Source organism: Metopolophium dirhodum, chromosome 4 (genome assembly GCF_019925205.1).
Source record: "Metopolophium dirhodum isolate CAU chromosome 4, ASM1992520v1, whole genome shotgun sequence".
Taxonomy (NCBI): Eukaryota; Metazoa; Arthropoda; class Insecta; order Hemiptera; family Aphididae; genus Metopolophium; species Metopolophium dirhodum.
This window is the reverse complement of record NC_083563.1, coordinates 1,953,601-2,025,689: the sequence shown is the minus strand read 5'-3', so window position 1 is coordinate 2,025,689 and position 72,089 is coordinate 1,953,601. Positions and strand designations below refer to the sequence as shown.

The following is a 72,089-nucleotide window of genomic DNA, read 5'->3' as shown; positions in this document are numbered from 1 at the left end:
GTAACTCTTTACATTATCCTATAATATAATAATATGTATAATAGCTAAAAGGTGTTATACGGATGGACGTTTGAAAATTGTTAGAAGACCTCTGATAGTTGTTACTCGTTGTAAAACTGTAGACGTCAACTAATTTGTATATATATATATATCTATTAGAATTAGTCATGACTGTAGGGCTCGGAAATTGATGACCTTAAAAACATCAAAAAATGACCTAAAAAAAATGCAAATATGACATAAAAATGACGAAAAATGTTTTTAAAAAATGACCTAAAGTACTAAGTCCGTGGTAATTTCCAAGTTTTAAGTTATCGGCATAGACAAGAAACGATAAGAAGTGAACTAGTTGAACTAGTGTGAAATCAATAAAAAGGACTCAAAATGTCGAAAAATGACCTAAAAATGTCAAAAAAAGACTTAAAAGGAAAAAATACCAAAAAATGCGAAATAAGATTTAGTTCTTCAGATTCACATGCTAATGAAACACATGTGTGGCCAGGAGAGCATCGTCTAAAAAGTTCTAAAAAAAAAATGCAAAATGCCTCGACTTCCGAGCCCTAGTTATGAGCATTGCATATTTTATACATGGTTTCGTTCAGTATATATAATAATAAAATCCGTACATATTGATTATTCATGAGAACATATTATTATAATATAAGACGAATATAAAGATTTAATATTCTCGTTATTAGTAATAGGCCAATACCTACCTAAATAGTATTTTTTATAATTTTTATGCGAGGTTTACTCTTTCAAATAATTATATTTCTAACGTAAGTATGTTACGTTGTACAATGTATGCTTTATAATTTATTTAGGTAGGTATTAGGTAGTTACACTATAATGGTTATAATGCTTAATATTTTGTTTTTTTTTTTAAATAATATGTTATTATAATCTGTATTCACACTTCACCAAACTCATCAAATAATAAATTAGTTTTACTAGGAATTAGGATAATGACTATATTTTATTCCGACGCATACAAGTGTAAAAAATTAAAACGGTATAGTTTTGAGTAATGTAGGTACTTCGATTGAAATCTCAAAAACGAAAAAGCCTCATTATAGTCACCGGTTTGTTGTCGTGAGAAACATATGGAACCGTAGCAAACGTTTTGTTTTTCACACAGTCATTTGTCCTCTACTATATTATAATAATATGTGACACTCTACCGGACGAGCAAATTACACGGTAAATGTTTTAAAACTAATATACCTACGCATTAGTGTAAACCAACAGAACCGTAAAAAACTACTATATTCATTTGGATACAACGTACATGAAATTTAATACCTAACTAATAAAAACATTTCACGATCAGAGAGACTTAAACGATCGGGTGTAAGGTTAACGAGTTAATATATATCAACTGGTACATGAGAATACTGTAAATACTAGTAGGTAAAACATTCATGTTACATCCTATTACAAAATTGAAAATAACAATAAATAAAAAATTAATTATCCACACACGTTGGACACAAACGAGTAAACATGAAGTATTTTCATTTAAAATAATATCTTTTTTACATAATATTATATTTAATTGGAATCATTTTAATATTATACAGCAGTAAGTAATATAATATAAGTATAGTACATTGGAAACGTAATATTATACACTACCTACTGTTTTAAAATTCCATTCCATTTTAAATAGTTATTAAAATTATGGAAAACACGAAAATAGCTACCGGCTTGAATTAAGGCACCTATATAATACAGCCTATTCTTTTCTTGTACCCACCTATCTATGTAACTAAATGATACACTCTTCGGAAACAATTCTATAGAACGTAGGTACATGTGATGTGCCAATAATGCATAAATTATATTTTGGACTGTGTTTTACGCCGTCGGTCCGCATTATTATCTACTACATAGAACATGTAGAAAATAATTATCCACTAATTATTACAACTACATAAAAGGAATATTTAATTATATTCTACTTAATACCGGTCTAAAATAAATTACATAGCATATTCATATGCAAATATAATAAGTGTGTATATACACACATATTTATGTAGAAACACGAATGTTGTTATTAGGTGAATTTATGGGAAACATACAGATTTACCCCTTCAACAAACAACGCATAAAGGTTGTGAAATGTGTACAAACAACCACTAGCTGTCTGCGATGTTTAAACGATTTTATAGCTAATATAGATTAAGATTGATATTTTAAAGCCATGTTGATAGTCCGTCAGTTCGAAATAACTGCAGATAAATATAAAAAATAATAATATTTAGTAAAAATTCGATTGGTGTACCTAAGTTCAACACTTCTTCTACGTAATATTACTCTGTGTTGGCGTAGAAATTACAACCTATATTCTTAGATTTATCACAGTAGCGCCTATATTAGTGTATATAATAATAGGAAATCGATTTCCTATTATAATTTTTAATAATAAAATAGAAAGCCTTTACAATACGTAGAACGATTTAATAGGTAATTATTTTTCTACATACCTATACCGTCGCAATTTATTTTTTATACATATATTCAATGAAAACTAAAACTGTATATAGAAACAGAAACACTATTCTACCTTACAATAATATACTATTATACTGTGCGTCCATCAAAAATCCAATGAATATAATATTTGAAAATACCGTTTTGTAATTAAATTAGTTTAATAGTAATATGGCAGATAAATAAATATATATACGAGTAACTATTTTATTCATTTTGATATAACTATAATATGACATTATAAAATTATACATACCTTTATATATATATATCATATAATTGAGATTAATTAGGTCAATCAATTTAATGTGCGCAATCGTACAAAATGTGTACAAATACAACATTTATGTCGTCTATATATTGACTATGATAATCGTTGTACAACAACGAAAAATAATAACTTAAGGAACATAATTGCATGAATTATTGCATTTTTCTATAGTGACCAATATAGTATCCATACATAATATATAATAATACTATACGATTATAGAGGATGATTTACTGCGGCCGAGAGAGAACATTGGATGGAATTTAAAACGAAGTAAATCAAAATTCACTTAATTTAAAAATGGTTATAGTAGACAAACAGACGAATTTAAGTTGTACAAGATTATCGTAAATCAAATTTAAAGGAACATTAACTGTAAGACATAAGCCAAACCGCTGTATTTAAAACACTAAACGCGAAAATAAAAATATATAGATTTAACTTTCTGTCACTATATGCAGTAAACGGAATTTTATGAGTACCTACGATATACGTATATAGTTACATTATACAGTAAAAATAATATATATTAAATATGTATAATGAAAAAATATATGAATGTCGTTTATATACATACACTTACCCATATGGCTATACATAATATTACATATCGTCGAGACTGAAATTGTATATACAATTTATTCGTTTGCACTTCAAGCATGAAACACATTAAGTTGTATACCTATTGGCTATATTACCTATATATATATTACATAACTGAATATAAGCAATATATATATATTATATTATAATTAAATCGTTTTCAAAACGTCGAATCTTCTAAAATCTAAAGTGTTCATATATTTAATACCTACATGAAATCAATTATTCATTGCACACGAGAAAAAATACAGTAAGTGGAAATAGTGATATTAGCTGAGCTATAATTCATATTATATATAGTGATAACTTATGTAGAGATTCATAAATCTTGAGTATTATTATACTGATCATTTAGTTAAACCATAGTACCACACCATAGAAATTAGCTGTGGATCGCTAAAATACAATCTTGTGGCAATTGTTGTGTTAGAATTGACCAAGTTTAATCTTTTATATTTTTGCTTAGAATTATGATGTATTTATTTTGTTTTATTCGCTTATTAATATTATCGTAAGTGTTCAAACATTTTTTTTTAGTTTCGTTAAATTTTCAAAAAATCGAAATGGAGTGGTACGGGGTTTCCCGCGAAATGTTTGTCTACTACTCCGGTCATCTAAACTTTAAATACTTAACTCATAAACTACTCGCCCTAAATTCGATTTTTATGTTTCGAAATACTTAGACAAATATTCTGCTTTGGAATATGAAATTATAATTCTATGTTATCATTCAAAAGAGTAAAAAACTTAAAAAATTATTAGGATAAAAAATTCTATGTGAAAAACATCGCGTTCACCCGAGGTTGCCTTGATTTCTACCGACATAGATAACATTACAGGAATGCGAGTGAATGGAAAATTGCCACTTTACACCGGATATCAGTGAACTTATTTTGATTTTGTGATTAGGTGGGTGTGAACTGTAAACATTTTATACAGAGTTCACGCATTCTATAAATTGATCACCAATGCCAATGCCAGGATATAATATAATTGATACATATACACACGCTATAGCTGTCTGTATAGAAGGGTTGATAGATAGGTATATATGACGTGATGTATATAATATATTTTAGTATACGTACGTCGAATTTTTTAAAAAAAAATTGATGTTTACCTTTATGGGGACATAATATATTGGTATCAAATATTATTATATGTGATTAGGTCAACGAATTACCGAGAGGTAAAACGGTCGTGACAGCGAAATGTCATATCAAAAGAGGTAATAGCAGGTATAATATATTATAGTGTATTGCACTTAATTTGCGTTTTGTCTGACAGGTATGTAACTTTTTGCCAACATTTAAACGAGGCATTCGTTTATGTATAAATAGGTACAACTACTGTATAATGATTTGATCGATCGCTGTATACGCAATTATATATCGTTACACACTGACGAAACCCTAAGCTATACTGGACTTGTCCTAATGCAAGTGCGTGATGGTGTGTGTGGGGCCGCGGGGGCGTGTATATATATACGGTGTGATGAATATAGGTAGGCACCTACATTGAATCAGCAATTTTTTTTCGCTGTCACGTTTTATTTTGTATTTCTCTACTGCACCATATAACCACCGTCCACTGACGGGCTGACAAAAATATATTGTATGCATGATGATGATTTCGTTTTTTTTTTATAACTACGCCCCCCAGTCGATTAAAAAGAAAATACGTACAAATATAGTTGAACAGTTGAAACGATGCTCGTGCGTATAGATATTATATGTAGCTTAATCCATATTAAATTTAGTTTCATCTGAGAAAACATATTATTGTAAATGATATAATAGTGTATTGAACGATACATCCCGGCCGGTTGCCGGGTTTCATAAACAATCACTACCTAAACATTTAATGTATCAATATATAGTGAGCTAATGGTCACTTAAAAATGATTTATATATAGTGTGACTCACAATATTGGTTCATTCAATTTTAGTAAATCATTAAATTAATATTTTTTTCGTGCAACCCAATAGTAGTAGGGACCAACTAGCTAGGTAAGGCACTTATATAATATAATATATGGATTTATTAAAACCAGATTGCGGGCCCTCAACCTCATTCCAAAAATATTGGAGTCCACTATATATTATATTATACGGCAGTGCGTAATTTATTTGTTTTGAAATCCAAGTGTTAAGAATTCATTTAAACATCAGCCGTCAGTATACCTATCCTCGAAAAATTGATCCTGTATAAGATAAATTATTTTAAATAATAGATAATTTTGTAGATTTTTTTTTATTTTGAACAGTATAATACATTGCCGAGTACGGAGTATACGCCTAATATTATATTATATTATAATAAACTTGTAACTCGATGATGGTAATAATAATAATAATACAGCGCCGATAAAAAACGTCACTTAGCGGCGGTTATTTTATTATGTACGAGTCTGACGACATCCAACGAATATTAAATGTTAAATAATATTATTAATATATTAAGACGATCGCTCTACTGTGCAGTCTACATAACATTATGCGCTCGTCGATTATTATTATGCACTAATGACGAAATAATAAATTTACACAGTAATTATTACAACCGCGCGTATAATATATATATATAGGTACACGATAGGTATATACCTTAATACGACGCCGGTAATATTATAATATATAATAGGAACGCGTCATAACAGCTATTTTTATGTGACCGTCTACCGTGCCGCCGACGGTTAATTTCCCGTCGCCGCCGCTCGAGGCGTCTCCACTTCTTCTTCTTCTTCATCTCCTCCTCCTTTTTCGTCACTCTCTCTCTCTCGCTCACTCTCACGTGCCCGTCTCAAACGACTCTCCGATCTTTTGTCAGACGTTATTAAATTACACGTACAATTTACTCCCCCGCGTAACGGGCCCCGACGATTGTGTTGTATTTGTTTCCTTTACCCCGCCCCCGCCTCTTTATAGTTTACAATAATGTATAATACATACACGCCATTGAGGTGTTTATTGTACGGGACAAGACCGCCAGGGCTGCCCAAAATGTACATCACCCTATACATACCTAATGATAATATTACGATAGGTACTTGTTTGTTTGTGTAAACGGACCGGTAGTCCGAGTACAACTGTCAATGTACGTCATAAAACTATCTGCTGCAGATGGTCGCGATAACTGCAAGACGGTATATTATAATAATATGCTTATATAGGTACAAGTGCATTTATTCTTCACGCTCTCGTATTGTATGCACAGAGTGATCAGTGATATTATAGCTGAGATCTAACGGTAAACACGCTCGTTAAATCGAAAAGTATTGACGTTTTTGGAAATTATTATTTTTAAGTTTTTAGTTTTTTGAACAACGGTATGTTTGATTTCATATCCCCCCAGGTAGATAAATATGCTATTTGTGAAAAGTTTAGATGAGTGCGGTGAGGTGTGGCACAAGGGTTACACGCCGCAAAATGTCGGTCGATTATAGGTTACTCCGTTCGTAATAATAGTAATAACTTCAATTAAATCCTTATAACAATACTTAACTATTCGTTCAAATTTCGTATTGTATGCATAAAATTCCATTAATAAAAGTAAAATTATAACTTTTTCAAATAAATTGTTGTTTTGTAATGACTTCAAATTATTCACAAATCAAACCTAACCTAACCTAGACCCTCTACGAGATATGGGTTTTCTGTTAAAAGAACCATTGAGTATAAAATAGTTATTACCAGTACCTACATAATGTGCGTTGAAGCTGGAAAGCGGAAACTATGTACATAATTAGTTAATATACCTACTGGTCAATGGTCATCTATAATCTCTCGCTGCCAGATATGGGTAACGATCAATTTATTAATACGATAATATCATTAATTAATTGAACTCTAATTTTGTTTTGATGTTAGATCTTCATTCTAAATTCTAAGTTATTGCGGGGTCGTAGATTCTCAGATTGAATTCATTCTATTGTGTCGATCGATGATTCGTAGAGGCCAATTTGTTGTAGAACACATCCTAACTTGTTGTTTTTAGAGATTACATTAAAAAATATAAATTTGGTGAGTGGAAAACGTGTTGCCTATATTTATTGTAATGGCTAAATTTGATTTTTATCTATTGATAAGACATCATGTTCTGTGGAACAGATTAACAATTATAATATAATATCAGCGCTCATTTTTAATTAATATTTTCTACTCGTAAGATTATTATCGGAGTGAATTATACAGTAAGTTGCGTAGCTACATGTGAACCAGTGAACCATTTTTTTTTTAGGTGCAAAATATTAAATACTTCACTTTAAAATCGTTACAATTGTAAACATATATTATACTATGATCAAAAATATATATGCATTAAGCAAACAAATAAAATGCGTCTGAGGGAGTGGGGAGGGGTGGAATTCCCCTATGCTCCTCCGCCCATAAATACGCCACTGGAATTATATTATAATAAGTATAATACATTAACGCATTTACATTTCGAGTGAAATTTTTGCGAATTTTATGAGGGCATCATCGAAACCCCAAATAAATTACTATATTTACATTATCATTATTACAAACAGGCGAGTTCCCGCTGCAACAGTATACGCGCGCTACGGTTCACGACGCCACTTAAGGTACGTACATAATATTGTTTGTTATTCGGCACTTTCTCGCGTAGGTACCCAACACACTATTATACTATATACGTATGCAGGTACATATATATATATATATATACACATATACACACATATGCACAGACATATATATATAGTATATAGCGCGCGCGGTGAAATAGTATATTAATCATAACAATATACACGTCAAAACGATTTCGTCGTCCACAATAGCCGCCCGAGTACGGAGTATAATAGATTATAATTTTTCACTGAGCAAAACCAATTACGTATATTTTATATTCCTACACACAATATATGTATCGTTAAAAGAATAATATGTAAAAGAAGGTGTATAGGTAGGGGAAGGTAGGTGCCCAACCGATGGAGTGAGGGGGCCATAATATATCTCGCCTCTTAATATTATTCCATACGTCTTATTGTTCCGGCGGTATACAACATAATAACATACGCTCAAACAGGCTTCATTTTATTACGTGCATGTGATGGCTTTTGACATATTTTTTGCGTATATAAAGCCCTAAACGAAAAATACTGTGCGGTGAGGTCATGCATCAAATCAAATATAGTCATTCGTACTTCTAAATCCTTACAACAGTAACCACGGGCTAAATATAGTATAGGGGTCCGTGCAAAAATTAGGCAATTCAATTTTACAAAACTTTATTTAAACTTATTTTATACGAGTAAGCCTATAGGCTGTCAAGGCAGACACATCTCCACTCAGAATCGTTTTACGTGTACAATGATTTATCATTGAATTCAAATTTAACGCATTCATTGAAATGGCAATATGACACACTCGAATAAGCTGACTACTGCACAGTAGAGTAGTACCCACTTATCCACATTTAATTTTTAATTTTAAAAACACAAGTCTACGTTGACCACTAGGAATACAAAAGGTAATATTATAATTTATAACATCACTTGCGGTGTAGCCTGCTTGCCTGCAGGGAAATACTATGGGAGTTTTTAACATTTGTAATCACTTTTCTTAAATATCAACCAGCTTATTTTATTTAATAAGCCGATAGTAGCCGATTATATAATAAAATCTTGACCACGACTTGCACCTATGTCAGATCACCTGCCTTGAGAATCTGTGTACCAAGTACCTCGTATCTATTATTATTACATTAATATAGGTAGAAACTTCTCAGAGTTGATTTAATATATATATTATTTTAAGAAGAAAGTCATTTTCCCGATTACCGCTGCAGTTTGTTTTAGTAGGTATAATAATGTAATCGAGCAACCAGTTCCAATTTTCTTCATTATGGAATGCCGAAAACAAAATACTTACGTCGGACGAATTATATTAAGTACCTATAAAAATATCTTACACGTCGAACAAGTTTGTTATTCGATTACAAATATTTGAAGACTGTTTTATTTTTCAATAATTAGAACATTGTGTAACACGAGTTGTTTGTTGTAAAATTGAAGAACGATGGGGATTTCAGAACAGGTTTGACTACTGAAATTGATTCGAATATTTTAATTAAAAAAAAAAAAACAACGCGCGGAGATTTATAATGTGTTTGAAACAAACGTTCGGTATATACGTATTGTATCTGTTTTGCGAGTGATTATTATTATTATTATTATTATTATCCACTAGGTTTTTTTTAAATTAAAACCGCTTCTAATAAATCAATTTGAATAAGTATGATTAATTAATATCCCAATAGGTTAATTTTGTTGTTTTCACACGTTATAAAAACACATATAACATATAAAGAAATCCGTTTATCGTTTGTGGAGCAGAAGTTATATTATATTCGCGGACGATTATATTATTATTATATACGAAATAATAAATAACAATATTATTAGTTTCTGCGATGATCGTTGTACGAGCTATTATACACCTATTGTATACAAGCGCATAAAAAAAAAAATAACAAAATACCAATTGTTTAGTGGGGAAAAACAATATAATAGGTCTATACCTCTACCCAATGGCTCAATCTATTATCGTATTCTGTTTTTAAACGGCCAATCTAAAATAATATCGCACTGTAAGAATCTAATACGCACCGCAAATGAAAATATTATTATGATATCATCATCACATCATTGTTTTGGGCACGGTGCTCACCGGTGGAAATGTGTATTAAATTACAATTTGTAATTCCACATACCGGCAGGGTGCCATCCGTCATTACCTCATGAGTTATGATCAGCTCCGACGACCAAAATATAATATAAATGCCGAATCACGAGTGGCTAATGATTTTCACCAGCTGTACATGCGATGCCTGCAGCAGGTACCTACCTATATTATTTAGGCATATTATTATATTATATTATTTATATTATTACGTCGTGAGAAGAGGTTCCTGGAGAAAAATTCTCCCGCAGATGTCTCCGTCTGATTTTCCATCTACACCTAATTATTTAATTCACGTTTAATAACGCACATCATAATTATTATTATTCGACAACGGACCGACGTGGTGGCGCGTCGTTCGGAAAATCGGGAAAATTGTTACGCACCTTCTGCAGAAATATAATACAACATGATGTTATTCTAATTTATAAAATTTTTAATGGCTATAGAACGTTTGAGCACGTTGTACCTTTTTGGTAGAACGATCGAGCACACTTGAAATATCTCAAATATTACTCATTAGTCATTACCGACCGATCAAATTTAATAAAATTTATTATATTGAGCACGATACTATAAAAAGATACATGCATACGTGCAAAGTTTCCATTTCATATTTTATTTAATAGAGAAAAGTGCGAACGTCATATCAAAATGTATCAGTTTATAAAATACCGTTTCGTTCATATTTCTTATGATATTATATAGGTACAAACAGGGAAATAGACAATCACGTGCGTTTAATATTAATGATTAATATTGTAAGTCGTAACTGATTAAAAAAGTTACAGGACACCTATGCCTACTTGGCTACTTACCCACAACTGTAACTTGAAAAGCTGTAACTGGTTACAAGTTACGTGCAGTAAGCAGTGTTACAGTATAGTTAATGATTTTGCTGATTTGTTCAAGAAAATAATTTCTATGGCTACTGTATATATGTGTATATATATTTTTTATAGGGGGATAATGAGATAAATGTTTTGATGTGAGTTACAACTAAAATGTAAAAGTCTTGAGATTTAATTGTATTAACACATTGGTTACAAAATATATAATAGCTATATTATATAAAGATGATTAAAATTGGCAGCGTTGGAACAAAAAAAAAAAAATTTTAAAAAATACCTATATATTATTATAAATAAAGAGTGTTCTTATTCATAAATCATAATACTAAAAATGTTGCTCCGATAAGGACCGTGCTCAGTCGTGTTTTATCGTAGGTAATTTATTGGTATATAGGTTTATAATCGTTTGACCGTTTAAGTATATATTATTGCCTATTACAACTGTTGTACTACTCAATTAGACGCGTTTATTGTATTTATTTTTTATTCCGCTGGCTTAACACCTGTATAAAGTAAAATTGTTTTGATGATAGTACATATTTCATTAAATTATTGTATTATTTCACTTCTATAGAGTTATTTTTTTTTATTTAAAGTTATTACACAATAATTATGCCAGGTGCAGTACCCATATGACGTATAATCGGTATACATAATAATATGTGATGGGTATAATTTGGGAAAAATAATCGGCGCGGGCTCATTGAGAAATCAAGTTCACCACTCACAGTCTTCGTCCGAGTAATAATATGAAAAACGAACAGCGGTCGGCGGATATATTATAACGACCGCGTGCCTATACCTATACCTAGGTATGCTGCGGGCCCCATAGTACCATGATAGAGATATACTGTAATGTGTAATGACGCTACACCAAACACGAGATAAATAATTTAATTGGGTTTTCATACAAAAAATATCGACACGCGATAAATGAGAGACGGTCTTGATAACCGTTTAGGTGCGAATGGTGCAATAACAACATCATTCACGCGTTTCGTGCGTTTTTCCGTCGGTTATTTGCCGGCACTACCTCTAGTGTTATGATACATCGCATTATAATTATTACGAGAGGTCCATACTTCACACTCATACACCTACAACGGACCTTTCATACGCGGCCATTTTAGACTTGTCCGAATAGGTTTCACGTGCGTTAAAAATACTGTAAAAACAATGAGTAAGATGAAATTGTCGGGAAAACTGTTTGATAGTAAAAACAATTCCCTATTATCATTGAGTGCAATAATATATTGTATGCTAATATTGTACCTATATAATATTATACTCAATGCTATAGGTAGGTACTTGATGATATTATATTATTGTACAATGTTTTGAAAACATTTTAGGGCCCGTATTACATCGTTTATCTAAGGTTAAACCACCGAATTCGGCCGGTAAAATCAGTGGGTTAGGCGTAACCGAGGTTTAAACTAAGACTGTACAACAGGCCCTTACTCGCTTATCATTTTTTAACCGTGGGCCGTTGTACGAATTGAAAATAATAATGTCTTTTTAACACTTAGGTACTATATGCGTATATAACGAAAAACTATAATTTCGACCTCGTATCGTTTTTCAAACTCCCGACGATCATTATTGTTAGGAAACATAAGGTTTAAACTATGCTCGTGACTCAATAGAGTTATAGGTACTGTGGCGTTACATATATGGCATACATGGTCGTGATCACCTATACAACCAAAATTAAAAAAATTAAAATTTCATTCGATCAATTAATCATGAATATTTATTTCTGAAGCGAAATATTATTCGGAGTATTTCAAACTGTAAAAATCAAACTTCGACCGAGTAGTTTATTAGTTATGAGTAGGGTTACAATGTTTTATATTGTGTTGAGATAGAAATTCGATTCTGTATATATCGAAGATTAATATTCTGTTTTTATTTTCCACATTTTTGCATATTTTAGAGATTTTGAAAATTAGGTACCTAAATATATGCATATATGCATAATATATCGAAATTTTATAGGTAATTTTATTGAGTTTATTTGTTATATTTCATATTGTATGCCATTTATTTTTTTTTATTATTCGTTCTTAGTTTTATTTTTTGTATACGAAATTTTTTTTTTTTTATTGGACTTGAGCCCGGCAACTATGACCATTAGCTATTGTAGGGGTTGCGGTTGGTAGGGTTGGTATGGTTGGTAAGGTTGAAATGGTTTGTTTCGGCCGTTACTTACTCTCAGATCACGGTGTGACTGATAGCAGCCGCCGTGCCAAGCCACATATTTGTTTTTTTAGATGCTTATCGTTCATCGACAATCGCGATCGTATTTTATATCTTTGACCTATAAGTTATCGCTCTTAGAATGTTTGTGCTTAAGTGAGTGAGAGTAAAATATGAAACTAGTAGCTTATGAGTAGTTAGTACCTATTTAAAGTTTGGATGAGCGGAGTGTATATTTGACCAACGATTTGCGGTGTGCCAATGTTGAATGTACCATACTCCACTCATCAAAACTTAAAATACTTTCATACCCATCCTTTTTCGGCCGATTCACATTTCAGCCAAACCAAAAAGTTTAATAATATTTACTTAGAAAATAATGCTAATATTATACTATATTATTATATTTTTAATAAGTATATAATTGTCCATATTATATTTAATAATTATCGAAAAAATTTTTTTATAAAAAAACACATTTTTTACAACTTATCTATATTTTAAATAATTGTTCATAATATTTATTATGACCCATATATTATATTAAACTTTTAATTTCGGCCGAAAAGGGAAGGGTACGATTTCGGTAAAAACGGGTCGTCCCCGATAAATTATAGCATAATATTTCGACGACAACGCGTGAACCACATAGGACAACTTTAAATGTTTATTTTAAAAATAATTATTATATCGTATCGACACGTAATACAATATTATATTACAGTTATAATAATGGGCACATAATTTTCGTCTCGCGCGCGTATTGTCCTCTCAAATCCGCGCGTGGCAACGAGATTGTTAATAAATAATAATATATTGTTTTGTAATTGATTAACCGCACACTGCGCACATTACGCGCACATTATCGTACGAATATTAACAATAATATCATTAAACGAAAGGTACGGTGTGTCTGAAATGATAACAAAATATCGAAAAAAAAAAATCACCGGCACGTACTCGACTGTAGCGATGGAATGCGCGTCGTAATTAAATACTCCACGGGCAACCCGTCATCGCGCGCACATAATATTATTATTATATATACCGACGGCGGCGGCGTATACGTTGTCGAAAACACATAGAAACATCGCTTCTATACACACACACACACACACACACACACACACACACACACATTGTACTATGGTAATAATAATAATAAATAATAATAATAATGATATATATATATTTGTGTGTAGGTACTTGGGCGGTGCCACGGCGAACAGCCTCGATTCGGCGCAGCAGATTTATAATAATATGCGATCGTCAATATAACGCTTGTATTGTGCAAAGGCTGTTGTCAAAATGCCCATTATTTTTCAACTTTTTTGCATAACTATAGTTGGTTAATTTTCGCCAATCAAAGTTACTGACTAGTTTAATCGACGATTTGACTATCTTAGCTTTTCTCAGTTGATCAGAAAATATCCATCGAATGGAAACAATTTGTGAAATTTGCCGTTTTCATGGTTTTATACGCGGAAATATTAATATTAAAACAAAAATAAAAACATTTCAATACTATAGTGATACAAACGTCTTGTCTGTTATCTTTCTTGATAAAATAACTTTATATTTGATATACTTTAGTAGATTATAGATAGGCATAATATTATATGACCTTAAATTGATACCTATATTTGATACAAAAAAATTAACATAACATGTTAAATTATTAATTGAGATGTCTATATTATAGGTATTTTAAATATTTAATAATCATATTATTGTCAAGTAAAATAGGCATATTATACACTGTACGTAACGATAAAAATTGAATAAAACTGTTTATTATAATTTAGGAAATCAGAAAGAGCGCAGTCGCTCTTTGTGTGATCCACATACTAATTAAAAAGAGTAGGCTAACTTTTTTTTAAACTGAGTTAATATGTTTTTCCATATTATTGACCTTTAACTTATCGAATTCAATTTATGATTCGGTTAACTTCTAACTTGTCGATGTCGTGTTCTCTCAACTTAACTTAAGGCACTTAATTATTTTCATTAACTTGCTCACCATTGAATGCGTTAGTCTTGTCTTTACTCGATCCGGTGGCGTACAAATATTATAATATATTAACGCAGAACAACATCATCGGCACTCGGCAGTATTATGTACTAATATATTATAACAACACGTTTAAGGCGTGTACCTAAATATTATTATTAAAATTATGACGTGGTCTATTGTTTGGCCGCGCCAGGTCTAATGATATTTAGGACCGCTATACGTTGCAGAAGTCGCTTTGACTTATGATACATTACTGTATCTGTAGGTACCTACACGTTAGGTTAAGTTTTTTATTTACACTTATTTTGAAGAAATTAATTACCACGGACTTTCCTAAGCGGGTTCGTGTAAAATAGTATTATACGCTCTTCGTAGTTGCCCGTCAAGTACGGTTTTAGACACAATTTCAACAATAATAGATTTTTTTTTTCTATTTAGATTTTTGCCAAAACCTACAAAGACAATAAGTAATATTGCGCAAGTAAAATAATTGCTAAAAAAATTTAGCCGGTTCAAGGCAAACAATTACAACGAGTTATGCCAGATGTATAGGTATAATAATATATTTTATAAAACGGGACGTATAAGCTTGGATATTTTGTAAGTGTATAATATAATATAATAATATGTTAAATTAAGTCAAAGAGCATATTAACCTACCTCGAAAAGCACTATTTTCTCTGAAACGGCGTGGTCGTCGCGCGCATAATGTACGAGTATAATATTATATTTGGGAACCACTGATTTGGACGCGACCGGTCGTACCGGCGTGTATCGTTACAACAAAAACAACAACAACAACAGCAACAACAATAAGTGAGTATATAATATAAACGCATATAAAATATTATATATATATATATATACGAGAACGAGACGGTCGGTAGGGCGGCGGGTGGAGGAGAGGTGTTGAATATTACGAGGTGTTGGGTGCCTGTCAAACGTACAACACACTTAATGTCTTCACACCGGCGGCGGCGGCGGCGGCGGCCGAGACTAATTGTAAAAGATGTCTTCATCGTCGCCGTAGCACCGCGGAAAACGTACGTACGTACACACACAGATGTCAGAATAAAGTGGCTTTACACGTTATGTTGTTATTATTATTATTATTATTATTATTATATACGAACCTCTTCTTCTGTTGCTGCAGTGTAGCGCAGTACACCTGCGCGCGCGAGTCGTCGTACATATATATTATATACAGCTCATGCCGGAGACGTATATTATACTATAACTGACAACTGTAGATCGCGTCTGCTTGAGCGTTATTCTCGCGTTTTTTTTTTTTTTTTTTTTGGTCGGAAACGATATAATTATTATTAAATTATCATCGCATTGAGGCGGTCCCTCCTCCGCGGCGTGCGCACCAGCGCAGCATAAAATATAATACGATATGTCTCTATGCATCGCGAGCGGCGGCGGCGGTAACGAAATGGAGGAATAAAAAACGGTTTTGTATGTTATGCGTCCATAAAAAAACAAAAATAAATGAAATGACGATAATAATTCAACTTTTTATTTTTATTAATATGATTATTATTTCGTTTTGTATAATACAATCGTATACGTAATATTATAATAAAAACCTTAACGTAAAAACGCGTTTATACAAGTCGTTCCGGAGCAAAGGGATCGATGCACGTGAAACGTATAATATACACGAGAGTGCGATGTATAGGAACGGTAGCGATCAAAAACGATGAGTTTTATTTTCTCTCTCGTCCGTTCGCACAGTCTCTCTTTCACTGCGCAGTTCGCATAGTCTTTCTTTTACTGCGCAGTTCGCATAGTCTCTCTTTCACTGCGCAGTTCGTACACCGCAAGGGCAAGGGCCGAGGGTCTGCGTCTGCGACAAGTGGACGAAAACAATAAGAAATGATATACATTCTATACACAGTAATATAATTATAATATAATATAATAACATTAATATCATAAAATGTGTTTCTTCGGACCAAAACCGTACACGCGGGTAGTACAAAATAATATTATTATGATATACCTCTACTCGCACATTGCACTCGCGTGTTTAAATTTACAGATCATTTGCGCCAGCCGGAAAATGAAATGGGTGTACACGACATATTTCGTCCACGGTGTATGCAATATGATAATACAGCAATCGCTATTATAAACGTGTCTTAACTAAATTACTTACAATTTCATAATATATATATATATATATACGACAATTATTATTATACAATGTGTTAACTTACAACGTAAACATATAATAAATATTATTGACTAGATTTTCGTTATACTTACTAATGGGCTGTTTATAACGGACGGGGGTTAATATATATAGATCTGTACAGAGAACAGTAAATAAATAATATGACGTTTTACAATATAATAATGTATAATATATGATATTAATCCACGCGGGTTCCAAAGTAATTTCGCAAATTGCGTCATCAATATAATATATAGGTACTACAATGAGGACGGGGTTCCCTGCTAGCGCTGTCATCAAATCGCAGGCAGGTGGTATACGGATATAATAATAATTGTACAACAAATAATAATATTAATAATAATAAATGATAAAAAACAAGTGATTAACAGAAGTCAAAAATCGCGTGTTTGTCGTCGGGCCGAATCTCGGTTGCACTTATTCATACAATGTACGTATCAGGCAGGTACCTACCGTAATACGAATATAATAATAATATATAATATTATAATGCCACGAAAGACTCGATTGAAAAATTTCGAAAATAATAAAAAAAAAAAAACGTTGACTAAAATTGAATATCGTAACGCTTATTATAAATTATTATGTTTTATGTACGACGATCTATTGTTCGCCTGCAGCCGAGTGTTATTATGATATATTTTATTATACGATATACCTACGGTGTACACCGCTGTTGCAGTCTCCAGAATAAAAATCAAATAGTTTAAGCGAGAGAAAGAAACGCGAAACGTAATTTTTACAGATAAATTATTATATAATTATAGACAATCGGATGTTCGATAAAATTAAATATCTAAAACATTAAATGTACATTTTACAGTCGATTCTCAATAACTCAAAGCTCGATACCTCGAATTTTTTTTTCGCACCTCTCGTGGCGTTTTTAAGTTGTGTCTGAGGTAGGTGTACAACTCATATTATAACAACATAGAATTAAGTCAAATTTATTGTTATTCACTTTGAAATTCGAGTTATCGGTACTCGACTGTATACTATATTATAATATCATATTATTACGTCGTATAGGAACCTGCGATGATGATGACGAATGACGACGACGACGAAACTTATGCAAACCGACGGTGGGAATGTGTGTGATGAGGTACGCGCGGGAGCGAGTTCACACTTTGTTGTTGTTGTTGTTGTTGTTGTTGTTGATATTGTTGTTGTTGATGTTGTTGATGTTGTTGACGTGGGCCGCGGTAATGCTGAACGGTCGATTGCCGCCGGCCAACAGGGATTCGATGCTGAACGGGTTCAGACGGCGGGCCTTGTCCGCGGTGGCCGTCGACGACGTGGTCAGGTTCAGCAGCGGTGGCGGCGGCGACGTATCGCCGTCGGCGGCCGGTGGCCGCCTGTACAAACGCCCGCCGCCGTATTCGTCGTCCGAACTACAGCTGTCGTTGCCCCGGCAAGCGGCCGCCACAGCAGCCACCGCCGCCGCCGCAGCCGCAGCCGCGCGTGCGTACGGCGGCAGTCCCTCGTCCTCGTCCTCGTCCAAATCGTCGTCGTCGTCGTCATCGTCGAACGTCGTGCTTGCGCTCCGCCTGTGGTGCAACATCCTGTGGTGGTGTTGGTGTGGGTGTTGGTGTTGGTGGTGGTGGTGGTGGTGGTGCAGGAGGTGGTCCTCTTCGCCGACCACGTCGATCTCCTCGTCCCGGCTCGTCTGTCCGCTGCAACAGCTTGACGAGTCGTGGAAAGACAGATCCATACCGGCGTTCGACGATCCGCCGACTCCGTCCATTCCTCCGCCGACCACTCCGCAATCCATCTGACCGTGTTTTTTGGCCGCATCTATACGAAACAAACAAAATATGTCAAACTTTCAAACTGCAAATAATTCGACTTCGAGTTACGATTCTTACATCCTACATAACTATCAGATATTAAGTATTGCGATTTGTTGTTGTTGTAACTGTCCGTATTATGTTACGTATACTATAAATTATATACCTAACACGATCGCCCAAAAATTTTAAGTTGAAGACTGTAGTTTTCTATATTGGCATTGTACACTATATTATATAGTATGCCTAGTTCGATACGAATAAAAAAATCGTGGGAGACGGTAAACAGCTGCGGCAAAATTAACCTTTTTCTAAAAGTTGATATTATGTAAACTGAGGCAAAAAAAAATTTTACATCATACAATCTTCGACGAAACCGATAAGATACATTATACAAACTGCGGCAACTTATTTTATATATACTTTTTATATATACTACCTATATAATACATATCGATACGATAACCTATACCTATATTATATACGTTTATCGTTTAATTAGGTATAATTATACGTATTTTATCGGTGGCCTAACTTCACGATCGATAACGTTTGTAGTTTGTACGCTATCTTGTAACATGAACATTGCCTATAACAGTATACTCCATATAGAGATCTCTAGAAACTCATAGAGTATTAAAGGCGTAAAAATAAAAAAACCAATTTTAAAATTGAAAAATATTATTATTACTAAACTGATCCAAAACTGATTTATCTTGTATTTTAGAGTTTTTTCCTTGTCGAAGACCAATTTGGCCTTGCATGTTATATTACCGCATTCCCACGTTTTATTACCACTTATTTTTGATTCATATTTAAATTTGAATTACAATTGTAAAGGAACCAATATTACCAATATGCTTCGTTAAAATTTAAAAATACATTTGGATTTACCTTACCAATTTCTACGCAAGACGCATGCATCACATAATTAATTAAATGATAAACGCACATAGGTACACATGGGTAGGTATATATATGATTTAGGTACTATAATATAGTATTGGTTATAGAAGGTACATAAAATAAGTTGCCGCAGTTTGTATAATGTATCTTATCGGTTTTGTCGCAGATTGTATAATGTAAAATTTTTTTTGCCGCAGTTTACATACAGCCAAAATTGTGACGACGGAAGTGCTCAGAAAAATTTTGATGAAAAGAAAAATCGTTACAATTAAATGTACCGTGCAACTATCATAATATATGATTGTGGGACAGCGATTTTTTCGAAAACAAAAAATTATGATTGAAAAAAATACACAATTTTATGAAATGTACCTTAATAGTTTCTATTATATTCTATTATCTATAATATATATATTATTATAATCGCGTACAACATCGCGATAAATTTGGATTTTATTTCCATCATTAGGTATTCTACAAGCGTGTATTACAATATTATATTAGCATAAATTATTGTGTGCATATTGTATTTCACGTGAAAATCGAATGCCAAATACACACGCACGGTCATGAGTATGCCAATTTGTATTTGTATAGAATGATGATAACATGGAGACCTAATGATATTGTACTCCACGAGCCGGATATGTATCGTCTCGGTTTGACTTAATGTTGTTAGGTATATTACCTTTATTATATTATATTATCCGTGGAACCGGACAATTCCATTGGCTGTATACATACGGGTATGGCGCACACTTTTAAAGAGCATTTAACGAGGTCGGTTTGATTGGTTTTTATGTTTGGGACGAGTATCGCACAGTGCCATGAGAACATATTTTTCAATAACCGTATCGAAACACATATTGTACCATGCGCGGTAATCGTAGACAGTGTATTGTCGACTGCAGGAATTCAAGATGTGAATTAGACGTCGAAACAGTCGAATTGTTTTTTTTTTTTTTTCATCCGAACGATTCAAAGACTGCAGTATCAAAATAATTATACGCCGATATAGAACCAGATGTCGTACATTGTACAACGACCCTATATATTATTATATAGGCGTAATGTTATAAAAAATAAATCCTATTATAATATAATATATATATTATAGCGTAGGTACGCACAGGGCCCCCACAAGGGGGAGGGGGCTGTCGGGGCCCGTGGAGATGAATATTTGTAATTTTTGAAATTTTGATACGAACGCTTATTTTCTATTAAATAATATTCTATGAAATACATGTACATAATATATTATAATCTAATATTAATGTTATTTTGTTATTTTAAGCCGTAGTGTGTTGACCATAGAAATTGTGTATGGGATACCCGTCCGATTATAACGGGTTGTATTTTATTGGAAGTTTTGTATGGGGCCCACAAAAACATATAGTACGGGGGCCCTATAATATTTGACGTGGAAGGGGGGAGGGGGGGGGGGTGGTGGCTGGGTACTACATCCGTATTATTTTCTAGATTGCATAACGCTAATTACAAGACAACTATAAAATATAATATAATAGGTATTATACCTGTTTAAAAACTCCTAATAAGAAATTCGACACAGCGAAATCAGGTACGGCGATCGGCGGTTATATTATTATTGTGCCTACATATCGTGGTCGTTATAATATACGCGAATCTAACAGGTTCTAACGGGAAGATCTGAAAAACGGAATAACTTTTGTTCTAATTCTTTTTTTTTAATATTATTTACGGACGCTTGCGCTGCACGTATAGTAGGTATAACGTTTTTTATTTTTATTTCTTGATACTAAAAATAAAATATCCGATTTAAATTTTTTTTGAACATTTGAAAATATCCAATTTAGAAATATTTTGACTGTAAATATATTCATTTAAGTCTTGTAGTTTATTTTTTTTGAATCTTATCATATTTTGATAAGTAGAGTTGGTCCAGTCGTAAAAAACCATTTTAAATTCAATAAGTACAAACATTTTATGATACATTTTAAATAGGAACTTCAAAATCTAGATATTTTTTTAAAAAGTTATTACTTTTCAATTTAATGAGCCTTTCTTAAAAAAAAAAATTATATTATACGTGTAGGGCTCGAGAGAATCAGTTAAATAAAAATATTTATTAGAACAAAAATTATTTAATTTATCAGGTCTTTCGGTTGCACATTGTATACATATAATATTTTATTTATTATGTAACTAAATAATAATAATAATATATTTTGCAAAAAACATGTATGTATTTATATATGTTATATCATTTATGGAAAGCACCACTTACTGTTAGCTTGCTGAGACTCCCATTCCTTGCGCAGCGTGTCCAAGTCAACGTGCACTCCTTTGGCAGCCAACTTCCTCTGCTGTCGTTCCAAGCTCTTGAGCAACTTTTTCTGCCGCCGTTCGCGCTCCTTGCGCCGTAACTCGTCCGCAGGTATTGGCTCTCCGGAACAAGTCACCGGATGCGCGTTGTGGGCAGGTCGACCCGGGCCCTTTTTGGTGTGTTCCTTTTTCCTCCATTTCGCTCGCCGGTTTTGAAACCATACCTGCAAAATCAAATTCGTTGTTTATACCGCAAGTATATATATACCTAACCTATTACCTATCGGCAAAACAAATTAACACCGGGAGCGCTGTCGACGCCTGTCGTATCGACGGACGGTTAGGCGGTTATTGGTCATAGGTTATCCCCCCTACGCGGAGTCGGGACACTATTGGCTATTGTGTGTATTTTACCGACTTTTCGTATGTACATTTTACTTTGAAGTAAAGCGTATTTGATAATATTAGTAGAAATTGTACTTATATACAGTTATAGCTATATCAGCGTATTAAGTTTCAATAGCATTATAATCAATGTATTAGAAAAAGAGAAATAACCAATACAAAACTATATCATCTATATATCTCGAATCGGAAGGTATACAAATTGTTTCCACCAGAGCGCGTCTTGTTAATTTGTTTTCCCAATGCACTGTTGCAATTATATTATAACAGGCGTTACATAATACAGTACATATAATAATAAATAATCAACAATATAATAATATGTGCGAAATGAGAAAACGGATTAGGATCGAATAAGTATACACCTATTTCGGTACCTGCACCAACAATGCAGATAATAAAAGCATATGAAATCCGATGCCTTTCTATATATATTATATAATAGATTTATATTGGCCGACACGTGCTCTTATCAATTTACCATATTATACGGGAGAAAAGCGCCCCAGAACAAATCGCCTTTAAATTCCATAATAATTCGTATAATATATATATATATATTAAGAAGGCATATAGGCACTATGTGTATATAAATAGGTATATAATATACGCGTGCACTAAAGTTTATCGTCTATTTCTCGCCTCCGGCATTCGCGGTCCCGAAACCAGAACGTATTACACCCCAGGGACGTGTTCTGACTGTATGCTCCGGACTGCAACATGGTGGCGTAGATTATTTAACCATACACAGAACCGTTTGTATATTATGCGCTTTCCACCCCTCACGATAAAAAAAAAAAAAAAAAACGACCAACAAAAACCAACCCCTAGCTGGCTGAAACAAGCATCGGGAATGAGGTTCTAAATCAAAATATTGAGCGAGAAAGGGTGGATGCTCCAGGGAACTTATATATGAAAGATAAAAAAAAAAAATGCGAATTCCTCGCGCGGGTACAATAACTCTGCAGTGCGCATACGTATGTATATAATAATAATATATAATGTATTATACTTACAGCCACTCTGGACTCCTTGAGGTCCAACCGCAGGGCTAAAGCCTCCCTCATGAACACGTCGGGGTAGTGGCTGGCCAAAAACGCCCGTTCCAGCTCTTCCAGCTGCCACGTGTTGAAGTTTGTCCTGGACCTTCGCCGTTTGTTGGCCAGGTCTTCCGAACTACCTGCTGCGCTGTCTCCGTCCACTCCACCTACACACAGATGTAATCGTATGTCTTAGTATATGAGAAGTTAAAATATTTTAAAATTTCTATTTGTATACATATGCACAACTTAATTAATAGTGAAAATACATTTTATCAGAGCGCACACGAATTAGAAACTCCGACGGTTTTTCTTTGATTAGATGTTGCCATTTCAATAAGTCGTGCATTTTACAATAATACTCGTAATTATTATAAGGATTGCAGATGCATTGGTATTATGAATTTCCCTACACATGTAATTTCGTACTTATTATATTATATAGGTATTTCATGTCTATATTATACAACGTTATATACTATTTATTATATCTCGTTACATTTCTGTCTATTTTATTAAGTATACTGATAATTCATGCATGGTACGTTTCGCAAGAGTAATCGAATACATTTTCATTAATATTGAATATTATTTTTGATGATTGAAAATTATAAATTATATGTATGAGTATGGGTACCTACGGAGTAGGAAACTATATTACAAATTCGTTATACTGATTTATCAAAAACATCGAATAGGTACCTATATTATATGCTCATCGGATGTAGTTATGTATGCAATAAAAAATTTAATTTATTCATGGGTTATTGACATACTGTACGAAATACATTTTTACCATTATCAATGTCATCAAAAATATAATTCTAAAGAAAATTATTGTAAAATATGATATATATTATAGGTAGCCTATGTGTAACCTATGCGTATGGTAAAGTACCTATATAGCTTGTAGGTGTTTTAAAATACTTTAAACCCTCAGGGTTTAGATTATTAGAGAATATTTTTTTCACATTCCGGGTGATTTGAACTATTTCGGAAACAGATTTACGCCACAGGGGAACGGTTGTATTTTCGATTACCGAAAAGTTGAAAATTGGCTTTTCCGGAGCCGGGGTAAAAAGTTTGATACACCGTAGGGCGTTAAAAACACACTTTCAAAGTTCTCGAATTGAAACATAAGTTTACAACAGGCGTATTGTTTACGAACCGAAAAACTGTAGATAAAAACTAATGTACTATATCTATATTTCCCCCTCGCTGATCAATAGTACCAACGGGAACCAATGCTGTATACAGCTATAATAGTATATATATTATATTATGCAAGCCCGGGGGAAGAAAACCGCATATCGAGTTAAAACAATTTCGCAATCGCGTTATAAATCATGTCCCCGCGACATATGGCAATATTGGCCTGTACAAGAGAGAAACCGTTTCCACGAGGATTTTTATCTCGCAGCGTGCATGCACTTCAGACGGTCGTAAATCATACAAGAATATGGAAAAACATAAAGACGAGACTAGATAATAGAATCGGGAGCGTGGAATCAGTTTTCTGGTGGTCTAAGATGAGGTGGCGGCAAGTGGGAGAAAATTAATTTTCGCCAAAACGGAGAGCTGGTCCAAGAGGGGTCCTGGAGAGGCAAAAAAATATTTGTATAATAACCGAACCATAACCGAACGAATTGTTTTCATGTTACCCCCGGTTACCATGTTGCAGAGACCGCCATTATGGCGACAGCGAAATTGCGTTAACTTTTATGAATCGCATAGTTGAAGCTGGCGCACGTACAGCGATTTTCGCTTCCAGAATAAATCTCAAATAAAGTAATTGAAAACTGCTCTATCGACACGCTTAACTTTAAAAACAACTTTTATCACTTTTATATAATAGTACAAAATACTTATCATAAAGTTGTAAAACATCGAACTTGGTGGTTGGTAAATAATAATATAATCGTTAAAGAAAATTCAATAGTTGAATATTACTTGAATTCATAATTATTCATAATTATTATAATATGGCATTTTTACTGTAATCGAGTTTATAGGAACATAAAGGTATAACAATATGTTTGCACAGTCTCGTATGGGGCTGCGCGTATAATAATAAACATAATATTATATAGACCAGAATCGGTTTTATAATAGGTACGAATGTGATATTTGAAATGAAAAAAATTTCAGATTATATATCCAGCGCATAGTTGTCGAAAACGAAAAATGTTGATATCGGGAAAACTTGTGTACTACCTATATTTTGTAATTGTTTTAAAAACAAAGTCCCTACAAATATAGAATTTATACATTATAAGTACATACATCGTACCTATATATATTTGACCATATATATTATCAAATACAGTTGACCAATGAAACGTCTCGTCTTAAGTGGAAGCAAATATAATGACGACGATGCGTGTATGTGTACGGGACAGCTGTCACACGTTATATTATATATTTATTTATTATTATTATTTTATTATCGACCGGAGGGGAACGCGGGGGACTTGTAGCGCGATACGCGTTTCGGGTGGACCGTGTCAAACGGATAACAATTCGTTAAAATTGAATTAACGCGTCCGCCGACGACGACGGAGACTTAGACTCTCACGATAGGCGCTCCGACAAACCTTTCTCTATTGCCGCCGAAATGGCATCTCTAAAACGCGTCATGTCGTATAACATACATATATTATTATTATTATTATGTTATGAGACGTTATATAGGCGACAATGACGATAATATGACAATGGTAATAGAAATAATGGCGACAATAATGATGATAAAAAAAAAAAAAAAACAAACGCAACAAACGAGACCGAAGGCGACCAATAGGGAAAAAATAAAATAAAAAACGGTTTCACGATGTGCAAAACACACGTCGGGCGGCGACACTAAAATCTAGGACGTTCGATTTTTATTATCATATATATAGGTGGTACACATAATATGATATTATATACACCGACGGCGGCAGCGACGGCACAATACCGCGTCTGAGTATATATATATATACACAACACTGGTTATAACTATCGTTATATATAATATTATATTATATTAGCGGTAAGTCGTCGCGCCGCGAACGCTCTGTAACTATATAATATTATATACCAATAATAATAATAATAATAAGGCGCCATCCTCGTCAGACGTGCGCAATCGGCTCGACGTGTGGAGAATTTTAAATTTGGTAATTGTATGTATGTATAGTGTAAGTGTATGTTTAAGGTTTCGAAGGTATAATAGGCACAATACATTATATATTAAATACATATATCATAGACAGTTATCTATATAATATGATACACATTTAAAACGATTTCGTATTTTATTATTAATTATTATTATTATTATTATTATATGTAATGTGTAGGTACTAAAAAAGATTGCCACGACATTAATATATTATTGTCTGTATACGGTATACGTCCTATGTAGGCTACCCAGGTAACTGCTTGTGCTGCAGGTGCATTGTACACAGATTCGCGATTTTTAAAGTTTTTATAATGCTGGAGACCATCGAACGGGTAAAGTGTGGTTTTCGTTGTGGTAAAACCATTATTGCACGTTAAACGGATCGTCTTGGCTATCATCCGACCGGTGCGTCGTGCGATATTCTGGAAGTTCGAGCTCGTAATAAATTTCGGATTCTGAACAGCTTTTGCGCGTCGATGTTTGGCAAGTTTGCCAACATCTATATACATATATGGGCCACTGGCGCGAGATAGATGAAGTTAGTTCACGGGCTTCCATTACGCTGAGGAGGTTTTTGATTAAACAAAGTTCATTTGATAGATGACGATGGCACGCGGGTATATGATACTGCACGAGTCCAATTAAATGTGAACCTTGACGACATATACCTACATCGCACTGAAAATCGGCTCTTATGTGCTCAAAATGCTAAATCCACTGCGGAATTACCTTAGAAATTAACACGAACGAGCACGGATATAGGTACTATAATATAATATATATATATATATATGTTGGCTACGCGCACTTTTCATTGTTTTTTATTCGTAAAATAAACTTTTCATAAAAAATTTACAAAAAAACTACATTTAAATTAGGTCTTATTGAACATAATATTATTATAATATATTTTAATGTATACGCTCCATTCGTTTTCATATGATTAATTGAAGAATATCAAGGCACGTCTGTGCGGGTAGGAATATTATATTGCAATTTGAATTTTCGAAATAAATTGCCGTGTTCGATAATTTTACTTTCGGTGTGTTTACGGGGGCGTGTGAAGTATTTCATAATTTTATTTTTACTATGCCCGTTGTATGTATGTACGTATATAATAATATAGGAACTGGTTCTTGTAAACTCCCAAAATATATAACTGTCCCGAAGTCGATAAACCGGTAGCGATATTATTATTTAAACACGAATATCTTTTATTTTATTGTCAATAAAATTCACTTGCCACATTTATAACTCAAACGAGTCTACTTCGAATCTTTATGAATAAAAAAATAAAGTATATAGGTACATAATAATATTATATAGGTGTATGCGGGAAATTGTATTAGAATAAAACTACGCGTTGCCCTATAGGTACCTATACATAGATTATAATATTATAGTAAATACTAAGTACACATTGTTATACAAGTTATAATATCAACGTACAATATTATTATTACTATAAGTGTTTTACCAAGATAGGTATATTATGATGTATAACAATTACTGCAATGTTACAAGCACGCAACCGTGCAAAGCGTTTTTGCGTGAAAACAAACTTTCTGAACGCGAATAATAAAATTTGTAATGACCTCTTTTAATAATAAAAATAAAACAGTAGTTAGTGTTGTTAGTCAGTACCTGTAGGTGTGCGTTTAATACAAGCTTCGTTTGAACGTCGTCACAGACATATTTTTATTTAATGTAAAATAATATAAATAAAGAATAATTACGCTTTGAACTAAATCGATCGATCAGTAACAGTAAAAACGTAAAACTATCTATGTATTATTTTACTAAACGGTACTATTTAGTACCTATATTTAGTAAACCAATATTATAAAATATAATTTTTTTTTTAATCGATCTTCAGCTTCTGCGACAGGGGCCATTACCTTTACACATTATATTTTACTAGTTTTTGGTAATAATTTCATTACAATAATGTAAAGGGACTTTTTGACTTATAACTATATGTTTGCGTTTCTCTAAAATGTATTTCTCCATTTCGATGCTCCTGAGGAATGACATGACGTTTCCTGGCTGACATGACAGTCTGGTCCGATTACTTCATTTAGGTTCGTTGGTATATCATGTTTTTCTCTTTCTTCTATTCATTTGATCTGCATTTTGTCATCAGATGTTTTACTGTAAGGGTAACTCCGCATCAGAAGTGCATTCCGTTGGTGGTTGGTTTTTCACGAAGTGTGTCCATGTGTGAGGTGGGCGTGGCCGATTCTCAGTCGGCTTATCATCATTTCTGTTTTTCTTGACTTTTTATATATTGTGGCCAGGGATAATTACATATTATATTGTCTGTAGTCTTGTACATGTACTATACAAACTCGCAGCAACAGTAGATCGTATAGAGCGCGAATATTGATTCGAAGAAAACTTATTTGTACCTATAACTCGCTTTTTTGACGTAGGCGGGTATACAATATATACAAATAGGTATACACAGCCAATACTAGTGGCGTCTAATGGGTTTTGCGTTTTACCGTCGTATATTGAAATTATAGTAATATTAGACTGAAATTTTGATTCTTATGGAATGAAGTCTGTATAATATTGTGTTGGTATGTATAGGTACTTATTTCTAATGTTAATTATTTCGTTAACGGAAGTCTCCGCCGTGGCCATATGGTTAAGTACCTAATAGTATATAGGCATATGCGGCATGCAGGTAGTCATCCCTTATAATGTAGAGGCGTTTAGTAAAATTTAAAAATATGATTAATTTCTACGCGTTTGTCGCTGTACATATAATAATATTTAAGCTCTCCACCGGAACGTGCATATTTACTTTACATAAAAAAATATGTTCCAGATGCCCAACGACAACGTCTTCGTCGTTTCGTATATTATAATAATAATTGAGTGTATCATCGACTGCGGTATCTAATCTATACATGTATATAATATACATATATTGACTGCCGTCGGCCACCTGTGACTTACGCCACCTCCGTCGACTTCGTATAATATCGGTAGAAAGTAATAATATTATGTACAAAATATAGCAATGTTAATATAACGATCGGTAGTATTATTCACGCGGGGATGACAGAAGAGGGGGGGGGATGGAGCTGCAAACGACGGAACGGAGAAGAGGGAGCGTGATTTGAATTGTAATTTCCTGTAAACAAACCGCCGCCGCCGCCGCCACCGAGTCCTAATTCATTTTAATAACGATGTATATACGTCGTATACTGTAGTTGCGGACATGACGGGGACAAGGCACGGGGTGAAGGGTTTTATGATTATAACCCAATTACAAAATACAACTTAATAATAATAGTAATAATACCGGCAGAGGGTGGAAAAATTGCCACCGCTTTCTACATGTCTATATATATATATATATATATATATATATATATATATATATATACATCGCAGGGAACAGTTAAAATGTATTTTACACTCAAAATTTAATTCCGCCAGAGACAGCTGTTCGGCTGTTTATCGAAAGGTCGAAAACTGCAGCACATACACCTAAATGTTACAGTCTTACGCTGCAGTGTAAGAAATTTAGCAAACAACTTTTTTATTTCTATTCGTATTATTTCATTTATGAACTGCAATTTAAAAAACATCGTTTCATTTTAGTTTCATACAGTATGTAAGATGTATTTTAAGATTGTACTGTTATTGGATTTTGCATATAAAAATATTTGAAATAAACATCATACTACAATAGTATATCTACTGCCTGATTTAATCGAGTGATTGTAGTTCAACTAAAAATCGCATAATATCATAAATAATTCCAATCACGGTATTATAATTATAATAAAATGTCTTATTGTTGGCTGATGTTTTATTTAGTATTGGTCCATATAGATTTTATTTATAATATGCACTTTGAATTCAAACAGCGTTTGCCCGGGTCCGTGTCACAACCCACCCACCCCCTTCCCGCCAAACGCAAATCAAACCTTGACTATTAGAGGTTACTGTAAAAGTTTTGAATATTCATAGACAATGTTTGATAAAAATGCGCTTCGTTTACTGTCTGTAGAAAAAAAATCATATTTTTTATCAAATAGGTAAATCATTTTTTACAGAAATACTTAAAATATTAACGTTTAGGTCACAATATTATATCTAGGTATATATTAGATTAAACTCTAAATAATTTTAATCTAATAAACAATGAATATATTATATAGGTACTTAAATGTCTTAATTTATTATTGTAAAATGAGTTCATAATATTTGTTTAACATTAATTTAAAGATATATCTGTATTTATAATATATATATTATATAGATTATGGTGATATATTAATCAATGCAAAGCTACTGTATATAGACAGCCGTAAAGAATAATAATATGTTATCTCATCTAGTATAACATACCTACAAGCTATATTATCATTCTTAATAATAATAAAAAAAAACAATTCAGCTCACCCGTTACAATAATACAGTTTGCAGAATTATAATTCAATTATTTATATAATATAGAATGCATATAGGTATTATAACGAGTTTTGAGAAAACGTACCATGAAATTGTTAGTTTTTTAATTATTGTGGTCTGTGGGTCCTTTAGGCTATAATTGAAATAATGAAATCGACTACAAAGTACACTACAACACGCTTGTGTATAGGCAGTGCGTATATGTAATAATGTAATATATAATTGTGTAATGTGTATATCTAAATAAAATCCGCAAGATGATGTATAATTAATTTTAAGCTTGTACCTACATCGTAAACAAAGCGTGTAATAGATATTAATATATATATAATATACGGATATTTAGATGTATAAGGGCCACGGGGGTCGGGTCCAATCGGACAAAACTCTAAACGGTTTCGATCACAATAGGCGATCACAAAACCATATTATGTTATTATAAAACAGTATAGTACGTACCTATTGTATGGCCTGTATCAAAAACTTTTTGATCTTATTCAAAGTCTACCCGACACTCCGTAGTGTCTACGATATTAGCCTATAATGATTAGCAATACTTTAAAAATCCCAACGCACGGTTAATTTATCGAATCATGTTGTTATTAATTATTATTATAGCATTATTGTTATTATCATTATTATTATTGCGTTCGAAAATTATAAAACTTGAATCCGATAACCTCTGTATTGATAAATATTTTCGTTATTTAATTATATTTAATCAATTAGGCCAGCTTCAATATTTATAATACATATACCTGTATACGTATAATACAGATACTGCACCGCGCCACCGCCGCAAAATTGATAAGCTTCAAGTTTATAATATGTATAGGTATATAGGTATACAATTATAATAATAATCTCCATGTATATAATATAATTAATACTCGCGTTTTAATTGAAACGAACCGGTCAGCTGGTAAATACAAAGAAAAAAAAATATTTAATAAAGGTGTGTTCGTTACTTATTTAAAAAAAAACATTACAAGCTATAGCCTGTATATATGTATAGGTATAGGTACATCGTACACAATATTGTATAATATTATGCACGTATATAAATGTATTCAAACTCGGGCGTACACTTTGCGACCCTTGATCTCCGTTCTACGAACTTCTAATGATGAAAGTCGCCGCAGATAAAAAAAAAATAAAATCAGTTTCTTTACAGCCTGGCATAATCTAATTGCGACTAATTAGGAGCGGAGTTTTCAATTTCCTAATGGGTCACCGGAATTCGGACGGACGGCGTGCTGATAGCGTTTTTAATTTTATATTATATATACCTAAGTCGGCGTGGTTTTTGAATGTTTATAGGTATAAGTAATAATAATATTACAATACCATATTGTAGACGGCATACGAAACTCTATGTCTTGGCGTTGCCTTGGAAAATCATCTCGTAAATTGCATCTCGTAAAATAAAATTAAAATATGCCTATATATGTATAAAAAAAATAATATAAAAATCCGATATCGATCAACGACACGTTCCAAAAATGATAAATATTTATTATATTATTCAGTGAGTGTGTATAAGCTATTGAACGATGTTGACTACGGTAAAAATTTAGTAGGTACATAATTAACGTTAGTTAATTATTGTGACATTTACCGCGACGAAGCAAAATTATCCGCACGGAGTATAAAAATATTTTGTTTTCAAACAATATGATATTATATCATAGTTAGACATAACTTAGAGGACCCACCCACATTTATCAAATAGTTAATATTTTAACGTTATAGATATACCTTCACGTAAGTGAAAAGTCAAAGTGTTAATTTAATTTTGTAACTACTGCAGTTATTACATGTTCAGTGGTACGTTTAAAATTTTAATTATATAAACTTTTCAAACATTCAGAGTAGGTACCTTTATACACATGAATAATACTCGCCAACGTTTATAATATTATTATCTATTCAAATTTAAAACACGTAAAATCAAAGTCGTACAAACACAATTATATAACTTTACCTTAATTACTTTTGTGGAAAAACATTATGCATAAACAGTACTTTTTGAGATATTGTTATTGATAATGTTAACTGTTATAAAAAATAATCCTTCTCAGTCTGATGAATGTCTTTTAAAAGCCAGCAGTTAGGTATTCTATAAGAGTGATAAAGGTAAAAGAAAACATGATAGCATTGTAGTATTTCATATTGTACTCAATGATAATATAGTGTGTGTAAGATATGATTTTACGCGTGTTAATAAATATTATTATAAACGTAGGCGAGTATTTAAAATGCATACTCTGAATCTCTAAAAAGCTTATAGGTAATAATATGAAAATTGTAAACGTATGACTGTGCCTATAATAACAAAACTAAAACCAAAAAAAAAAAAAAATTTTAAAAACACACTTTTCCATAAAAACATTTAAAAAAAAATTTTAAAAATTGCACTAAAAAGACAAAAATAATTCTCTGTACTTAAAAATAATGAAAAATTTATTGATGAAAAATTTAAAAGTGTGTGGTGCTCATACACTTGACATATATTCCCAGTCACTATCTTATAAACATGATTGAACAAAGAAGTGTATGTGAGACTTTCCTTGGCTTTTAAATTTTTCATCAGTAAATTTTTCATTATTTTGCTCTTATACTTGACATATACTGCCAGTCACTATCTTATAAACAGGATTGAACAAAGAAGTGTATGTGAGACTTAGCTCGGCTTTTAATGTTTTGTATGATGCACCACACACTTTTAAATTTTTCATCAATAAATTTTTCATTATTTTTAAGTACAGAGAATTATTTTTGTCTTTTTAGTGCAATTTTTAAAATTTTTTTTTAAATGTTTTTATGGAAAAGTGTGTTTTTAAAATTTTTTTTTTTATTTTTTATTTTCTACTTTTTAGTTGAAAGTAAATAATTAAGAACATGAAGTTACGAACAGTCTGTTGCTCTTATTTTCACTGCTGACTGTAGTGTTTAAAGAATATCGGTATCCGGTGTTTTCGGTACCTATATCAGAATACCGGTATAATGTTATTTGGTAATAATTACCGTTGTTACCATAGATATTATAATAATGGATAGGACACGCCTATACTTGCTTCGTAAGAGGTTGCGGTTTTTTTTGGGGAAGAGAGAAAGTTCAATATCTGCGAGAGATATTACGGCGACGTCGTGGGGACAATCCTTTTTTTTTTTTTTGGTCCATGTCCCAAAATGACAACGGATTATTGTATTGTCATCCAAGACCAAGGTCTATACCAATTTTCAGAATTTTTCATCTTCAAAAAGTGCCTCAAATCGAGCGCGCAAGATTTGATCACAGACAGACGTGAAACCAAACTTAAGAAAAGTGTTAAAAAAGGTTTGTATATGAAATATTTTTTTGCATAATGCGATTTCGTGTGCGGAATTCGTATGCAAAATAAATATTATCAAAAACGTTTATACTTTTCGAGATGATAAGTCTTTGCTATTGAAAATCACTTACAGTAGCGGTATGTACCTTATATATTATTTATAATTTCTAAATATTTAAATGATTATCATAATAAAATGTAAAACTATATTATATTAACGTTTGACGGTATAGGTAGGTTAGGTCCTGCTATCTATGTACTCAATAAAGTAAATATTTCATAATGAAAAATATAATCCAACAGGTTAAACTAGTTAGTAATATTTGGACAAACATCTTATTATAACAGATAATAAAAAAAACGTTCATGACTTGGTGTGATAATTGTTTTATCCGATGTGAAATGGGTTTTCGACGCAGGAACGGAAAACGAATAAGGTACTTCAGAATAATAATAATAATAATAATGAACCTCGTGCGTTTGTATCCAACCGCGTTCGGTCTCGTGGCCATATAATGGACAATATATAACATAATAATATAACTCTATGGTTTAATAAAATAACCCGTGAAACACAAGACTGTGTAATTATTGCTTTCAATGACGGGCCGTTTGAAGGCGGACGTTTTTCGCCTCTCGCACCCGTATATACCTGGTATATACCAGCTATTGTATATACGGTCCATTTCTGACAATGTTATTACCGTGTTATTTATACAGACATAATATTATTATGTACAGCGACGGCGCAGGGTGCAGGTAGAGTATACTATATATTATACCCACAGAAGAAAAAAAAACCCGAAACGAAATTGAATAACTATGTGTGTGTGTCCTACACCCAATTTGGCCGGAGGGGATCGCCAGGAGCATAAATCATCCCGCGATCATTCATGATGTTATAATATTATATAAGTATCATATACATATAGGTTACCTAACCTAACCTGCGGTACATATGGTTGGCGCTTGCCCTGGCTATATATGCTAATACGCGAGCGGCCTTTCCGTTTTGTGCTCCTCCTTAATTTTTTTTTTCGTGATCGTCGGGATAACAAATAATATTTCGAAAACGAAAAACCGCCCAAATAACACGACGTCTTCGAAACGCACTAACCGTCCAAAATTTCATCTTCGTCGGAATCTATATAATATATAATATACAATTATACGCCTATAAGGACTTGTCTTATCGGATTTTTGTCCTTATTTCGGTGCGCAACCACATAATATTATATTATTATACCTCAATATAGGTATACCTACGCGGCAGTACACTTCGATCGTCGTCGGTCGATCAAGGCTTAAGTGAATATTAACGTATTATATACGTGTGTTGTACACGCATATATACATAATATATACCTACACGGTGCACAGTCGTTTGTTGATATAGTATAGCGCACCTATAATAATATATAACATCATATTATTCTTTATCTCTCGTTTTCAGCTGAACGCTGATTGTTATTACTGACAGCATAACTCGATAAATGTTATCTATTATCATTATTTAAGTGATCCGAAAAAAAAAATGTACCCAATATGTTTTAGTTATTTATTAGTCGGCATACATCTTTTACTTATACACCGAGTATAGGTACCTATACCGGCTATACCTATACCTATAATACATGGATATAGATTTCAACCTCTACATACCTTATATATAGGTCTACATGTGATACCTATGCAGTATGGTTTAATGAATTCGATTGCACATAAAACGAAACGTTCGATCCCGTCACACACAATAATATTATATCATGGAGGAATCGTATTATTATTATATTTATAATTGAATTACGATCGAAATTATTGCATATCCTCCTCTCCGCCATGCCCACATATCTCGCCGTCTTTCCGCGGGTCCTTCGCCGCTGCACGTGTACCTGCGCATGCGTATTATACAAGTATAATGATAATAATATTACATTTACATCGCTGCTGTCATTTATACAGAAACGGAAACGTGACTCGTGCCTGCCACGCGTGTGTCGTCCCCGTATAGTATACGTAGGTATAATACAGGCACACACACACACACACACACACACACACACACACTCGTGTGGTCACAAATGAAAACTGATTGAAATATCATAGCTTTACGTGACCGTCGAGTCGGTATGGCGAGTACAATGGTATTTGGTATCTATAATGTAATTCGAAATACTTAACCCGTAATAACCGCGCGAGTAGACGGGTCGCCGACATCACCATGACGTTATATATATATACCTAGTTAGGTGGGTATAACTATATATATATAACAGATAATATGCTCAACTGCGGCGGCTGCGCTGTCCTCCCGTCGCAAGACGATTTTTCTCGTCAGGAAAATATAATAAACACACACACACACACACACGACGCACAAATTTTCAATTGGATTCGAACGCAAACACAAAAGACCGCTACGTCACAGACACACACACACACACCGCACATTTATGGATAAGATGCACGCGCACGAGATTATATCATGACATCATCTTATTATGATTATGACCTCTATATAGATGGACGACAGCGAAATTCGTAACGGCCAGAAATTACCCCGCGTTGGACTATACGACGATAGGTTTTCCACGTGACATGCGGAAGATGATGTACTACGATGACCACTAATCCCACATACTATTATAGATTAGCGGTTCTCGACCTTTGTGCGTTGCAGGCGACCACCCCTCAACCCCCGCCACCTTACCCAATGTTTTTCGACCGCCCGCCATATAACTCAAAAAGAAAAAAACTATTAGCTACTACCTTCGTTTAGGTATTTATTATCATTTTTTCACTCATATTAGGAACTTATATAACGTTTACTGCTGCACTATAGTAACTACTAGTGTTTTCTCAACTGTTGAGAAGGAACTGTCCAATAAGAAACGGATTCCTGGAACGAGTTATTTTTGTAGCGACGAAGCTTGGAACTGCTTTAAAAAGAAAATTAACGAATTCTTCTTTTTTGAGCAACGTGAACAATGATTACAGCTCTTTTAAATTTTAAAAACATTTTTTTTTTAAATTGTAATAAAGTTTCCTTTGTTTCTACGCGTAAAAAGTAAAAATAAGTAAGAAGATATTTTTAGTCGATTCACGTTTAATTAATTGATCGTTGTTCTTTATGTACCTAACATATTATTATATAAATAATAAAATATTACTCTAAAACAACGGTTTTTTTAAAAACTTGGTTAAAAAAGGAACGAAAATTGGAACGAGTTCGCGGTTTGTTTATAGAGGAACTGGATTTGGAGCGAGTTCCTTCTTTGAATAAGCAACGACGATCCGGAACAAGTTCCCACGTTAAGAAATGAATGGGGGGGGGGGGGGGGGGGCGAGATTTTCCCAACACTGAATACATGACAATATAAGGTTGCAGGCTAGCGCACGCGCATAATGTGATAAATGATGATTTAATAACAATATTATTATTTTTATAATTGAAAAAAAAAATAGTAAATTTTCCGTCATTATAATATTATGTACGGACGGTTTTCATAAGCCGGGAAAAAATTCGATTTATGTATTTGTATATTTATGACATATTTAATGTAATCGAGAGTTTAAACGATGCTGCGCAACGATATTGCACTCGGAGATTATATTCACAAAAATAATGTTCGGTCGAAACATTATGATAATATTATACTGTACCTATATTATAATACTATACACGTTCAGATTAGATATATCATAGAAACCGCGGTTTCCAGCTAATTTCTAATCAATTTGGGTGTGCTCGCAAGACGGCCGTCGTCAATAATAATTATAGGCATCATTAATCATAATATTATAATATTATAATAATCGTCCGAACGCTCCGTCGACGCGTGTTCTGAGAAACATGTGTACATAATACTATTATTCAATATGTGTTTATGTAGGTACCTATATGTATTATTATACACGTTAAACCGCATGTTTTCCGCCACAGAAATATCTCGTGTTTAAAACAATATCATAACGAAAAAACGCGGTGATAATAATATAATATTTAATATTAATGATAATTATTATTTTTTTCATTCTGCTCGCCCGTCATCATCGTTTGGCGCGTTGATTTTTATTCCTTTCCAATCGGTTCAAACCTTTGATCAGACCGCCGTTTACCGGGAATTCGCGCGCCGATCGATTGCCTTATCGCTCGTCAATGTCAATCATCGCGAATACGAAAACACGATTTTAAAAAAAAAAAAAAAAAAACCTTTTGTGTTACAACAAAACGCGCAAATAACAGACCGTACGGATCGTAATATATAATTTGCACAACATAATAATAATAATAATAACAATAGTAATAATCGTTACTACTCTGTGCGCGCGTTATACATATAAATTATAATATTCTATTGGTGGTTATTGATTGTATTGTTCGACAGAAACGCGTAATCGTCTAATAATTACCCAATAACAAGTTTGTTTTTTACTCGCGGTACTTGGATAATGAGCATTAATAATGTTACACTAGGCACTGCATCTGTTTACTTTATTCGAAGTATTTAATTATCGGATATAATTAATTAAAATATTTGTTATTTGTTAACAATACAAAGTCGGTTAGTGTACGGGTAGATTTTATAGATATTATTGTATAACAATATTTCACAGAACCATCGATATACCAAATACTCTTTGCGCTCGGTAAAATTAGTATTTTAAATATAATATTGTAAATCGCGGCATAGAATATAATATGCTATAAAATGAGTGGAATAAATTACTGAATTAAGTATATAATATTATATAATAAATATAATATCATGATTATTGTAAGTGATTAGCCCCCTGATATCACGATTACGTTCAGTTCACTATACCTATATATTAAATAATATATAATTAAATATTCTAGAAATTAAAATATAAACTACATTTATATACCTACTAGAAATGACTAGTGTGCTAAAATATACGATATTGTAATGTTATGTGTTTTTTGACGTATTGATAATATTTTGTAATCTAATAGAACCCAATATAACTCATTAAAAATCAAAAATATCCAAACAAATTTATAGAAATTTGCATAATTCATAGACAGAAACATAATATATCTATGTCTACGCGCGGCGTAGTAAAGTAGGTAGGTACATTATAGAGAATGTTTCATACTATAATATAATAATAATATGACGAAAGGTTATATAATATTCGCAGTCTCGAATTTAGTGTTAAGGTTAACATAGGTAAATGTTAACATTTTTCGGCTATATATTTCATGATAATAATGTCTGTTCTCTTATAGCTTTATCCTTCATTTATATCATGCTCGTAAATATATTTTAGTCTCGCTAATTCGTGAAAGTCCTATAACAGACTATAAATATAGGTACGTGTAAATCCTATACATCTGCAATAATATAGTCAACTGAGGCGTTTTATAGGTGTACCTATATTCGAAAGAAAAATCGTGAAAAATATCTACTCGCCACAAACCTATATATATGTATATGATAGCCAGGGCCTGGAACTTTATGTATTTGCATATATCTTAAAAGAAGCTGGATATTCGAAATCTGTTTCATGATAATTACAATCAAAATACAAAAATGTAGGTTGCATATTTTACCAAATTACATTACAATTTACATATTTATAGATTTTAGGTATATGCCTATTAATGCATATTATGTTTATACCTAAATCAACAACAAACAAATGTTCAATAATTGAAAACTTTAGTTTAAATAATTTAAAAAAAAAAACACCCGCCGCACACAAAGTACTTGTCTATATTTTGAATTTTACTATACCTACTTATACCGAATATCAATTGTAAATATTTGTTATGATCGACCCAGTCTTATTTGAAATGCAATAATAAAAGATATTTTAATTTTAAACTAATATATGAAAACATGGTTTAATATTCGCTGTGTTTGATACAAATCACATTTTTAAATTTAGGACTTTGAGAATAATGCTTCAAGATCTACAAACGAAAAATATGCACAAAACATTTGTAATTAAAAAATATTTATTCTATTTCCAAGTTTATTCCCCTGTTATAAAAATAATAATTGGATGTCATACTGCATAATAAATACATCATATATAAATTTGAGCTTTTTAGTACCTACATACGTGTGCACATATTTCATTGTTTTTTAGCACATAAAGTTCAGAGTCCTGATTATATAACTTATAATACCTATACATACAACCACCGCACATTATTATATAGGTATATACACGCGCTAAATGGTTATTCTAAATATCGTGCATAGTTGTTAATTGCAAATAGTACCTATTATTTATTTATTTATGACGTAGATATTTATATAGGTAGTACCACGAATGTTTCAATATTTCGATATGCGGTCGACGGTCGGTATAAAGGTATTTCTACAAAATACAACCACGTGGTAAAAACGAAAAATAATATAACTACATCGCAGTGTGACGTAGAGCTGAGGGGGTATGGACCCCCTGACATTTTTTTTTTTTAATGTTTAACGTTTACGCTATATTATGATTGGGATTCCTACAAAATATGCAGTTGTCATAATATGGTTCTATTTCATATATTTCGATGGCGCATGCTAATAAAAAGATTGATGACTGTACAATGGAAAATATGCGTATAAAGCTACATACTATATATATTTAAACATAGAACTAAAACACACCCCTGAAAAAAAAATCCTGGTTGCGCGCTCGAATGCATTATGCGAATGTGTGTGCGCACCTTTTAAGGATTAATATATTATACGGATGTGCAGTATTATATTATGTATTATAGGTGTACTACAATCGTGGGTATATAATATTATTATGTGTATTATTATAGGTACGTCGTCATAACGATAATAATAAGAATTGCAGTGTTTAATAGCTGCCGCACGAAAAACAGTTAACATTAACTCTTAAATCTCCCAACACGTTATTGTGTGCATATTATATACCTATATACTATTATAAACTATGTACTATATATAATATAATGATATAGGTAAGCTCGATGTACATAAGCGTTTAACTAAACTATATAGGTACCTCCTATCTGTATAATGTTTAGGTATATAATACATCTACTTCATATATATAGGGGTTTTATTTTTTTTTTATTAATACATAATAAGTATATGTGTGTATGTAATATAGTAATGACCGGTTACACGCGGCGTACATATTATTATATATTATATGAAGCGTTTAATCCGCCGATCTGGACGAATAATTGTGCCATATATATTTTATTAGAGGTTATTTACCCGCGACTGCAGCAGTACACGATAAGTTAGTAAGTGTTTAACATATAATATACCTATGTCTATGTATCATAATACGATGACCATGTCCGTTGGGCCTACACCCATAGTGTCCGAGACCCTATAGTATACACACATGCCTGTATGATAAATACCTACGACTATGACTATATATACATACCGCGCACATGTGTATAATTTGTATATAATATAATACATTATAATGCCCATTGCAGCGTACATATCTAAACCTATATAGTATATTATATATGTATATACACCGAGAGCGCATCATTACGAGCCTCCAGAGACTATATTATATCCACGGCAAACACATTTAGGAATCAATTGATCCGTGTAAATTATATGATAAAAAAACGAAGGATTTACATTTTTTTTTTTTTTAGATTATATAGTAATTTAACGAATCAATAAAAATTAAAAACGTTCTGCAGGTTCAGACTTGTTTCTTATATATACATATATTTATAAGTACATTAAGCTTAATGGGTACCATACATATTATAAACATACCTATACTGTAGTTATACAATCAAATTTTTCTAATTGAACCTCATAAAAAAGATAATACTGAAATGTTTAAAATCAATTTAGATTTTAGAGCAATAATAATATAAAATAATAGCTATTAAAGTAGAAAATTATTATTTTCTCTATGCAACTTCTACACATAATAATAGCAGGTAATATATATTAATTATTTTATTTGATTTCGGTACCTACATTATATACATATTGTGATGTTAAAAAAAGGAAAAATTATACGTTCGATAACACTGCAAAGGTTCACATTACATTATAACATTATACATAGTTGAACATTTTTATCTCTTAATTATTTCACCGTTCGTATATACCTACGTACATACCTATATACAGCGAACGGTTATGATAGTTAATTGTCAATTACCTGATACAACAAAGAGTAAAATAATATTAACATATATTGTTGAGTAATTATATAGGTATATATTCGTATATTATGTTAGTTAATTGATTAGGTGATATTAATGTTATTTGGTTTATTTTTAATCAAATATAATAGAAGATAAATGTTCGAATTAAAAAAAATAATAAGACATTATTCCGTTCATAAGGTTACCGCAATATACCAGTGGCGCATCCTAAATATTTAGGAATGAATTTCAGGGGGGGGGGGTGGGATTTTATCTCCTAACCCCCCCCTAATATTATTCTCTACTGTGCTATACCACATATTAAAATTAATGATAATATTATAAACTTATCTGATCACAATATAGGTACCTAAGTCGTAAAACAAATAATAATTAAAAGTTGTTGAATTTATAAGACATTATAGTTGTTTATTTTTTTAATTTTATGATGGTTCTGGTTTATTATTATAGTAATCGTTGTAATAAAACGTTTCAATTATTTTCATTTCCACTGGTTTCAACTATAAATTATTATTGTTTTATGCCTACTTAGAATCATTAAAATTGAAAAGAGATATCCAACAGTATTTCGGCTATATAGGTATAGGCGAAAATATTTTGTGCGATTCACGACAAAATGTATCTCCGTTATAGTAAATAATTTTAGATTCCATGTTTTGTAAAGCTTAAAAAAAAAACTAGTTCAAGTAAAATATTATTGTATTTCCTAATTATTATATATTTTTTAACTTTTTAATAAATAAACGCTCTATGTTAATATTTTAATTGTATCATAATTATTATTTGGCGATTAAAATTTAAGTAGGTTATACCTATATAATAATTATACACATTTATGAATAACTTTGTCGCATATATATATATATATATATATTTACAACAAGGTTACAATGATTGCATATTTATTTAATTTATATACCTATAGTGAAATTAAGTAATTTATTTTACTTAAAAAATATGATTATGAATAATAATGCAGATAATATTATTAATATTAAATTATATTTCACATTTAGAGCTGAACTTTATAATATTTATTACTTAAGTATATTTACATACCAATATAAAGGTCCAAAAAAATATTAAACTTGTACAAAAAAACATATGTATTAATAAATTAACTGCAGATTTATTATTGTGGCGATACATTATGAAGATTAATTTGTCAATATATGGATATAACCTATATATACACAAGTTTGATAGTAGATCAAAAATTGTTCGGTCTTCAACCTTCGTACTAAACGATTTACCTATTACAGTCTTAAAACAAACCGAGCAGTACCTAGGTATTTGAAATTGCAGGATTTGGACATAACTATATTTTGCACACCTGTCTTACAAGGGAGGACCCTTCCGGTCGCGTATAGGGTTCCCACGGTCAAATGATATAGGTAATAACTGCCTATATACTATAAACGATCACATGCACACTTGTATATAACTGCCCCTTTTTATTTTCAGATATTTACCGTCACGCGATTTTCGTATTTATCGTTATAATTGTACATACAAATTGTGCTTTTTTTTTTATAAAAAAAAAACTTATATACCCATACTATAAAATGATACAGTTAAGACGTGTAGGTACCTAATCGAATTCTAACATAATATTATATTGGTAAAATACGAGGTAAAATATAATAATATATACCTACCCATATTATTGCTTTTTTATATAATGTGCATATAAGAACCCGCTCCAGCTGTATATAAACTATTAATATGCAATGCAAACAAACTAATACAATATACCTATAAATACATTATATCACATAATATATATATATGCAGGTACTATATTTTCGTTTGGAAAAATAAAATAATATACTATGTAAGTACCATAATATAATATATTATATACCTATGAAAATATACTATATACCTAATATGTACAGTGTAAATATTATATATTTATATACTTAAGACCTATACATATACATAATATAGTAAGACACCGGAACTCATATAGTAAAAAAAGCATAACTATACCTAACCTAACCTATATACACCTCATAACAAAATACTCACGATTTATACGATACTTTATAGGTTACCTACCTAATCAAAATCGTAAACCTATTTCAATTTATAACTCGATACCTTCATATATTATATAGTATAGGTATACCTATGCATTACGTTTATAGGTATCTCTAATTGTACAGACTGCAGGAGATGTAAATTTAATGAATTTATTTATATCACAGATTTGTATTTCTATGTACTGCAATAGTATGTAGGGCCATCTATTGAACTATATAGGTATATATTGGTACCTATATACATAATGTTTTCTCTGGAAATTGGAATGCTCTGAAAATAATAACCTAAATGTGTTACTACAATATTATGTTTATTATCTATATGAAATTAAAATTTATTCATTATCAATTTTATGTAGGTATAATTGCCCATCTATAGTTATTGTTACTAGGGTTACCCGCTATTTAAATCGATGTGTACATTATGTGATATAACGTTTTGCGTTGATAATCACGCGAATGGGTTGAATTAAAACATTTTTCGTTTATTATAATACCTACCTATTATATATTTTCAATTTCACACGCTAATAAATTCAGAGCAACGATTTACAATCGACACAAAACTGGTATTCGAATTGATTTTTATTACATCGCATTTTGAGAAAATATGTTTTAAATAAATATTAAATCTTGAATACCATAATATTATATAGGTACCCATATATACCTACTCAACATATGACCTAATCTATTAAACCTAACTATAGTAATTATATACCTATAACAAATGCGGGTATATGCACGCTATACCGTCGTATCACTTGATACGTGAAAGTCACAATTTAAAATTTCCTCAAGAGTGTAAATATTGTAACCATCTTATAAAATAAATAAATGTAATATTTTCTGTTTTCGCATTCATACCGATTCTAAAACTGTAGCACACCATAGGTACCTATTTATTTATTGTGTATTTGGATACACCTATTATTTTTTTATAATCGTTATAAGTTATAAGTGTTACAAAACACCTATAATACCTATCTATTTATACCTAGGTATACGTATACCTACATACAAAACAAAATCTGTGAGAATAGCGCTCAATGAAGTATAATATTTTTATATAGTACTTGCAGAAGTTTGTTTTGTTTGTGCTCGATGCCGATCGCAGATATAATATTATACCTATACTATACCTACATCTAATTTTATTTTAATGATTGTACAAAACAACTAACCTTTTTTAGGTGATCCGTTTTCGGAGGCGCTGTCGTCACTATGATTGCCCGACATGTTAATAATCCTGTGCTGTTGCTGCTGCTGTAGCTGTTGTTGTTGCTGCTGCTGCTGCTGTTGCTGTTGCTGCTGCAGCAGTAATTGGTGCTGCTGCTGCTGCTGTTGCTGGTGGTGGTGGTGAGGCCGTTTCTTACCCGCTGGTTCCGAGTTGGGCCGGTGATGGAGGTGTTGGTGTTGTTGTTGTTGTTGTTGTTGCTGTTGTTGTTGGTGCACGGCCGCGGACATTACGTGGCCGGCGACCGAGTTGTTCCTTGCAGCCGCAGCGGCCGCGGCTGCCGCGATCGCGTATCGCTGGGCGGCCGCGTGCTCGACGTGGTGTTGCTGGAGAAACGGCGAGAGGCCGGCGGCCGCAAAACTGGCCGCGGACGCCATGCCGTGCGGGAAACGGGCGGCAAAGTGCGGGAACAGCGGATGCGGTGGCATCTGGACGCCTCCTGTACCGCCGCCGGACTGTTGCCCTGCGCCTCCGGACGTCGCGACGGCCCCGCCACCGTAACTGTTGGCCGCGGCCGCGGCAGCCGCGGCGTACAGCCGTAACGACGGGGACGCTTGTCCCGAGTCCAACACCATCATCGCGCGAGTACGATTGCGTAACACTTGTACGACAGTAACGGCAAAAACGACTGTAAAACGGCGATCACAAACGCAGTGTGTAATATTATGAAATAATATTATAATATCTAATATTATTATAATCACAGAGTCGTGCGGACGCGGCGGCGACGACGACGAACACGAATACGACGGCGACACTGGCGCAGACGACGACTACTACGCGGCGACGGCGACCGGACGATTGTGATGTGGCGCGGCGCGACTGCAGACGAGCGCACGGTACGGCATCGGCGCGGCTATTAAATATAGTTAACACCTATTTTTCGGTGCCTCCGCGCCGGCCCGGCCCGCCCCAATACACGCGCGCACCACCGCCGCCGCCGCCGCCGCCGCCGCCGCCCCACCAGCACCGCCGCCGACGCCGCAGACGGACGCCACGGGCACCGCGGACCCCATATACCGTAATGCTATAAGCGTATATTTGTGTGTTTGTGTGTGTGCGCGCCGACTAAATTGCCGGGTAATGATGGCGAGCGGTTCCCCCACCGCCGGCGACGCGGCCGACGCCGTCGTTCATTGATTCGTTCGCTCCGGACGCACACACGCCTCGAGTGGCCTCCGAAGGGCACGCCCACCGCCGCCGCCCGGGACACCGGGGCGGCCGCCGTCGCCGCCGACGCGTCGGTGATTACCCGATATAGCACCACGCCGCCGCCGTCAAAGGGACCGGCGTCGCCGCGCGCGCGATGATCATGATAATGATGATGATAATATTATTATTATTATTATTATTATTATAATGTAATAATTATCTTCAATTTGCACTTTTCGGTAAACGCACCGAAATATTACAAACCCACAAAACCGTGTGAGCACCTAAGTCATTGGTATTGGTAGGTATTATAATATATAAATAATTTTATACTTAATATTATGTGCATCCTCTTTGGAAACTTTAACGAGCTAGTGAGACGAGTATATTGCAATGCCACTGTCTTCCTATAGGTACCTGCTGCAACGTGTTATTTACGAAATGTATATCTAATTATTTAGGCTCTATTATATAATTGGTTCGCTGCATAAACGTGGTCGAGTTATTTAGATATGTATCTGTTTTACGATTCACGCGTGTGATGTATATACGCGATTATAAGTGCTTACCTATGTACAGGCGTATTTATTTATATATATATATATGTAGATATATACCTATATAACGTATCTGCGTGCCCTTTTAATATAAGCATTTTAATCAATCGTGTACTATGAATAGGTTAGGGTATATTCGATTCAATATGGACACCAACTTTATTTATTATATATTATAATATTCACTGCGTATACAATAATAAATAAAATATCCATTGGGGCCATATAGCTTTTTTAATTAAAAAAAAATAATGTATGTAATATAGGTATATCTATATACATAAATAAATATGATATTATATTATAATAATATATGTACGCCTTTAGTTTATAAACATTATAAACTTTTTTCCGAAATTTTATAGGTTTCGATATAATATATAATATGATAAATTCGTAATATATATAGGTATAATACGTTACATACAACGTTGAGCATTGTATTTTCGGTACTTGCATATATATAGATATGTTTTGAGTCACATATAGTGGTATAGCCGTATATATACCTAGGTGATCTATAATATTAGGTATTATGCATTATAATTGAAAACATATTTAAACTGACTTCGTTGAGATTTGCATAATATTAATAATATATATAATATGCATGTACCTATATATTATATAAGTACCTATACCTATACACTTTATATTTACCTATATAAATATTCATGTGCATAAATGTTTAACATATATTATATTTTGTCACGCGTTATGTATACCTATACATACATTATGTATGCAAGTGTCAAACACTGAATAATTATGCTATGATTTATAGTATAGGTAGGTTGTAGGTATAGTTATTTATATACATATATTAGCTTAAAAATATTATTTTTTTATATTATTATATATATATTGCTTTATTCATTAGACGTGTACACTAGTGTTATGCGGTATAATTATGTTGAATTAATGGACGTGAAAAAAAAAAATGATAAGAACGTAAAAGTTTTTTTTTTAAGTTTTACCCGAGTGAGTTGATTTGTATAAAATATAATTTTTTATTTTCGTGCACGCGCGCACCAAATTCAGCCGCGGTGTTCTTTTTTGCGCGCAGTTTGTTGTTAATTTTCCGGTCTGGAAAGTTGTTGGTCGTGTTAATGCTTAATATAAAACGAGAGCTTTTTATATTCTTCCCCACGCGTAGTTTTTATTTAATTTTTTTATCGACTTTATTATTATATTATGTGGGTAAGTGATAACTATAAATATATATTAGGTACCTAAGGTTTAGGTATCTTATAAAATACCTATATAGGTATAATATAACATTTTAATAATGGAAATCTATTATAGGTTTTCAAATTTATAGCGATATGAAAATAATATAATAATTATTAAAAACTTGTGTACCCATTCTATTATATATATAGGTATATTTATAGACAAAACTGAATTCATATTTTTTATCATAATAACCATCTGTACTATTTTTGTAGATGATATATATTATTATATATTATCCGAATATTATAATATATAATAATATTACTATGGAAACTTATTTAGACAATATTTATATAGATATTATATACCTATTATCATATTATATATTGTTTATACTGTATTTAGGTATAGGTACATATAGTATTATACAATACCTATATATTTATAACAATATATGTGTAGTGGTGATATTTTAATTAAAATTCCGCATTGTACCCACTTTTAATTTTTGTATATGTGTACATAAATAATATATATATAATATATAATAGGTATTGTGAACATTTCGAACAGTGAACACCAAATCAACGTTGTGGTAAATACCTACTATAAAGGTAAGAGTAAAACGATTTTTGAGAGTCATTGTTCGTCCACTTTGCGACATAAGTTTTATGTGCACTACACGTAAGCCGATCTCCTCATTTCACAATAATAAACACCTTTGTGCACATAAATATCCGTTTTATTTCGTCGTTTATTTAGATTTGAGTCGAGGTTTTTCCATGATAAGTTGAAAGTGGATGGAATCGCGGTTTTTTCAGTATAGACCTCTCGTGTAAACGGGGCAATAAATAAAAATATGTGTACAGACTGCGCGTATAATATTTATACAGCCGGAGGGGGTAGAGGGCAGAAAAAAGCAATTTCATGCAAGCGAAAGTATATATATATTTATATATACATGTATATACATTTGTCTGTGTGCGAGTTTTATATAAAAAGAGAGAGAATAGCGAGAAACAGAGAGAGAGAGAGAGAATGATAGAGAGAGAGAGAGAGATGGGAAGATAGAGAAGGAGAACATGAGCATAAACTGTTTTTGAAACTTAGAACGGAAGGGCCGCGGGAGGAGAGAAAGTTTAATGAGAACAAACTGCCTTTTGGGTACTTCCACCCTGCCACCACATCCCGCGCCATTATAACCCCAAAAGCGGTAGCAGCGGTTACGTGTTCTCAATTCTTAACTGACTAAAATAAAAAAATAAAAATACCATGGTGGTTGGTTTTTATTGCCCGGAGCAGTCGACGGAGGATGAGTGGCGGCGGAGAAGCAAATAAATAAACTATATATGGAAAAATATTACCCACTTTATTCAATACCCGAGCGAAATCACGGGAAAAGTCCGTGGTAGAAGAGTGGGAATGATTTTTTTTTTTTTTAATACTACCGATAAAAAAAACGGTTCGGTGCAAACAATAGTGCTCGCGCTGTGCCACTATACCATACGCGCCTCTTACACTGTGTATATACTAGCTGGTAAAGTAGTTGACATTTCAAGAACACAAAAATTGTCATGAAACATTTTAAACACACATAATATTATAATACATTTTTGCAATCCAGAAATCACATTGAAAAATGATAATTAATATAATATTATGTATTGTTACAAACTTATGCATATTATTTTATAACTATTATTACTTATTATTATTATAATACATAATATGCGAGTAAACGATTTCCAGTCAGATCAATTTAAATGTATTCTAATCCAAATAGTATACTGCATAATGCACAAACACTACCTGTATACCTGCTATATATAGGTACCTATAATAAATATAGTATAATATATGTACTGATTCCAGACCCCCTCCTCCCCATATCAAATTTTAACGGTCCACTAAAATAGCCAGACCACTGTACTCCAGGTCCGACCGCTCCCCTCCCCTTGTGAGGGTCCTGCTTTACCTTATTATGGCTAATTTTTTACGTCTGATAATGGAATATTGTTGTTTAAACTATATTAGGTTATTTTTGCATGTGCAGTATAATAGGTAGGTACATTAAGTGATTATATATAATATCGATTAAAAGTAAAATAAAATAAATATATAGGTATATCATCATCTGTATGTATATATAGGTAAAACTACATATTCATATCTAACACAGAATGTTTGACTTATGTGCCATTTAAACTTTAAACTTTAGGATAATAAAGTATTTTTACGACTATATATATAATATGTTATATACAGACGTACAGTACTGCAATATTTCATATAATATCTATAATAATACGTATTATGTATATAGGTACCTATTAAACCTATATCACCGAAAGAATCCTATTAAATAACATAATGTATAAGTACCTATATATCTATTGTTGAAAATGCGGTTTTTCAGTTTAATATGCAAAGGATAATACAAGAGCAATAAAGAACCTATATAATCGATTATAAAATAAAGTGCACATAATTTGAGGCACTAAAAAATAAAAATATATGCCATTTTCACCCTCTAAAGGCCTACACCATTAATTATTTTTATATTTATGTTTACTTTTAATGAATTTTAATTTTATACTCGATGAAAAAGTATGCTGTGACATTTAAATTCTGCAGGTTTGGAGGGAGCAACCCTCCCACTGTGCAATGGAATATTTCGGCGATGTTTTTACAACATTAATTTGGAACTTGTAATGTTACTTGTCATGTTATATTCACGTAATTGCAATGTGTATGGAACTGCTTATGTCCGGAGAAAGTAACTTTAATTGTAATATGAATACAATGCTTTATTTTAATGTTCCATGCACATTACAAAATATCATTCCATACAAGTTATACGGTTATATGCCAAGCACGTTATAAGTATTATTCCATACATGTTACCAGTAAGTTCCCAAACACGTTACAAGTAACTATCCATGCACATTGCATGTAATGTTCAATGGATGTTACCAAATAACATTTGTATAACATTACAAATAATATTTTATATATGTTACCAATTAACATTTCAAAACACTTCAATTTTACTCTAAAAATGTTTCAGAATAATAATATAAATAAAATATTATTACAGTGAAACCTCTGAATAGCGGACACTCCGGTTATAATCTGTCACCACTCACCATTCATAAAAATTTCAACAATTGAGAGGTCTTCGTTAGAGGAATATTCACTATTTAATAATATACCTAGTTACATTTCATACCTAATTCTTCACAGGTATTCATTTTTTTTTTTTTTTTACTAAGTACTATAAAATATGAAAAGAAACAACAATTGTATTTATAGTTTGGAAACAAATTAATAATGACTAATTGTTTTATTTTATTTGAGAAAAAAATATTTTAATACAAAGTAAAGTAGAATATAAAATATTAATATAATTATATAATTATTAATCAATATCAATATGACACATAATTAGTATTTTAAAAGATAATTAATTTAAAATAATGTTATTATGGATAGACAGATATTTATCAGATATGACCTAATATACTATACAATATCAAATATTTTAATATTCACATTAATCAATCAAAACAAACTTAATGAATAAAAACATTTACATTTAAAATCATATAAATTAATAAGACATAAAATGAATTTACCAATATTAGATTAGATTACATACATACAAAGTAATTTTTCATTGACACAAAGTAACATTTAATAACATTATAAGACATCATACAACATGTAAACTTAATATTATAGTTCCTAGTATATTTTACTTTTTATTACTCTCAATATATTTTATAAATTTAATTTAATAAAGCTACTGTGGTATATCTAAATCATGGCATAATGCAATAACTACAGCTTTATGCACTGATATTTGAATATAAAAACACTTACATTTAAAATCAGATACTTGAACAAGATAAGGTGTACTTATAAGTTGAAGATCAATACTATATGAGCCAATATCTTTGGAAGAAAAGTTAGGTAAATCAAAAAAAGACGAACAACTATTACATTTCTTGACAAGAAATTTGATTTCATTGTTTGAAGTAATTATAATTTGTTCAACAAAAACCAAATCATTATTTTTTAACATGATAAAGTTATTATTTATAGAATTTATGTTTATTGTTGAAAAATTTTCCAAAACTACTTTTTCATAAACTTTGTCACTTGATAAATGTTGTGTTACATGTAATTCTTTAGAAAATTTAGGATATTCTGTTTTTGAGAGATTTTTAATTTGGTTCAGTTTTTCATAAATTCTATTAGAAACTTCTTGCAGAGGAAACCTTGAACATTTCATGAATTTTTTTATTTCTTGCAAGTAGTTTTCATATTTAAAACAGCTAAAAGATTCAAGTGGCCCATGTTTTAGAACGAAAAAAGGTAGATGTATTAAGCTATGAACATTGTAATTGACGAACTTTTGGCTGTACAGAGTTGCATAATCTTTTACAAAAGTGTCAAGTAATATTTTGGCAGTTGCATTTAAAGAAACACACGTTTCAGGTGTAACAAGGATTCTTATTGCAGTAACCAAATGCAAAAAATGTACATAAAAGTTTTTTTTTAACTTTCCTTTTAAAACGATATGCCCATAGTACAATAAAAAACATCTCAATTCTGTAGCCTTCCAAAAATAAAAATCGTCAAGTAACCTAGGAAGTCTGGAAAACTCAGATGGTACATAAGCTTTTAAATTTAAAATATTGTCATTTATATCATCTTTTGCTACATCCAATAAACGTACATCTTTTTTTCCTTTCACCCAGAATTCAATAAGTTTTTTTGTGACCCCAATATAAGTACAATGCATATTATCAAGTGGCACGTCATCTGTCATATTAATTGGTAATATTTCAAGAGCACTGGGTCCTTTATGGTAATACTCGTTTGTTTTATTCCTAAAACTTTCGTTTGTCCTTAGAGAGGAATTCATGGACAAAAAAGCCATTCTACCATCAATATAAGTACCTTCATCAGTGCATGTATTACATCCAAAGTAAGCGTTAAAACTTTTAACATTCAGCAAATAAGATTTAGCTGGTGCATCACACACAACATGTCCTATTGCAACATTGAATAACCTACCATTTATTTGAATTCCCAATTGTATAATATTTAAAATATCATTTAAAAAATAATTTAAAAAATCAGCAGAAGAATCAGGTTTTTTTAAACCGTGATAAATACCTACTGGTAAAACATATTTTGATAATAATGGTACATTACAAATACTAATTAAAATTGGCCAAAATTGGCTTTTGGAACTCTTTGATATAGGTAAACCATCCACATTTAGACCTAATTTTAAAATAGTAATGCCAGATAAATCAAATTCATGTTTAAGTAATAGAGAACTAATAATTTGTTTTATATCAAAGTGTATGTAGGCACCAGGTTCCATAGCCAATATGTTGTGATTTTTAGGTGTATTCATCAAAGTTCTACCATCTTTAGGGACATCCAGACCTTTACTTCTTAATATGATTAATAATTTATTTAAACAATTATGTGATACATTAAACTCTACATTCCAATTTCTTAGTTCATCGCATATGTCTATTTGGTCATTTGAAATTGAACTGTTATTCACAGTTTCAGTTGAACTATTATTCAAACACAATGATTCTTCAACATTATTTATAATATCAGTATTGGCTAGTAAACGTGGGAGATCATAAGATGCTGTTAATGCTTTACTTGCAATTTCATTTTGGACAGGTGAAGTTGTAACTTCTAACATTGTATTCACCATGGAAGTTGAATGTTGTGGCAGGGAAGTTTCTAAATTGGCTATGCATCTATCTTGCTCATCCTGTATAATTCTCCTCAAGTGACGACCTGTTATCTGACTAAGCTCTTTTCTTTTCTTTTTCTAGAAATGGTAAATAGATACTTAACAAAATGTCGCAGACAATTAAATAAAACTAAAATAAAGTATATTCTTGGCATTAATAAACAAAGGTGGGCATTAACTAGTTTAACATTTATTTATTTTGAATTAAATTGGTTAATTAATTTTCGAATAATTTGGCCAGTCAAAGAATCCATAGTAATAATTTAACTTTTTTCAGTTAATTTAAAAAATAATGCTTCAAGTTTAAGTAATGCTTATATATTTGCCTATAAGTGTAATTAAAAAAAATAACTAACTCACTAATTTAATCACTATAGGTAGTATGTAATAAGATAGATTTAGATATAATGTACTTTTGACAAAATATGTGTTATTATTTTTAAAAAAATTTAAGAGATGAACTAGGTTGTAATTAAAAAGGTAAAAGAATCTTCTTTTAAACTGAGTTGAGTTTATATTTTTTTTCCATATTAACTATTTTGTAACTATCATTCTAAATGTTGAATTAACTTAGGTTAATTGTTTTCATTAACTAGCCCACCTTTGTTTATAAGTACTAACATAATATAAATGGTTTACATCAGATAATTATTATAAGCTATATAAGTCATAATACTTTTATGAAATGATTTATTTGGATGTAAAATCTTCTTACACTTTATATAAAATTAAATATGTATAAATAACCTATTATTTAAATTAAATTGTGAAAAAGATAAAAGTTTAATCAATCTAACGATCTCTTGTGTCTTGTTGTGGCATAACGGAACCAATCAGCCAAACACGATTCAAATAAAGCATCACTGTATTCTTTTTGATTTTTTATACACCCTATAATAAAATATCAATTAAAAAAATGAACTTTAAATAAAACTATTTAAATTTATTTACTTTTTAATACAATCACAATTTTGGAGTCACATAATTTGGTAGTAACATTTTTTCCTCTTCCCGTCCAAGAACAATGTATGGCAAACTCATTACTAAAAATGTTACTAAGAACTCTCTTCAAATTGTCTTTTACTGAATTTCCGCCAATAGACATAAACCAATTTTCCTGAAGTTATAAATGTGGTAAACCTACATTAGTTTTGATGTGAAAGAAATAAAATAGTTTTATATTATAATAACAATATACGTACTACTAAAGAAACAAACGAATCCTCTAATAAACATTTAGAAACATTTAGAAACATTTGCTCGTTTTTCATGGGCCAATTTGCCATAAAAGTGCTATCAAAATCAGGCATTGCAGTTGAAATATTATTGATCACTCCTATTTTGTTTACTGCCTTTTCTACCTGTTCAAGCTTGGACAACAAATGATCATGCTTAATCCGACTCTGTATTTGTTCTTTATAAATTGAACTTAGTAACTCTATAATTGTGTTTTGTTTAGCTGTTTGAATGTCTTCTATAAATAGTAAGTATAAAATATATGAAATAAAATGAAAGTTTGTATGAGTAAAAGTAAGAATTGTATTTTATTGGACCTGATTGAATTCTATTAAAATGATCCATAGAATTAACTGAATATATTTGGTCAATTTCAATTTGTTGAGGTAATGTACTGATACTCTAAGTTTTCAACAAATATAAATGTTTTGATAAATGACTAATGACATTTATAGTAAAGATTAAATGATATATTAATTATATTTCTATCATGCCATAATGGCTTTGATCAATTTTTATCAAATACATAGTATACCCAAGTTCCTGACCCTAATACTAACTATAAATATGAGTATTATGATTTGTAAACTTAAGTCTTAAGAGGACATAGTACGTATTGTCTCGGTCTTACTTACACTAAAAATTAAAAAATACTCATAACACGCTTAATACTTAAGATAATGTGCAAAATCGATTAAAGTACACAGATAATATGCTGACCTATATATTTTATGATAGGTAATTCACTATAATATTAGTGCTAAAAACACAAAATTGGAACTGGTAAATACTTGTCTATTTGTGAGACGATGTAAATAAGTGTGATGTCTGTGGTGCCGATCGCCTAATTTATCAGACAGATTTCAAAGTAGATCTTACAACAAAATGGTAGAAAACAAATAAAATGTTGAACATATTTCATTTCTAACCCAGATCTATTAAAAAATTATTATCTATGAATTATATTAGTAATTATTATATTTCATTATTTTATATTATAAATATTTAAATAATAATAATTAATCCTTGATTTATATTATTTAAAAAACGATTTTTTTGTTACTATCATGACTTAAAAATTTTTCATTAAACTGTTAAATATTTTTTAATTAATTAAGAACTAGTCAATACTTATTTATGCTCGGAAGTATTGCATGCATTTAAATATAAGATCATATTAAAAATAAGTATATACATTTAGATGTACCTATTCAATAATTTGTGGTTAAATCATGTTAAGTTCAAACAATAAATTAAAATAAAAATAAAAAAACTATTAACAATTAATTTAGGAATTCTAAGGAATTTGTACCTAATGTAAAAATATTTATAAAAGTTTAGAATTTTTTTTTAGTGTTTGCTTTTAAGTAGGTTGAGAGTATAGTGATTTATTTAAGTTCCTCAAAATGATTATTACTTAACTATTACCTCAGGCATGTTAAAACGGCGAGGCTCTGGCATATTCATCAATTCATTTGCTCTACTCGATGATGGTATGCAGTTGATGTTATTTAATTGGCAATACTGAGGCTCAGAATTGGTGTCTTCAATAGTTTCTACAATGTTTTGTTCACTCAAAACAGCAGTTTGTGAACTTTTTACTATTTTTGAATGTGGTAAAATGTTGATATCTATTTAGTTAAAAACAAAATAAGTAAGTAAGCAGTAATAAAATAATTAAGTGGTTGATTACCTTCATCACTTGAGGTATCTGAATTTGCAAACATCTGACTGACTGATGACCGACCCCACATTCTTTTGTTTTTTGCCTTATTTATTATTTGCTGGTCTACTTCAGATGCTGACTGATCAGATAGCGCTACATGTGTGTGCCAAGCTTTTCCAAAATCACCTATAAAAATGAATATTGTATATTAAAAGTAATAAATTTAAGTTAATAATTAATATACTATTTAATTGATATAATGTACATACTATACTCTTTCCCATTTTCATGAAGTTTTATCCGATAAGTATCCCAATTATCTGTCGGTTCTAAACCTTCTTTTAGGACATCACTTGTTACTTGTAAAGTGGATGGGGGCCACACACATTTTACCAATACATTTCCACTACCATCAACCGTTTTCAACACCCAATTTGTTGGTATGACACTGAAGTTATTGCTGTCCGGAAATGTCGCAATAACCCAACGTTTTTTGGTTTGTCTCTATGACAATGCATACAAAATTAATAATTATTAATTGATTATAATGAATAAAGTAAATATCTATAAGGCAATGACTATATATCAATATATAATATAGCCATATAGGTAGGTTATTACGATAAATTTAACTAAAAAAAAATTATCTTAGGCTTACTATTGTTGATTCTCAAACAACAAAAAAATTTTATACTTACAAATACATACCTACCCTAAATATTGACTAAAAAGCAGACCAATTGGTGTATAATAATTACCTGTTTAACTGCTGAAGGAGTCGAGAATTCTCCACTTTTGTACTCCATTTCTTTTTGTTCAAACACACGTAATATAAAATATATTTAACTTTTTTAAACAGCGAAACAAGTACACAATGAGCGTCGTACGATGGGAAAAAAGTGGTTGGCGATAAAAAGATGTAAATATGTAATAACTAATAACTATAATATTGTTAACAACAATAATGGATACAGATAATAGATCAGTAAAGTTGCGACTCACGGCACTGCAGTCTGCGATAGAACAACGATTAAATGATATTATTATTATAATTAATATTATACTTGCCGCCAAGACTGATGTGCACAGCTACAGCCTACAGAGCGCGGGGGAAGCGCGGGCTATGGGTCGGCTTCCGCGAAGTCCGAAACGGAAAAACCAATGATAGTATTTATTATAATGAGATATTATGTCTATTTGGGTATATTTTTGAACTTATAAATAACTAAATAAGGTAATAATATTATAATATTGCAGGCCGCAAATGCGGGCTAACGAATAAACAAGATTATCTCAATACAACAATAATTAAACTGAGCATAAATGTTAATTTGTAGCATTGCATACATGTGTTACTTGTAACATTAAAGTAATGTTACTTGATGATACATTAGATATTATTTTTATGGAACAATTATACAATATTACATCATTGTTACTTAGTAATATTTTTATGTGATCGAAACTTAACATAGCGACAACGTTTTGTAACTTAGATTGCACAGTGGGCTGCAGCTTGTTTTTACAATAATATTATTATGGTTATTATTTATGGTGCTTTGCAACCTAGTCATGACTCGTGGTACATAATGTCATAATACAATGTATGGTATATACCTATATAATATTGTAAGGCCATATTAAAATGCTGCAAATTTGTAAAGATTGAACTTCCATTCAAATGTATAACTATAACTTCTATATATTATCTATATTATGTCAATATTGTAATGTATAATTATATAATTTTATAATATATATAGGTACTATATATAAATTGATGCCGGACCTTTATATACTGATATAAAGGTATACCTAACCTTAAAGATATTTTTTTAAATAAATCACAGTAAAACCTCAATAAATCGAATTGGTTGGGGGTGAAAAAAATTCGAATTATAGAAAAAAATTGTGCCTAACCTAACCGTTTTTTGTATAGGTACAATGATTTTAAATCATTGAATTCAAATTTAACACCATCCATTACATTGACCTACTTGTAACCAACCGTGTACAGCAGAGCGACATCCACTTATACCTGCTTTTTATTTTGTATGTCTGTCATCGCTTTTTTTGGTAGTAAAAAGGCTTTGATTATTCTTACATCAGCATCTTTTCTGGTAAGAACTATAGTAGTTATTTTGGGGGGTCAAGAGTAAAATGATTAATATTTTTAAAATGTCATTGCGTATAGTAAAATGTATAATATACGTAAAAGTCTTAATGCCCCCCAAGTCATCTATGGTCATCTATTAATTATTATATACCGACCAAAAACACGTTTCAATATTATAATATTTTATTGATATATCTGATGCGTGACAAAAACATTGCTATAGTAGTCAATACTTTGCGTGCGGGCTCTCTCACAGGGGCATGTTCAATGTCCACAGAGCTCATTATTCTGTTGAAATAAATAAATTTACAAAAAATATACACTTTAAAAAAGAAACAATATATTTCGTTTTTGTGTGAACAATTTTATTGTGTATTCGACAAATGTATAATTTTATGACATAATATTTATTATCGCCCCCCCCCCCCCCGACTCGACCGCGTCACCCCATCCGGTATGGCCGTCCCGGGGTCGCGCGTGGCCGTACCCCGAGACACGTTATAATATTATGTTTCTACGAGTCCGGCGATGCTGATGTCCACGTTCCTATAGCTCAGCTGTATAGCTCACCCGTTGTGATTTGCATGTTCAGTGTCCACAGAGCTCATTATTCTGTTGAAATAAATAAATTTACAAAAAATATACACTCTAAAAAAGAAACAATATATTTCGTTTTTGTGTGAACAATTTTATTGTGTATTCAACAAATGTATAATTTTATGACATAATATTTATTATCGTCCCCCCCCCCCCCCCGACTCGACCGAGTCACCATCCGGTATGACAGTCCCGGAGTCGCGCGTGGCCGTACCCCGAGACACGTTATAATATTATGTTTCTACGAGTCCGGCGATGCTGACGTCCACGTTCCTATAGCTCAGCTGTATTATAGCTCACCCGTTGTGATTTGCAGTCTCCGCCGCCGTCGCGAGTCGCCTTCGTGCACCCTGCCATCGTCGTGGTATACCGTCTGGACGGTATCGTTGCCCGCGCCGGTACAGCTAGCCACCGCCGTGGTACGTCGTCCGTCGCTCCTGGGCGACCGGAGTAGCCTGGCCCGCGCTGAGCCGTACAATGGTCTCGCGTGTCGGCGATCGCGAACCGCAGCGATCTCGTCTTTCCGCGGCGGGTGGCCGGAGAACGTATAGGGTGACTTACCGCCCGGGCACCGTAAAGTGCTCTTTCACGTACAACTCCCCCCCCCCCCCGTCTTGTCTAGTGTTCTTCATCTGGGAGGGGGGTGGGGGTGGTACTACGCTGAGGGTTTCAAGTTCTTCGGCAACATAACCACACAGTAGCAGGCCCCTAGGCGCCCCTAGGCGCCCCTAGGCGCCCCTAGGCGCCCCTGCGAAAAAGCGCATGGTCCTTATTCCAAGTGGGGTGTCTTGCTAGTAACTGCAGGGGTTGTCTCCGGGTCTTTCTTCCGGTCCAGTGTAGCAGTGCCCCTCACTTCTCCGAATTCCCACAGATGGTATCACATTGTCTGCCTTCTCCTGCGCCCGCACGCCGTCGACAGCCTGCTGCAGTACGCCGCCCTGCCCGGTTGACCCGAGCGTTTCGGAGGTCAGCAGTACTATACCGCTGCAGTGTCGTAACCGCTGCCTTCCTCCGTCGTGCGTACGGCGTCAACCAATAATGAAGGGGTCCGTGCAAGAACGAGATAACTCCATTTTTCAAAACTTTTCAGGAAACGATAATGTTATTTTAAAAATATTTAAATAAAGATAAATATAATTTGGAAATTAATTTAGATACATTATAGATCACGATAAAAAAGATGCCGTAGTAATTTATTTGATTTTATTCATTTCTTTGAGATGATAGTTAATATTAACCTACATTTTTGGAGTTATCTTGTTTTTTGACCAGAACCATGTATTTATTATTAATTCATAATTTGTTTTAATACAAAAAAATATTATTATTCATTCTATGTTTTAGAAATTTGTAAAAAATATAAAAAAATTAATAAATAAAATATAATAAAAAAAAATATATATATAAATATAATTGTATGTACCACTACGGAGTTATCTGGTTTTTCAACGGAAAAAAAAAACCAGACAACTCCATTTACTTTATATTTCCTATACGAATGATCGGAATTGTCTCGTTCTTGCACAGATATACTCGTAATTTTTTTCTTGATAATAAACAGCCAAAACCCCATTTTTCGAAAAAAATGGAGTTATCTCGTTCTTGCACGGACCCCTTCAATTTAGCAATAATTTCACGCAATATAACGTCTTCGTCGTCATCGTCCTCGAGTTTCGGATCTAAATCTTTATCTTCTAGTTTGGGATCTTATATCTTCTTCCATCGTCGTTATCCATTCGTCAACACTCTTCATTATGATCTTTTCGATTAATTCGGCGATAACGCTGTCGATGGTGGCCATTTTTATACTTTTGGTTATTACAGGTCAGACTTTAATTTGCAAATGAACTTGAAGTGCAATTCAAAATCAGTTTACTCGAAAAATTCAAACATTTCCCAGACGACTGGTACACAACGACGTTATTATTACACGCCTGCAGCGAGTTCGGTCGTTGCGACTTATCAACAATCGTTAGGATTTCGGGTCCTTTTATTTTTCCAAGAACCATTAGTATTATTGATACAATATTTTAACAAGGATTTGTGTTTCGATTTGTATTATATTATACTGCAGACCTGCAGCAGTGCTCGTTTTATACTTTCAGGTGAAGTCTTTTAGATTCCGAGTGAAACATGGACGTATTCATTTTTACAATCACGTGTGTTTTTTTGTGCATGCGTACAAGTTTTATAGTAAAAAAAAGATTCAATCTTCAATTCTAAGGGACAAGGGTGATTTCTGATACGAAATTGTCTTTAGCTGGTGCCCATTGAGAGGTCTATATTGAAAATTATTTTTACCTACTTATGTGTATTTGCTTATCTATTATCTGCAGTTAGAACTTGGAATAGTTCAATAATTTCGTGAGATATTTCTTCTTCGTAGTTAAATATTATATTAATTTATAAACCTATGACCAGATGAATTCGATTTTAAGTTTCCGGTTGAATTTTGTTTTCATATTATGTTCATTGTGCGGTGACTAACAATATAATAAAACCTAATTAAAGTATTGTTACGAACATCCATTGCAATATACTAACGGACAACAATAATTAACATCATAGACTAATAATAGTATAAAATGGATTTAGTTAAACAAATAATTACATACAATGTTATAAATATTAAAATATATAATAAATAATAATATGTTTGAAACTCCTCTTTAGCATAATGCTTCTGTTGGGGGATATATAAGTTTGAGTTAAGTACAATATTAAAGTTTTAAGCTAAGTGATATTTACAAAGAAAAATAAAACATTTTAACAAATGAAAATTTTAATAAAACTAATTAGGTATAAATAAGTATAAGCACTTATACTTTTAACCTAAACATGGTTCATGAATGTTAATATACCTATTTTTGAAAGCGAATGTTTTGTTAAAGATGTATATACTATATAATATAGTATAAACACATTAATACATTATACCTCGAGGACATATGGGCAGAGTCGGATATCAGGTACAATAATGTAGGGTAGGGGTCAAGATTACATATATGTATACTTGATGTGATAAAAAAAATGTCTTACTTTCATCAAAAAAATATTTATTCGATATTACAAAAATATTTTGGTTTTTTTTTAATATTATAATCTGTATTATTGTCCTATATCATGGAGATAGACGGTTGTTTTTCTACGTAGATTTTAAATCAGTGATGACCAACCCGTGACTGGTGCTTACTTTTAACTTGAAATAAAATATACAATATATACTAAATATATTCTATAAATTTATATTATTTATAGGGTCACACGCAATTATTATTCTTCATGCAGGAATTCCCGAGTAATTAGCCAAGCATACTATTATAGGATCACTCCATAAAATATTTTATCCTTCAAAAATTAATTTTTGAAATATTCAAGTAAATACCCATTTAAAGATCATAATTTTCTAGATACTTATATTTTAAAACTACACACAAAAAAACAGAAAAAAATTTTTTTCAAACGAAAACCCTAGCTCATTTTCATTACTGATTTCGTAGCGTTTAATTTATTAAAAATTTTTTTAAGAACTTTGATTTTATAAATAACTCAATAGAAAAGTTAAACAAATAAGTTTTGATATACATAATATATTATACATATATATGTGTGTAAAATATATTTTTTTAACATGTTATAATATTATAATAAGTAATTAAAATAAAAAAACATTTTTGAGGGGAAAATAAACGATTGAAATTGTCTGATCACAAACAACCATGTGGTATATAGGTACCTGCGTATTGGTTCTTATCGAAAATAATATTGCTCACGGGAGCCAGACGTTCAGTGGCATGCGTATATATTATATTATATAGGTACCGCAAATTAACACCGTTTGCACAATGGGCGTAATACGTGCAGCCGGAAGTAATTGTATTATTTTTCGCCCAACCGGTTAATAGACTATTGATGGCTAATTTCAGCGATTGTTTGAATACCAAAGTAAATTAGTTTTTTACCGGGATGGTCGATGTATAATATATTTGGTGTCCTGTATCGCTGTGTATACAGAGACCATCATCATGGTCTGCAGGCGGTGGCCAAATTAGCCTTCCCACGAGAATTTCGACGTCCCTTCCATGTATATTAATACACGTTTCCCCTATAATATATAAACCTGCCTATACATTATCAACAATTCACTTTCGACTAGTTCCAGTTGGTATAATATTAAATATAGTGCTCATCCGATATAATATAATATGGAAAGCAATTGTTTTATTAACCGTCGTATCGTTCAAATAAACGCAGACGTCTTTAATAATAATTATATATAGGTGTAAAATTACGTAATATATTATCAGGTATAGAAACCTATACGTTTATCGAAATTATAGCAATGTCGCAAAAGTCTCTGCAGTATGACTGCGTATATATATTGCACGATTGTATACCTAAATACTAAATAAATCTACACATATATATAATATATATTATTTTTTTTTTTTTTTATATTGTTACAGCATCAACATCATGGTTATTAGCTTACAATATGATTATTTGACAAAAAATGATAGGTTAAATTAAGTTGTACATTTCAATTTTTTTTTAAAAAGTGATAATTTTTTGTACGTCAGCATAGGGTCCGATGGCTTCATACAGATTGTCTGGTATTTTGCATTCCTTTCTAGCTTCCGTGAATATTTGGCAGTGGATGAGGATGTGTTTGATTGTAAAGGAAGTGTTGCAAGAGCGGCATATAGGTGGTTCGGTCTTTTCCATTAGGTACCCATGAGTAGCTCTCGTGTGACCAATTCTGAGTCGGTTCATAATGACATCTTCCTTTCGATTTGAATAGTTGAGTTTTGGCCAAGGTTCGACTGAGTGCTTGATTTCCCTTAATTTGTTTTCGGTAACTTGGCGCCACTCTGAGTCCCATAATTGCATACAGTATTTGTCCTGATAATATATATAATATATATTATTATATTATATATTATAATTATACACAACGCAATATGTATTATAGCGCTGTATAATGTTTTTCGTTTATAAATATTTTAAGTTTAAATTTTCTAAACTCATGTACATATTATTTAGCCGAATGCCCGCAATCCGCATATATAGGTGGGCGGGTTGTATATACGAATACCGATGGAACCTAGGATTTAACAGTAAATTACTGCTGTATTTCACAGGTTCCTATTTTGGGGATGGACATTATAGTTATTCAAACGCAATTTAGGTAATGACCATTATTGTGATTATATATAGGCGTGATTTAGAATATCTATTGATATATTAATTGTAAAATCAAATTTCAACCTTGGTAAAATGGCCGGCGTCCGTAAAATGGATTTCAATAAATGTATAATTTACAAGCAATATGCATAAAATAGAATCACGCACGCGCAAGCATCGCAGGGAGTTCAATTGAGCGTGCTTAAAAAATAACCTGCACGGCTGCATGTTCAGAAAAAGTATTATAGTTGGACATCATACAATTATAAGTTTAGAATAAGATATATAATATAAACTTATAACTAAAAGCATATTCCAACAAACCTAATCAAATATCAATTCATTTTTCTCGGAAATAAACGTGAATATGATTCAGTTTGGATACGTTTTTACAATTGTAACAATAACACTATTATAACAAATTGTCAAAAAAAAAAATGTCATATGATACTCATAGGGCCTTTATAGGCTTAAGTGTCATAAAGTTAAACGATTTTTATAAAAACGCGGCAAAATGTCGCTAAGCTATCGGCTATCATACCAATATATCCTTGCAATGTTATTGAAACATGTTTCCAAGACGTTAAGATATTATTATATAACATGTTTATAGGATGTTGGTGTTCAGACATAAAATAATGTTACACGAAAACAGGTGCACGATGTTTAGCAAACGTTTCTGGGCGCTGTCAGCATTGCAACTTAAATCGTACAGCGCTACAACGTTTCGGAACATCAAATACACGGTGGGAGGTATATATGTATACTGTAGAGCTCTGCACGGACCGGACCGGACTGATAATATTGTTAACAGAGACCAGGACTGGACCGGATCGATAGAATTAAAACGAAACCGGACCAGACCGGACTGATATATTTTAACGAAGACCAGGACCGGACCGGACTGATAAATTTTAACAAAGACCAGGACCGGACCAGACCGGACCAGACCCATAAAATAAAAATGAAACCAGACCGAACGATTATTTTATTATGATAATGATTTTTATTTTTCAACGTACCTAATATAAATCATATTATTAAAACAACGTTCAAAATGCAGATCACTATTATAGATCGGACAATATATTATACCTAATATAAATTTGAAGGCGGACTGGACTGGACCATTTTTTTTAAGGATCGAACCGGACCGGACCATTTTTTTTTTTTTAGACGAAGAGACCGAACCGGACCAAACCACATTATAATACACAAAGACCGAAAAAAAACCAGACTGGTCTATACCAGACCGTGCAGAGCTCTAATATATAGGTACAATACTGCGTTAATATTATACATTGTTATGTACCTATAGGTAACCTAATACCTGTACAGTATGCATAAGAAATAAAAAAAATACATCAATAATTAGTATGTAGGTATATGTATACATAATTATTAAAGCCCCGATATAAACTGATGCCCTAAAAACCTAAAAAAGGGCTAAAAAATTAAAACTCAAGGAACACATTTTAAGCTATAGGAAAGCATCGTTTATGATCCAAAAAAAGATGCAAAAGTCAATTTAATATCCGGGCCCTATAATAACTATAAATATATAGAAACTATTATAAAATAATGTATACCTATATATAATAAAATAGGTACAAAACCAATAATTAATAATATATATTTTATAGTTTACTATTTAAAATGTAATCGCTTATAAATAGGTACCAGAGGTACCTAGGTACCTATTATTATAGATAAATTTATAATATAATATTAATTACTATATGCAGTCTATAGCTATAATAATTACATATTTGGGGGGACGAGGTGGCCGAGTGGTCTAACGCGACGGATTCGGCACAGCCGGTCCGAGTTCGATCCTCGACCACTGGGCGGCATTTTTCTCCGTGCAAGTCACGGTGTCCGGAGAACAAGTGCCGCCATCCCCCCACCCCGGGGCACGGCAGAAACCTACGGGTGCCCCATTAGAAATTCTGCCAAACACAACACACACGTGTACCAACCTACCCAATATAAAACCTACCAAACCTACCCAATATAAAAAACCTACAGTGCCCCCTCCCCACACCCAATGGCCTATGTTGCCGCGGGTTACCCAATAAAAAAAAAAAAAAAAAAAAAAAAAAAAAAAAAATTACATATTTACATAATAACAATATATAACATACTCGTATAGTTTAATGCTTATTTTATTATTTATGATGAAATATAGGTATGTTGTAGCAAGTATATATATATAGACTTTAAAATGAAATATCTGACACAGCAGTACACAATTACCTATAGGTACCTATATTATATTTTATAGTTGATGAGTATAAAAAATAAGATAGATATTGAATAAAAATGTCTACTATAAACCTACATGTTAAAATTGAATATAAAAATTTGGTCGTAAAATTATTGCTTTCTATATGAAATATTTATATCTATATACACATATAAAATTATTACTATATATATATGGTGTCTGATATACGTTATGTATATACCTATATATGTATATCATATTTTATGCGTACCTATATACCTGTCTATATAAACCATTGCAGGAATTCCGAGTTCAACATAATAGTATATATATATTTTTTTCGTTAAAGTTGTGTTGGCTTTCGTATAGCCTTATACCTTTTGTGACCTATACGTACTGCAGCTGGCTACGTCGATAAACAAAATACGGTTTCTTTTTCCTTTTTTTTTTTATCTAAACCTCGTATAATACGAATAAACGCAGGTGAAAGTGTGAATCTCGATCGCGTTCACGGCGTATAAAAAGCGATTTGTCGGCAGAGTACCGGCCGTATATCACGCATACATACGCACTGCTCCTGCCGGGACGGATTTCGTGTGTGTATAGTATTACCGTATAAAAATGCTGTAAAGTGTTTCGCCGGGGCATGATGGGATGAAAGCAGAGAGACGTGAGGTCCGAGGAGGGACGTCTGCGTGGAAAACAAACGAGCGTAAAAGACGTTCTTGATCTTTTTTTCCCAGGGATCGTGTAAAGGGTCGCGAACATATTGAGTCGTGTGTATATATAACCTGTTTATATACGAGTGCGTATACATGTGCGGGAATTTATATATATATATATATATATTTATATGGACGTGTGTGGAAATAGGGTAGATATTTTTTTTTTCTCTCGTTGTTATTTTCCTCCTTCGCACTCGGGGCGGAAAAATATACGAGAAGCCATTTTGTTTATTGATGGGTCAGCGAGAATCTTTATTTACGGACGAGGGTCGGCGGCGGCGGCGGCGGCCACTTGGCACCTCCGCAGGGCATTATCTACGAACGATTGACCGCCGTGTGGGATTTGGAAATACTCGCGCACACACACACACACACACACACCCACCACACATTCTTTTCACACAGACGCACACGCCCTGCCCCGCCGCGATCAAGACTGCGCTGCACAGGGTGCAAAAGGGAAAGGGGCGGCGGCGGCGGCGGTGAAAATGGAAATTCGTTCACGTCCGCGGGGTTTATCTTTTTGTCGAACACGACGAAACGGTATTCTTATCGTCGCGCGCCAAACTGTGCGTGGGTGTGTGGGTGCGTGCGGGTGCATGTGTGTGTACGCTACGACCTATACAGTCGTCGCCGTTCACCTCCTCCTACTCTGCCGCCGTTTCTCATCACGTGAATAGAATCCAATTTCCTAGCTTATAAATATGATTCCGTGTGTATACACTTTTATTTTCTACTTCGCTTTTCAGTCAGCACGTGATTTTCAGACCGAACACGGACGTATATAATATTATATCACATACCTACACACCGCGTTCTACACGCAGACGGATGCTAACAAAAAAGAATCATCCCTCGCAGCGTCTGTACCTACACGCATCACGCCGTATATACATAGCAGTGCACGCATCGATGGGTTGTCGTTATTATATATATATGATATTATTATTATATACATCGCATATATATGTGTATCAGAACATCGAAATGATAATAATATCACTACGTTTTTAGGTCCCAGATATATATATTATATATGTAGGTATACGTTATAATATTGACCTCTGAATATTTTATCGATTCCCATACATTATCCCCGAGTCAAATGGAATGTGTAGCAATGTAGGTGACATTATACGATTGCCATACAATATTATGACTTATATACATATATATATATATATATGTGGAAAATAAAATCGTTTTTGACGTTTTTGTTCGTAGCGTTTTTTTTTTTTTTTTACCACAACGTAATAATAATATTATCGAACAGTATTGCGCGTTTTATTTAGCTAGAAAAAACACTTACTCGCAATTGAAATAAAACAAATATTATATACGGAGCATGTTGTGTATAATAATTAGGTATATATGTGTTAGTAATTATTTACTACCTAGTAGATATATGTATAATGTACAATTTATAATACACTATATATTGTACAGTGAGTATATCCAAAAGGATGATATTATTTCTAAATTTAATTTAAAAATACCTTAATTGTATTTATACAAAACTCTTGTTTTTTGTTTCATAGTTAAGACATCATTCGAGTTTAATTAAAATATTTATTAACAACGCACAACATATTATTTATTAACTTAATTATACGATAAAATATTTGTTTTCCTTTAGCAATCTCACAACTTCCACCTTATAATTTAAGTTAATATTCCCACCGCATACCTAACCAGCCGGGTATATAGGTATACATTTATATAGTCACGTACCTATAAACATACTTACAAATTACTTAATTATAACTATACCCATTCAATCTATTTATTACGTAAAACAAGTAACAACTATTTTTGAATTTGCTTAAATAAGTAATTTGTATACTTTTTAAGTATAATATTGAGTCCTTAGTAAAAAAATAATACATTTACTAGAGTATTAAATGTCAATTTTATTATTATTGCTTAGGTACGTGCGTATTTGTTGAACCATCTATAAGCATAATATTTTGCATCAGTCTATTATCAAATTAAAATACATTAGCTTATGATACTATTGTATGGACGAAAATGCATTGCGTTTTGCTTTAACAGAAATTATTATTAACTACCTGCTTTAAATTGTTCTTGTATAGAAAATTACAAGAAGATAATAATATATATTAATGTTTTATTCTGAATAACGATCGTAACATTTCAAAAATATCACAGACCAGGAGTCCTGAAAAAAAATATCATTCAAGGATATTTTTTTTAAGATTATATAAGAACTCGTATAGTCGAATGGTTAAATTCGTTCGTACGCAATATTCTCATGCATTATATACAAGGAATGAAATTAGAAAATTAGATAATGTAAGGGGGAAAAGCGTTCACCCATTGTTTTTATTACTTTTGTGGAACCATAAAACTAGTGGGAAAAGTTGTTATTCAGAATATAAAACCCTGTCAAATTTCGATCATTGCCGAACATATAAAACAACAATAAAAATAACATAAAATATTTGATCGGTCTTATTTTTTTCATTATATATATATATGACTGTGCGTGTATGTGTGTGATGTGCGCCCGCCAATCGTTTTCATATATACCAAATAAACCCTTGCGCGCATAACTACGATGTTTTTTTCTTCTTTTTTTTTTTTTTTTATTGATACACTCGGAAAATTGTATTATTGCTGTATAAATTTCCAATAACGGTTATAAGGTCCTCGGGGTCGCGGTTTCATGATTCCGCGGGTTCCTTTGGTCGATTTGTATTCATGACGAAATCATAAACCGTTATGAGCTTTAAGGGCATTTTGGGTGTACCGTTTCTGATGTTGATGCTGAGTCGGCACCTACTTTCCCGCGTTTCCGGTTCGGTCACGAAATAAACCTATGATCGGAAATAAACGGGTTTTCGCTTTTTATACATATATATATATATTATTATATTATATATACGACAAGGCAGTTAGTATTCTATAGTATATATAATATGTGTGGCGTATACAACGTTTCTGTTATTTCTCTCTCTCTCTCTCTCTCTGATGATGATGATATTCCACCCTCTTCACTCAAGCCACAAACCCTCAAACGACCAATAAAACCGATTCGCATACCAAAGACCATTCGTTCGCGAAATTAACCGCAGGATGCACGCGACTAACGGTTGAGCGCGCATAACGGTTTGCATTAGGCGTTTATCCGTGAGCAGTAGCCGCAGCCGCAGTTCCGAGTATATACATAGTAAATATAATATGTAAATATATGTATATTGTATACATTGTGCAGTGTGGCTGTACGTACACCCCTTCACAAAAGACGTACTCAGATTTAGGACAGCCCCCGAGAGACGGTGGTTAAGGAATGCGACACTCTGCAGTTTTGATGATTATAATAAATTGTATATTATTTTTCTCTTATGATTCCATTCATACATCTATATAGTATATAGGTACAAACTCGATGTACCTACATCGAGTAGTTAAGTTTTAATTGGATAAAAAGTAATGACAAAATAACAATTAAGTTAATCGATTTTTTTCCATAAAAATAGATTCTGAGCG

At 32.3% G+C, this 72,089-nt stretch overlaps 2 protein-coding genes across 2 annotated transcripts; both read right to left on the bottom strand.

Moving 5' to 3' along the window:
• Positions 1 to 16,635: 16,635 nt before the first annotated feature.
• Positions 16,636 to 47,019, bottom strand: LOC132943162 (myb-like protein AA). Its single transcript, XM_061012007.1, has 4 exons — positions 46,100 to 47,019; positions 23,760 to 23,950; positions 22,301 to 22,562; positions 16,636 to 19,135 (listed from the first exon to the last, which is right to left on the bottom strand). Exons 1-4 carry the CDS (start codon positions 46,728 to 46,730, stop codon positions 18,462 to 18,464), a joined length of 1,758 nt encoding a protein of 585 aa, XP_060867990.1. The 5' UTR covers positions 46,731 to 47,019; the 3' UTR covers positions 16,636 to 18,461.
• Positions 47,020 to 55,615: 8,596 nt separating this feature from the next.
• On the bottom strand, positions 55,616 to 56,267 carry LOC132943955 (uncharacterized). Its single transcript, XM_061013134.1, has 3 exons — positions 56,031 to 56,267; positions 55,780 to 55,945; positions 55,616 to 55,719 (listed from the first exon to the last, which is right to left on the bottom strand). The coding sequence occupies exons 1-3, from the start codon at positions 56,136 to 56,138 to the stop codon at positions 55,616 to 55,618; spliced, it is 378 nt and encodes a 125-aa protein (XP_060869117.1). The 5' UTR covers positions 56,139 to 56,267.
• Between the last annotated feature and the right edge of the window lie 15,822 nt (positions 56,268 to 72,089).

Coding starts and splice junctions, on each gene's coding strand:
- LOC132943162 (XM_061012007.1), bottom strand. CDS start 46,730: ATGATGGTGTTGGACTCGGGACAAGCGTCCCCGTCGTTACGGCTGTAC. Junction 22,563..23,759: donor TCAAGGAGTCCAGAGTGGCT/GTAAGTATAATA, acceptor TTGATTTTGCAG/GTATGGTTTCAAAACCGGCG. Junction 19,136..22,300: donor GGAGTCTCAGCAAGCTAACA/GTAAGTGGTGCT, acceptor TGTTTCGTATAG/ATGCGGCCAAAAAACACGGT.
- LOC132943955 (XM_061013134.1), bottom strand. CDS start 56,138: ATGCCTGATTTTGATAGCACTTTTATGGCAAATTGGCCCATGAAAAAC. Junction 55,946..56,030: donor ATTCGTTTGTTTCTTTAGTA/GTACGTATATTG, acceptor TTATAACTTCAG/GAAAATTGGTTTATGTCTAT. Junction 55,720..55,779: donor AATTGTGATTGTATTAAAAA/GTAAATAAATTT, acceptor ATTTTATTATAG/GGTGTATAAAAAATCAAAAA.